The sequence below is a fragment of the Spermophilus citellus genome (genome assembly GCF_964194105.1).
Source record: "Spermophilus citellus genome assembly, chromosome: 4".
In the NCBI taxonomy this organism is placed as follows: domain Eukaryota; kingdom Metazoa; phylum Chordata; class Mammalia; order Rodentia; family Sciuridae; genus Spermophilus; species Spermophilus citellus.
This window is the reverse complement of record NC_138185.1, coordinates 192,252,973-192,313,920: the sequence shown is the minus strand read 5'-3', so window position 1 is coordinate 192,313,920 and position 60,948 is coordinate 192,252,973. Positions and strand designations below refer to the sequence as shown.

At 45.7% G+C, this 60,948-nt stretch overlaps 2 protein-coding genes and 1 long non-coding RNA gene across 3 annotated transcripts; 2 read left to right on the top strand and 1 right to left on the bottom strand.

Moving 5' to 3' along the window:
- Positions 1–1,614: 1,614 nt before the first annotated feature.
- Positions 1,615–22,420, bottom strand: LOC308646929 (myosin-7). Its single transcript, XM_081290505.1, has 38 exons — positions 22,182–22,420; positions 21,766–21,909; positions 21,335–21,491; positions 21,216–21,243; positions 20,370–20,478; positions 20,196–20,288; positions 20,032–20,095; positions 19,546–19,644; positions 19,206–19,309; positions 18,470–18,608; positions 18,257–18,375; positions 17,987–18,136; positions 17,554–17,724; positions 16,636–16,945; positions 16,315–16,382; positions 15,902–15,989; positions 14,928–15,045; positions 14,695–14,818; positions 14,274–14,410; positions 13,761–14,016; positions 12,709–12,951; positions 12,384–12,560; positions 11,427–11,572; positions 9,919–10,009; positions 8,815–9,204; positions 8,456–8,582; positions 8,152–8,270; positions 7,268–7,464; positions 6,540–6,723; positions 6,190–6,355; positions 5,911–6,035; positions 4,822–5,130; positions 4,383–4,586; positions 4,138–4,263; positions 3,755–4,030; positions 2,564–2,659; positions 2,307–2,441; positions 1,615–1,748 (listed from the first exon to the last, which is right to left on the bottom strand). The coding sequence occupies exons 1-38, from the start codon at positions 22,380–22,382 to the stop codon at positions 1,731–1,733; spliced, it is 5,808 nt and encodes a 1,935-aa protein (XP_081146631.1). The 5' UTR covers positions 22,383–22,420; the 3' UTR covers positions 1,615–1,730.
- A 1,768-nt stretch (positions 22,421–24,188) lies between these two features.
- LOC308646952 lies at positions 24,189–26,243 on the top strand. Its single transcript, XR_014021536.1, has 2 exons — positions 24,189–25,018; positions 26,164–26,243. It is a non-coding gene; the product is annotated as an uncharacterized lncRNA (long non-coding RNA).
- Positions 26,244–46,385: 20,142 nt separating this feature from the next.
- NGDN (neuroguidin) lies at positions 46,386–55,295 on the top strand. Its single transcript, XM_081289129.1, has 11 exons — positions 46,386–46,608; positions 46,936–46,995; positions 47,734–47,805; positions 51,781–51,918; positions 52,286–52,370; positions 52,451–52,503; positions 52,741–52,864; positions 52,960–53,128; positions 54,230–54,386; positions 54,526–54,583; positions 55,151–55,295. Exons 1-11 carry the CDS (start codon positions 46,552–46,554, stop codon positions 55,168–55,170), a joined length of 993 nt encoding a protein of 330 aa, XP_081145255.1. The 5' UTR covers positions 46,386–46,551; the 3' UTR covers positions 55,171–55,295.
- Positions 55,296–60,948: the final 5,653 nt, after the last annotated feature.

Sequence of the window (60,948 nt, the reverse complement as noted above, 5' to 3'; positions counted from 1 at the left end):
CCTGTGTCTGTCTGTCTGTCCCTGTGTCTGACCTTTCTTTCCCTCTGCCTGGTTTCCCATCTCAAAGTCAGCCCAGGCCTCCGCTTCTTCTGGGCCCATGTCTGCCTGTCTTGGGGTCTGACATGAGGTTTGCCCTGTCTAGGTCAACCTCTTAGAGCTCTCAGCCTGTCTCTGCCTTTACATCTTGTTCTGGTTCCTCATCTACCTCTCTCCTGCTTACCCTCCTCCTTGGTTTTCCTGACTCTGGCATCTGAAGGTGACCAAGCATTCTTCTCTTCACCCACTGTCACTTCCTGCTCTTTGAGCTTCTCTGTGTGAGGCCCCCCTCATTTCCTCTTCTCACCCATCCCCTCTCAACCTCCTCCTTCCCCCAGAGACTCAACCTGGGGCCTGCCCTTGACTTTGCTATCTGTACCCAGACTGGCAGTCTTAGCAGCATCTATAACTCTTGCTCTATTAGGTTCTAGATCTTAGATTCCCATAACTTTTCCGTGTATTTCCATCTTCAAACGTGTCTTTCTTTTTCTCTACTCATCTCTTCATTACTCTCCAAGTCTATTCCTAGGAAGGGGAGAAGTGAGGAGGGAGCCAAGAGGAAGCTGAGAGGGCCTGGGTTCCTTCTAAGGCTTCCTCATGTCTGGTCTCTCTTTTTTCCCCATTTCCTCTGCTCATGGTGTCCCTAGGTTCTCCCTTCTCTCTTGACAGTACCCCCTCAGGCCTTTCCTTTTTCCATCCCTGTGCCCTTTAAATGCCCTCCCCTCACCTGCTATTTTCAATACTGCTGTCCCCTCCTCCCTGGCATAGTGCCCTTGCTCTGACTGCTTCACTTAGTGCTCAGAGAGACAATGGGACCCTTAGCTCCTCTGGGAACCTGGTCAGCCCTGGACTGAATATCCCCTCACCCCCACCTCTGGACACACATACTCCATGCACAGCCAGCTCCTGTTCCCCGGTCCTCCCTGGACTCTGAGCACTAAGTGAAGCAGTCATAGCAAGGGCACTATGCCCTGGGATGAGAGAGAGAAGAAAGATAGCTGTACTGAGGGTGCTTTTCTCCTGGCTGCGGTAGGGAGAGGCCTGGGCCCTGTGAGGGATGGTGTTGGAAGGGTTCGTGGACTACAGCCATGTAGAGGCTGTGTTCTCTGAGACATGCCAGGGGCTGCAGCAGAGAGGGCCATCACTTCAACAGCCTGCATGGCCCACACCTCTGTGGACCCCTGGGCACTGGTCAGCCCCTTCACACTAAACCTCCTCCCCATGGCCCAGATCCAGATAATACCAGTGTCGGACGGTGTTGACTGGGGCTGAGGTGTAGGACTCAGTGTGTCCTAGGTGAGATTTAGGGTTTTCCCTAAATTTCCTTTCACCCCAAGGGACGCTAGACCAAGGAGAAGGCTGGAAGAACAGGTGTCACCCCTCTGTTGATTTGGCTGGGTGGGGAAGAAGATTCCATGGGCCAGTTCTGCTGCTAGGAGGGTTCAGAGCCTCACAGACTCCGTGGAGAAACCTCCTAGCCTGACTTTTGAAGCTGCCCCTCCTCCTCTAGAACCCTACCCCACCCCCATCTGGGCCCCCTGGCTGTCAGGCAGTGAAGAACAGTCTAGAGGCAGGATCTCAGCTTCAAGGAAAATTGCTTTATTCTGCATCCTCCCAAGGGGCTCTTATAAAAGGCGTTGTGTCTGGGTCTTCATTGGCACCCTCAGGACTGGAGAGATCAAGATGTGGCAAAGCTATTCCTCATTCAAGCCCTTTTGAAAAAAAAAAAAACAAAAAAACAAAGTCCAAATTAGCTCTGGAGAGACAGGCATTGTGGGCAGGGGGCACAGAAAACAAAGGCGAGACCAGGGCATGGATGGAAACCCTGAGGTGGGTTTCCACTATGAGTGGGAGGGGGGAGTTCTGGAGGGTCGAGCTCTGGGTGGGCCAGAGGGAAGCTTCCTGGATGAGGACAAGGTGGTACTCTGGGATGTCCTTCTGATGCTTGAGTGGCAAAGTCAGAGGCCACTCATGTGGGAGGGAAATGAATCTAGCAGTTGGGGGGGGGGGATTGGAATATATTGGGTGTAGGTAAGTTGGGGTGTTGTAGGCTGGATGACAATTCTAGGGCTGGGATTTACAGGTCATTGAAAGTTAGAATCTTAGAAATCACAGGGAACTCAATTGTGTTGGCTTCTGGGGCTTTCTGGTTCAGTTAGGGAATAAATGAAAAGGAGGCAGCCATGGTGTGTGGGTGCTCTGTCTGAGGCTGGAGGAGCAGGTGCACCTGCTGTTGGAGGCAACAAGTGCAGCTCAGGGGAGGGACCCACCTTGGTGCCAATGTCACGGCTCTTGGCCCGAAGCTTGTTGACCTGGGACTCAGCGATGTCGGCCCGTTCCTCTGCCTCATCCAGCTCGTGCTGCACCTTTCGGAACTTGGACAGGTTGGTGTTGGCCTGCTCCTCCTATGGGGAGTGGGGGGATGTGAGGATGAGGTAAGACGAGGCCTGGGCTCTCATCCTCCAAAGAAGGGGGCCAGCTTCCCTTGGTCCCTCCTCCAGGCCTTGACCCCAGCAGGGTCACTCACCGCCTCCTCAGCCTGGCGCTTGTAGGCCTTGACTTTGAGCTGTAGCTTGTCCACCAGGTCCTGCAGCCGCAGCAGGTTCTTCCTATCCTCTTCAGTCTAGGGGTCAGGGGTGGGCAGGAGTGAGGCTGGTACAGTCATTAGGGGCAGTATCCTACCTCCAGCTTCTCTTGTCTTCTTTATCCTGAATGTAATATCCTGAACTGATTCTATTTTCTGATCCACACTAAACGCTTGAATTCTCCTTATAGTTTCTTATCCAAAAGTGTGAATATTGCCAGGTGTGATGGTGCATGCCTGTAATCTCAGTATCTCTGGAAGCTGAGGCAGAATTGTGAGTTCAAAGCCAGCCTCAGCAATTTAGCAAGGCCTTAAGCAACTCAGCAAGACCCTGTCTCTAAATAAAATATAAAAAGGGCTGGGGATTTGGCTCAGTGGTTAAGTGTCCCTGGGTTCAATCCCCAGTACCAAAAAAAGAAAAGATATATTTTAAATGATGTGTACCAGGAAGGAATATAAGGAATGGATGGTGGGATTCCTGAAATCATGCCCTAAATTGTGTGTGTGTACTCTTCTATGGAGCAGGCTCATGAAGGTCAGGACCTCATAGAGGATAAACTCCCTGGCTCTGGAGCTCAGTTTGTGCTGGGAGTGACTTTGGGGATGTGAGCATGATGGAATTTCCTGGGCTGCAATGGAGTGATTTAATCTAGGTTAAGGACAAAGTGTATTTACAGGAATGGTGACATACTGGATTGGTAGAGAAACAAATTCTAATTGAGAGTCTGATTTAGAACCATGAGAATCTGGAGGGTACTGTCCTGAGTAACTAAAACTTTGAGATTTGTTTAAAAGGCTTTGGTATGGCTTTGGTATCTTTTGGGGTGAGCGAGGCTACACATTTGTTTCCCGGGGAGCTGTGCTGGGTGAGCCCTGTCTGGAGCCCTGGGTGTATCCCCAAGGTATGGGCTGAGGGTGCATGTTGAGGTGGTGCACACACAGGCTAGGAAACTCAGAGACTGATGTCTGGGCCTGGGGACACCCTGGTGAGGCAGGGCTAGGCAGAGTGAAATAGGGCAGCCAGGGGCTGCACTCAACCCTTGCCCCAGAAAAGGTAAGAACAAACACTTCATTCCCTTGGGTGCTTGTCACTGTGGCTTAGTGCAAGGGCTAGAGTCACTGCCCTGCCCGCACCTGGTAGGTGAGCTCCTTGATGCGCCGCTCACTCTTCCTCATGCCCTTCACTGACTCTGCATTGCGCTTCTGCTCCACCTCCAGCTCATTCTCCAGCTCCCGCACCCGGGCCTCCAGCTTCTGCAGCTGCTTCTTGCCACCCTTGAGGGCGATCTGCTCAGCCTCGTCCAGCCGGTGCTGCAGGTCCTTGATGGTCTGCTCCATGTTCTTCTTCATGCGCTCCAGGTGGGCGCTTGTGTCCTGCTCCTTCTTCAGCTCCTCTGCCATCATGGCGGCCTGTGCACAGGAAAGCAGGGGTACATGGTGTGGTCAAGTCTTCACACCCTCACTGCCTAGCCCAGGGGACACGGGCCTGGAGTGGGTGAGCAGGGTGGGGGACTCACATCTGTGATGGCCTTCTTGGCCTTCTCCTCGGCATTCCTGCACTCCTGCACTGCCTCTTCCACTTCAGTCTGGAGCTGGGAGAGGTCTGCATCCATTTTCTTTTTCTGGTTGATGAGGCTGGTGTTCTGGGGTGGGTGGTGGACAGAGCAGGAAAGACATTGAGCATCCCTGTGTGGCTCCTGACCTTACCAGCTGAGTCCTGCAGCCCCTGCTCTATCCAGGAATGCACAGGGGTGCTGTCTACCTGGGAGTGCAGCAGCTGCACCCGCTCGCTGGTCTCAATCAGCTCCTGCTCAGCCAGCTTCCGTGACCGCTCAGTCTGCTCCACCACGGCCCGTAGCTCCTCCAGTTCAGCCTGGAGCAGATTGTTGCGCCTCTCCACGATGGCGATATTCTCCTTCAGGTCATCATTGGCGCGGACTGCATCATCCAGCTGGATCTGGGTGTCCTGAGGGTTAGAAGAATGAGCATGAGATTGAGAGATGGCCTCAGTGTCTTCACAAGGCCCTTAGGAGGAGCTGGATATGGGTGGAGAGCCCATTGCAGTAGCTTAGCAGGGACCTGATAAAGGTCTCTGCAATGACTGAAGGCAGGAGGGGGCTGGTGTCCCCTTAAAAGGACCCATGGAAGCCAATCCCCTTTCTGGATGAGGTGACCTCCTGCTTCCAAGAGTCTCTGTGTACCTTCAACAAGCTCTGGAGGCTCTTGACTTGCTTCTGGGCTTCAGCAGCCATGCGGTTGGCATGGCTGAGCTGGATCTCCATCTCATTGAGGTCACCTTCCATCTTTTTCTTCACCCGCAGGGCCTCATTGCGGCTGCGTGTCTCTGCATCCAGGGAGGTCTGCAGCGAGTCCACCACCCGCAGGTGGTTGCGCTTGGCCTGCTCCATCTCCTCGTCCTTCTCTGCCAGCTTCCGCTCAATCTCTGCCTTGATCTGGTTGAACTCCAGCTGGGCTCGAAGGATCTTGCCCTCTTCATGCTCCAGGGAGGCCTGGGAGGAGGGTGGGGAGAGGGGTCTGAGGCGGACAGTTAGTGCCCAGGGTGTGTGTGGTGGGCTTCTGTCCACAAACCATGGATACAGAGAGTGTGAGAATGATGTAAGTGACTCAGTCAGAGAAGGAGAAAGAGGAAGGAAGAAAGAGAATGTACCAGGCAAATGAAAACAAGCCTAAGAAAAGGTGATTCAGGCCCTCACAGTGGAGAGCCAGGCATGAAGACAAAGAGGAAAATGAAGAGAAAGGTGTTGCCAAGGAAACAGAGGCAATCAGGCACAGAGTGTTAAAAACACAGAGGCAGGCAGAGGCGGAAGGGGAGGTGAGTGGAAATGGGAACTCATCTAGGATACAATAAGTGAAATGTTTGCATGGAGTTGAGCGGTCCCACATGCATTCTTTCCCCAAATATTTTTTTTTTTTTTTTTTAAAGAGAGAATGAGAGAGGGGAGAGAGAGAGAGAGAGAGAGAGAGAGAGAGAGAGAGAGAGAGAGAGAGAGAATTTTTAATATTTATTTTTTAGTTCTCGGCGGACACAACATCTTTGTTGGTATGTGGTGCTGAGGATCGAACCCGGGTCGCACGCACGCCAGGCGAGTGCGCTACCGCTTGAGCCACATCCCCAGCCCCTCCCCAAATATTTTTTGAGTGCCTGCTATGTGCCAGGCACTGTCCTGATGGGTCAGTGTGCAAAACAGACCAAGGGGAGATGAGAGCAGAGACTGCAGCCATGAGTTTGGCCTCTGCCACCCCTTCCCCACCCCACCCTATGCACCCACCTCAGCCTCCTCCAGGGCTGACTGCAGCTCCAGCTTCTCGGCCTCTAGCTGCTTGCGGACTTTCTCCAGCTCGTGGATACTCTTTCCACTTGAACCCAGCTGCTCAGTCAGGTCAGAGATCTCCTCTGTGTGAAGGACATGTGACTCAGTTGGGGACTGCTGTGGTCCAAAACGGGCTGGAGGCATGTCTCTTTGCTTAGCCCCCCTTTGGGGTCCCTGGGCAGACCCTCCATGGGGACATTGCACATGTGGACCCTCCGTGCCTTAGGGCCAGCTCACCCTGCAGGTTCTTGTTCTCCCTCTTGAAGGTCTCCAGATGCTCCAGCGACTCCTCATAGGCGTTCTTGAGCTTGAAGAGCTCGGTGCTGAGGGAGCGAGCCTCCTTCTGCGAAGACTCCAACTCGGACTGTGACTCCTCATACTTCTGCTTCCACTCGGCCAGGATCTGCAAGGGACAAGGCTCACTGTGCAGCCTCCGCATCCAGTCCCAGGTCCAGGTGCTCCAGACCCCTGGCCTGGGCTCAGCCTTCCTCCCCTGCCTCCAAGGAGGTGGGCTCTGGCCCTGCACTGGTACCATGCCTGTGGCCCTCCAGACCTGCACACTGGCTGTGGCCCCACCCATGACCCACCTTGTCAAAGTTCCTCTGTTTCTTGTCCAGGGCTGCAGCGGCAGCGTTAGAGCGCTCCACGTCCACCATCAGGTCCTCGATCTCGTTCTGCAGCCGGTGCTTGGTTTTCTCCAGGGAAGAGCACTTGGCGTTGACGGCCTCCACGGCCTCCTCTGCATCCTGTAGCCTCTGGGCCAGCTTCTTCCTGCCCAGTGAAGGGTGGGAGAGGATGAGGAAGAAGGAGGGTGTAGATTTGGACAAGAGAAAACAACATGAGCCTTTCAGAAGACAACCTTGAAAACTTAGAAGTAGTGTTCAGAGAAGGCTAAGGACAGGCCCCAGGGACTGAGAACTGGGCAGGCAGAGTATCTTGGTGGCAGGCATGGAAGACCTGCAGCACCTGGGAGGAGTGGGGGTGGTGTCCCTCTGTCCCTAGACCAGCCTCTTGGCTGTGATGTGGAGGGGGCATGGGCTTCTACAGACCCTCCCATCCCACGCCACAGTGCCCCGCCCCATGGGAGCACTCAGCCCTCAGACAAACCTTTTGTTCGTCTTATATTCGGATGAGAAACATAACGCGAGCAAAAAGCTTCCCCGAGAGGAGCAGGAGGTGGGGCTGGGGCAGGATCCTCCTCTACTGTCAAACACTAGCTAAACATCCCCTGTGTGGCAGCTACTAAGAAGAGGACTGGGCAGAAAGTCCTGACCTCAAAGGGGCTTCAGCCAAAGGCCAGCTGATTGGAACTCACTTGGCCTCCTCCAGCTCCTCTGTTCTCTGGATGGCATCTGTCTCATACTTGGTCCTCCACTGGGCCACCTCTGAGTTGGCCTTGGATAGGACACGCTGCAGCTCAGCCTTGGCCTCTGTCTCTTCCTCATACTGCTCCCGAAGAAGGTCACAGTCATGCCGGGCCGACTGCAGTGCGTGGGCCAGGGCGTTCTTGGCCTGGGGAGAGGTGGACACCAGAAGCAGGGTCAGCTTCACCCATGAGGCAACACCAGCCCTTGCCCATCTCCTCACACCAATCTCAACTTGCTCCCTTGGCTTCCCCAGTGGACCTGGCACATTTTGCTGAGTATTAATAACAATGAGCGCCAGTACCGTGGCAGCCATCTCACCACTGCCACTTATGGGGGAAAGAGAGACTCAGAGAGGTCAGGAGGTTTCCCCAAGATCACCAGGCTATACGAGGCAGGTTAGTATTGAGCCCTGATGACTCTTTAACTCAGGTTCTTTCCCTTTTTTCATAAATTCAGTTTAATGTCTTTCTTCAGTTTAATGTCTTTCTTCAGTTTTCAGATGGTCCCACTAATCCCAGGACCCATTCATTAAGTCCCTGCATCCCATACTTATGCCCAGTCAAGGCTGTAACCTGCCTCCCTACTTTATTTTCTTGCCACCTCTTCACCCCCTATCTTCCACCCAGGGATGGCAGCAGAGAGGTTCAGGGCCCTGGCCTGGGAAACGGAGTTAGAAAGCATGTGGTAGGGTTTGGGTTATTATTTCTTTTGGGGATTTTCAGACACTAGTGGATAGACAGCAAGCTTCATTCTTGGGAAAGGAAGGGATGCAGATGCAAGGCCAGTTGGTGTGCCTCTTGTTTGGGCCTGGTTGCTGGAGTCCAGGCCTCACCTTAACCTCCTCCTCCAGCTGCCTCTTGAGGTCCTCCAGCTGTTGGGTGTAGGTGAGCTTGCCTCGGGTCAGCTGGGAGATTAGTGCCTCCTTCTCATCCAGCTGCCGGGACAGCTCACCTGGGGAGGCACCAAGGCACTCTCAACTCTTGAAAGTCAGCCATTCCTCTCTCTCCCCAACCCCTCCCTAACCCTCAGATCCCATTTTCTTCAGAGAGGCTATGCATGTGCATGTGCATGTGAAGGGTGTGTGTACCTGAGCCTGCGGTGGCTCAGGAGGCCCAGATACTGGGATCCAGCCTTACCATTCTCAGTCTGCAGCTTGGCCCGCTGGCTGGTGAGGTCATTGACAGAACGCTGGGTCTCCTCAGCCTTGCTTCGATGCTCATTCATCTGGTCCTCTAGAGTCCGGCACATCTTCTCCAGGTTCGCCTGAGAGAAGGATGAACAATGCATGGATGTTGGGGGTGGGGGCTGAAAGTAGTGAAGGGGAGCAATCAAAGGAGAAAAGAAGAGGGAAAATACGGAAGGGAGGAGGGGATTAGAGAACCATGTAGAAGAAGGCGAGTAGGAAAAGGAGCCATCAAGGAAGAAAGAAAAAAAGGGGGAAAAGTGGTAATAGGTAGAGGGACCTGGAGGAGGGAACTGGTGGAGCTGGGCTCACCTTGGCCTTGATGATCTGTTCCATGTTGGAGGTGACATCATCCAGCTCCAGCTTGAACTCGCTCTTCTCCTTCTCCAGCTTCTGTTTCACCCGCTGCAGGTTGTCGATCTGCTCACTCAGCTCGGCCACACTGTCAGCGTGCTTCTTGCGCAGGGCTGCAGCTGTGGCCTCATGCTGCAGCGTGGCCTCCTCCAGGTCCCTCCTCATCTTCTGGAACTCAGCCTCTCGCTTCTTGTTCATCTCGATCTGCACAGATGTGGCCCCTCCGGCCTCCTCCAGCCTCTCACTGATCTCCTCCAGCTCTCGGGACAGGTCTGAGCGCAGCTTCTCCACTTTGGCCCTGGCCGTGCGCTCAGCCTCCAGCTCCTCCTCCAGCTCCTCAATGCGTGCCTGGGCCCAGATGTGAAGAGTTTAGACCACCTGCTTGGACCCCTCCATTGGGCCCCCACCCCAAGGCTCTAAGACTCCTAGCCTGCTGGGAACATTAAGTGAATTTAGCTCTACTAGAGAGGTGGGCATGAAAGCATTTGGGGAAGGTGGCTTGAACAGCAGAGTTAGCCTTCCTTTGGGTGGATGCTATACATTCTTTTTATTGAAAGGAAAGCAGTTGAAGCTTGATCTTGAAGGTCAAAGAGGTCTGGGGCATTTAAATCAGTTAAAAGGGAAAAAAAGACCAAAGTTTAAAAGCAGTTATCTGTCTTATTAGACAACTGTAGATCTAACTCAGTGTCTGCTGTTGAGATAAGAACCTCAGAGTTCACTGTCAGTGTTGAAAGGCTCTTAACAGTCACCGGTACCAGGGGAAGGCATGGAGACCCAGAAATCTGGAGCGGTCTTCCCATATTCACCCAGCTAAGGCCAAGCTGAGACAGGAAACCAGGATTTCTACCCTCCAGACCTACACCTTTTCAGGGTCTCTTCTGATGTTTTCCTTGAATCACACAGCCCTTTTAGGGGACACTGTGATAGCTTTGTGTGTCCTTTCATGAACACAAGGTAAGCTCCTATAATTCTCGGGGATGGGATATCCTGCAGGAGGGAAGCAGGGAGGCTGAGAACCAACTCAAGGACTGCAGTGTCCAGCCTGGGCTTTCTAGACCTCACCTGAAGCTCTTTGAGCTTCTTCTGCAGCTGGCTTCCCAGGGCCTGTTCATCTTCAATCCTGGCATTGAGTGCATTCAGCTCAAAGTCCTTCCTGTAGGGAAGAAGTGAGGGTGAGGTAAGGCTAGCTGTGTTCTCTGGAGGCCCAATAGCAATCACTGGAGATTACAATGAAACAAATAGAGAATAGGATTTAATCAGAAAATTGTCCATGGAAAGGTAGCAGAATACAACAATTACTAATAGGGCATTATGTAAAATTGTGGATGTGTAACCGATGTGATTCTGCAATCTGCATTTGGGGTAAAATTGGGGGTTCATAACCCACTTCAATCTAATGTATGAAATATGATATGTCAAGAGCTTTGTAATGTTGTGAACAACCAATAAAAAATTAAAAAAAAAAAAAAGAAAAAAAAAAAAAAGAAAATTGTCCATGGGTATGTAGGATCCCTGAACATCTGTCATAGGATCGAAGTCCAACAATAATGTAGTGGGAATAGCCTGGTAAACTGGGCTCTGTGGGTCTTTCCTCTCTTTTTTTCTTCCATCTGAAAAACGAAAAGGTTGGACTAGCTTATTTTTAGTTTGTTACTTTGGACAACTTGTTAACCTTTATGAGCCTTAGTTTCCTTGGTAGGACTCAAGATACCATCTTTAAAATGTGGCTGAAGACGGCTGGGGAGGCTGAAGCAGGGGGATCATAAGTTCAAAGAAACTTAGAGAGGCACTAAGCAACTTGGAAAGACCCTGTGTTTAAATAAAATATAAAAAGTTCTGTGGCTTAGTGTAAGTGCCTCTGGGTTCAATCCCCAGTACCAAAAAAAAAAAAAAAAAAAAAAAAAGTGGCTGAGGAACTAATGGGGTCCTAGATCGATTCATTCATTCAGTAAATTCTGCACCTGGGAAAGTGAGAAGACCCCTGTGCAAACACAAGTTGAGGTACCATAAGATCCTCAGGTATCAAAATATGTTCTACAACTCACCATTCACCAAGTCTGGAAGGTGGGTGTATATACTTTGGGAGGATTTGAAATAATTGGGACCACAAGTTACTTGGAAAAAGAAATGAACTGGCCCCTCCACTTCTTGGGCATGTGGGCAGACCCATTTCTTTGAGGCTTTCTGGGTTCTCTCTGAAAAACCCAAAGGGACTTTCCTGAGAGATCTTGTGTGACGGCTTCCTCCACGTCAAGGAACTGATCTCCAATAGAGTCATGTACAAAAGGGACCAAGCACTTGTTTTCATCCCTACTGAGTGCCCCATAGGAAGAAAGGGCTTGAGGGATCCAAGTGAAACTTTTTGCCAGAGAGGACAACAAGACCCTGATGTATGGGTCTTGGGGAGCACAGCCCTCTTCCCGGGGAACTTTGCTGAAGTTTAAGCATCTTGTTATGGAAGCTGCCTGAGGGCGTGGCCTCTCAGGTTGGGTGTCAGCTTGTCTTGCTATGGGCAGAGCAGGCTGCAGGGCTGGGGAGGAGGAAAGGTAGTGGGGAGCAGAACATTGTACTTTTTTAGCCGCTCATCCAGCTGCTGCTTGTCATTCTCCAGGTCCATGATGCTCTCTTGGGTCAGCTTCAGGTCACCCTCCAGTTTCCTCTTCGCTCGCTCCAGATCCATGCGCACCTTCTTCTCCTGCTCCAGGGATCCCTCCAGCTGGTGAAGACAAGGCCCAGCCATGCCCCATGAGGTCAGGCACCTGACTTGGTGATTTTGTAGCTCAGTTACTTCACATTTGGGGAATCTTAGGGGAGCATCCAAGACTTGGAAAAACTTCCCCAGAGTGGGCCAAATGTTCCCAGGGATTGTGAGAGCACCTACCACGGAGAGACTGCTCGACACATATTTAAGGAATGAAGGAATGATTGTGGGACAAAACCTCAAAGCTATATATATATTCATTCATTCAGCATCGTATAAGCACTTACTGTTGCCAGGCTGTGGGCTAGGCTCTGCAGACACAAGTGTCTGTACAAGTTCCTGTCTAAAGGGAGCTCTCAGTCTTGAGCTATGACAGATATTTAAATAAGTATAGAGTGAGAGGACATCCATAGGCCATATATACCCATCTGAGGGAACAGTGATCACTCATGATCAGATCTGCCAAAAATATCAGAAGTGAAAAGATCCTCCTTGAGGAGCCTCACAAAATTCTCAAAGACATATATCATAGTCTTACCAGAAGTCCCCTAAATCCTGTGGTCAAAGGAAGAGATATATGGGCTTAAAACTAAATTAAATAAGAAAGTCCATCTCTATCATTGATCATATCAGTGGGATTAGATGCATAATTCAGAATGGATCACCCTCTTCGTTTCCTTTTTCCCAGTTTCCTTCAGGAAGGTATCAGGAGAGTGAACTTCCTCCAACACTCCCCTCCCAAAATACACACACAGCCACACAACCACACCCTTTGAACACAGATGGACATTTTATATCTAGACCCTGTCACTCTGAGTCTACTTACATCATCCACCTGCTGCTCTAGCTTGACCTTGGCTTTGGTGAGGGTGTTGACCTTGTCCTCCTCAGCCTGAAGGTCATCCAGGGCCTGCTGGTGGGCCTCTTGCAGAGCTTTCTTCTCCTTGGTCAGTTTGGCAATGATCTCATCCAGCCCAGCCATCTCCTCTGTCAGGTTCTTCACCTGTCAATCCCAAACCCCAGCCCCTTTAAGGTCAAAGGTCACTGGTCTGGAGACATCTCTGGGGACCTCCATGTCAAGGACCAGGACCACATGCTGGCCTGGGAATCCTGAGGAGACCTGAGCTGGAGTCAGAGGGAGCTGCCCTCACCTTGTTCTCTGTTGCGTGCTTCTCCTTCTCCACCTTGGCCAGTGTCAGCTCCAAGTCATCAATGTCCCTTTTGAGCTCAGAGCACTCATCTTCCAGCTTGCGCTTCTTGGCAGTGAGCTCAGCATTCATCTCCTCCTCATCCTCCAGCCTCTCGGTCATCTCCTTCACCTTGGCCTCCAGCTGGATCTTGTTCTTGATCAGCTGGTCGCAGCGCTCCTCTGCATCAGCCAGGTTGTCTTGTTCCTGAGGGAAAGGCACAGAGGGGGGGTTGTTTAGCCGGCAGAGTCCTTGTCCTTGTGGTTAGATGAGGGGAAAGGTACATCCCTCAAAGGGAGTGGAACTCTAGGGTATTCTCAGTTGAGTAGAGTCTTGGAAGGATAGGAAAGGGAAGAGTTTTAGAAAATATGAGTTGGGAGCATTGGGCAGAGGAGGAGAGAATGAGGAAGCTAGGCATCTTTATTTGTCTCTCTTTCTCTAGACTTCTCCTTTGAAGAAAGGGAACTGCATTTGCAGTTGCCAAACACTTTTACGTATTTACAATGTAGTGAGATAGGCAGATTTATTCCATTTAGAGATGAAGAAATTGAGGCTCAAAGATGACTTCTGGGCTGGAAGTGGTGGCACACTCCTATAATCCCTGTGACTTGGGAGGCTGAGTTCAAAGCCGGTCAGCAATTTAACAAGGCCTAAGCAACTGAGTGAGACCCTGTCTCTAAATAAAATATAAAATAGGACTGGGGATGTGGTTCAGTGGTTAAGTGCCGCTGAGTTCAATCCCTAGTATAAAAAAAAAAAAAGATTTGTGGTTTCCTTAAGGTCATAAAATTATTAAGCTGTGGATCTAGACTGAACTCAGGAAGAAAGCATATATATTTTAAAATTAGTTCTTTTACCCTTTCCTCCTCCTGAGGGACCACCTTGGGGGTCTTTGGAAATGAAATATTTTGCCTGTGAAAGGACAAGATGGTGAGCCCCTGTGTGGGGAGGGGTAGAGTTGTGGGACATATGGGAAGAGAAAGGTGGAAGGGCCAATAATGGCCCAGGAACCTCACCGCCTGCACTTGGAGCTGCAGGTCATTCTTTTCCTGCAACAGGGACACCATCTTCTCCTCTAGTTCCTTCCGGCGAGCCTCAGACTTCTCCAGTGCATCTTTGATGCGCCCGAACTCCTCCTTCATAGTAGCCATCTCCTTCTCTGTCTCTGCGCTCTTCAGCAGTGGCTTGATCTTGAAGTAGAGCTTCATCCACGGCCAATTCTTGACTCCCATGAAGGCCCGAATGTTCCACTGGATTATTAGCAGGGAGTCTCTGCAAGGGCCCAGCAAGAGGAGTGGTGAGAGAGCCTTCCTGACTCCTTCCCACCTGAGGCCCTGACTCCTAGGTAACACCCCCTTTTCTCCATCCATCCCACCCTTCCTGAGGCCCTTCAACCCTAGGGACCACAATGTATCCACGGGAGCCCTTGCCTCTATTTTTGAAGACCCAGTGAGGTCTTTCTCTTGACACTGCCTTTGAACCAGTCTTGGTCTCAGAGAGGCTGGGAATGTCCTTTTGAGATCTCTCACCTGCGTTCCAGCAGCTTCTTAAACTCCATTCTGGAGAGGACACCCCGGGACTGTGCCTGGATGCGTGTGATGATGCGGCTTAGCCTCTCATCTCGCATCTCCTCCAGCAACCCCAGCAGACCCGCTTTGAAGAACACCTGCAGAGAAAGTGTGTGTCAGCCATGACTAGAAAGATGTATGAGGGAAAAGAGGTGGTGGAGATGATCTTGGGAAGAGCAGCATTTAGAAATTAATTGAAGGGAGGAGGTCAGTGGTATTTGGAACTGGAATGGGAGAGGTGTTTGCCGGGCTGGGGAGCATTTGAACCACAGCACATGGTCCAGAGTATCCCCAAGATGATTGGCAAAAGGAGTCAAGAGGTGAGGAATCAAAGGACAAGAGACACCTTCCTTTAAATAATTTGTTTCTTGCTTTTCCTCACCTTGGTGTGGCCAAACTTGTACTGGTTGTGGTCAATGTCCAGAGAGCTCAGCAGTTTCTCTGCCCCTTTCCTGCTGTCAATGAACTGTCCCTCAGGGATGGCCGCTGGGTTCAGGATGCGATACCTGGGGAGAGGATTGCTGGGGTCACTGCACTGTACATAGATTCTGCTCTGCCTACAAAATTCTAAGGATGCCTGCAGACTCCTGCACTCTGGGGCACATCTGTACCCACCTCTGCCGGAAGTCCCCGTAGAGGATGCGGTTGGGGAAGCCCTTCCTGCAGATGCGGATGCCCTCCAGCACGCCGTTGCAGCGCAGCTGGTGCATGACCAGGGGGTTGTCCATCACCCCTGTGGCAAGAGGGAAAAGCAGATTGTGTAAGGAGAGCACTGGGATAAGAGCCCAAAAGTTCTGGGTTCTGATCATGGCCCTGGCACTTATTAGCCTATAACTTAGCACGTCAGTTAATAATAATAATCCTCCATTTGTTTCATTTTTTCCCCTAGCATACTTTTAGGAATAACCAAAGGCTTTCACATTTTTTTATATGGCTTATACCTGTTTTCATAGGTGGTGGTCAGGACAGCTATATTCCTTTTTCTGGAGGAGAAGGCTAAAGCCAAATGGATTAAATGACTTGCCAAAGGTCACAGAGCTGATCAAGATCAGAGCCAGGCCTTGAACCCAGGTCCCTGAGCTTCTTTCTGTCTCCTTACAGATAAAAATGGATAGACAGAACTGGGTGCAGTAGCACACACCTGCAATCCTGGCTACTTGGGAGCTGAGGCAGGAGGGTCACAAGTTTGAAGCCAGCCTGGGCAACTTAGTGAGACCCTCTCTTAACGTAAAAATAAAAAGAGCTGGGGATAGAGCCCAGTCAAAGTGTGCCCCTGGATTCAATTCCTAGTGTTGCGTATACACACACATACACACATACACACACACACACACACACACACACACTGGATAGATAGTTCTTGAATTTCTCATTTTAGGGTTGAAAGTCACTGATGAGGTGATGTCCATCAAAGTGCTATCCAGAATTACACATTCCAAACATAAGGTAGCACTGGGAGCAGGTGGTCTGGGACACCTCACAGGGGATAGGAGAAGAATGTCATTTGGAAAGAATAATGGTGGTTAGGAGATGACTTATAGGGGCCTGTCCCTGGCCCATCCATGGGCTGGCCTGAGTGCATGGCTCACCTGGGGACTTTGTCTCATTGGGGATGATGCAACGCACAAAATGGGGGTGGGTGGAGCGGAGGTTGGTCATTAACTTGTTCAGATTTTCCTGTGGCAGAAAAAACAAGAGTGAAAAGTTAAAAAAAAAGTAAAGAAAAAGAAGTAGGAAAGGAAGAGATGGAAGAGAAAGAGAGATGAAGAGAATGCAAGAGGATGAAAAGGGTGGGAAGCAGATGGAAATGAGAGGTGAGATTAGAGGCCAGTAGATGACAGGAATTGATGACCAAGAGAAAGGATCAAGAATGCATAGGGGAGACTTGGAGGGAGAGGAATAGGAGATGAAGAAGGCAGGGAAGGGCCAGGGCTGTGTGGGGGTTCGGGCACCACAGTTGATAGGGAGCCATGATGAATCAGAACTGGGGCCACACACTTACCCTGTGCAGAGCTGACACAGTCTGAAAGGATGAGCCTTTCTTGGCTTTGCCTTTACCCTTTTCAACAGCTGTGGGAAAGGGATACAACAAAAATAAGACCATTGGGTGTGTGGAGAATCGAGGCATGGGGTGAAGAATCACAGCTTCTCTTCGCATCCCACTGGCCGACCCAGTCTTCAATATAGTCACCTCCACCCACTTCCATCCCATTCAGTCTGTAAACCTTAGGGCGGGAAACAGTGTGGTGTAGCAATTGACCTGTTTCAGAAGCATGGCAGAAACTGTTTCTCAGTCCCCTGGGGTGCCTCCATCTCTACTTACGTGCATCAGCCCCGGCGTAGTTGGCAAATAGGTTGCTGAGAAGCTTGAGGGAGGACTTCTGGTACAAGCCCACCACTGTCTCATTGAGTGGGTCTTTGTTCTTCTGCAGCCAGCCCAAGATGTTGTAGTCCACAATGCCGGCATAGTGGATCAGGGAGAAGTGGGCTTCCTGCTTCCCCTTGATATTGCGTGGCTTCTGGAAGTTGTTGGACTTGCCCAGGTGGTTGTCATAAAGCTTGGCCTTGAAGGTCATGTCAGTGGCCTTGGGGAACATGCACTCCTCTTCCAGGATGGACATGATGCCCATGGGCTGGGGGTAGAGGGGAGAGCATCACTGAGTGTGCATCACACAGTGGAAATGGATTCTGCTCCACTGTCAATATTTGCTCATGGAGATGCCCCTTGTTGTATCAAGGTATTAGGCTCAGTTCTGAGGACAGTCATCTATCGACTAGCATCTGCTCAAGTTTTCCACAATAGAGAATTTTATTGATGACCGAGGGACCCTAGTGAAAATCTTGAAATGTGGCTGCTGTTTGGGCTTTACATATCACTCCATCATCCAGATCCCTGAGATGCCAGGGTTGAAAATAAGTGTACTTTTATGACCCCCCCCCATGCTACCCTTACATATCCTGATCCTTGGGTGTAAACAAGGGCCATTAAACACTCTAGTGGGGGAGTGTCCTGCAGGTGTCCATCATCCATGTGTCCACTCCCAAGCCCCTGGAAACTCAGCTGTTTCAGTTGCCTCCCTCTCCTGGATAATAGGACGACAACAGGGCTCTGGAAACTTGGGCTTGAGACTCTTCAGCCTCACTTCTATTAATTATTCAGATCACATTCCCCTAAGGGAGAAGGGCTGCTGCTTTGTCTGATCTAGCAGAGGAGGGAGACACAGGTTGCAGGGCCAGGCACCTTCTCGATGAGGTCGATGCAGGCCTGCAGGTCCATTCCAAAGTCGATGAACTCCCACTCGATGCCCTCCTTCTTGTACTCCTCCTGCTCCAGCACGAACATGTGGTGGTTGAAGAACTGCTGCAGCTTCTCGTTGGTGAAGTTGATGCAGAGCTGCTCAAAGCTGTTGAACTGCAGGCAGGGAGGGGCAGGAGCAGGTCAGGCAGGCAGGTGTCTGGGTGGCCATGGGGGTCAGCCCAGGGCTGTGCCATGCACCATGCCCAAGCCCAGCAGGGGTGGGGCTGGTCCCCTCCCAGGTCAGGGCAGGGGAAGGAGGGCTTGCCCTGAGGACAGGGACAATGACTGTCCTGTCAGTGCCACTGCCTTTCTGTGCTTGACCCATAGCTGGCCCTCCACAAGTGACTGTGAGTGTGCAAGTGGCTCCCTGGCTCACATCAAAGATCTCGAAGCCAGCGATGTCCAGGACTCCTATGAAGTACTGGCGTGGCTGCTTGGTCTCCAGGGTGGCGTTGATGCGTGTCACCATCCAGTTGAACATTTTCTCATACACAGCCTTGGCCAATGCTCCGGTGGCATATATCACCTGTGAGGTAGAGGAAAGACCCAGATGAACAGGTTTGCCAGGAGGAAGGAATTTGAAAGCTCCCACCTCTCCATACTAAGATCCCCACCCCATCCATTTTATCTTCTGAAAATGACCCACCTGCTGGACATTCTGTCCCTTGGTGACATACTCATTGCCCACTTTCACCCGAGGGTGGCACAGCCCCTTGAGCAGGTCAGCTGAGTTCAGTCCCATAAGGTAGGCGGACTTGTCAGCCTCTAAAAGGAAAAGTCAAGTAGCAAATTTGGTAAGGGTTCGACTGCTCAGTACATGTGGCCCTCAGTGACTCTGCCCAGCTTCCCTGCCTCCCACCTTCAGTGCCATCGGGCTCCGCCTGTTCCTCCCGCTGCTTCTGTTTGAACTTCATGTTTCCAAAGTGCATGATGGCGCCTGTCAGCTTGTAAATGGAGCTCTTCTCTTCTGAAGTGAAGCCCAATACATCAAAGGCATTCTGTAGGCAGACCCCAAATTGGAGGATCCCAGAAAAGGAAGTATGACTGGTAAATGAGATCACTCATAAATTGGAGAGAACTTGCATTCTTAATCCCTGTGGGTTCCCAGACGCCCACGCCCCGCAGGGAACTCCAAAACAAAGATGGAAGATTCAAGAGCAGGGTGTGGCCTCGGCTCCGCCCACTCTCAATAGTCCTAGGTCTTTTCTGGAGCTGTACCCACTTATGATTCTAGTCGCTGCACTTGCTCCCCTGCTGGCCTCCCACACCTTCTGTAGCTGTTCTTTACCTAATAGCCTTCCTCAGCCCCGTGACTCCTTTTCCCTTCTCCTTGGTGATGCCTTATTTCTTGCCTTGTCTGCCTCTGAGTCCCATGGCTTTCAGCCCTCTCTTGTTTGATTGAACGCCAAATACTGGCCTGGCCTATCTCATCTCACACATATCCCAGCATACCCTGGTGACAGGGCACATTCTGGCTATCAGGGAGTCCATACAACTGACAGCCAATGTCTTAGCTTTATTCCTCAAGTGGTGAACTAGCCAATTGTGCCCCTGCTGCCCATTTTCCGCCTTTGCCTTGGTCCTCACACACTTACATCAGTGGCCATGAGCTCCTCAGAGTCATCGATTGAGGCCACAGTGGTCTCTCCTTGGGAGATGAATGCATAATCATAGGGGTTGTTGGTGATCAGCAGCATGTCTAGGAGGGGGGAATGCGGTTCCAATATGACACAAGCCCCTGGCTTTCATGGGGGCTGCCAGCCATGCACATAGCCCTGGGGCAACACAGGATAGGGCTTGTCTTGGCTCTGCATCCCACAGAACTGAATCTAACAGTGCCGTGAAGCCCAGGGCATGCTAACTGAATCCAGCCACAAGCAGCAGGGACCAGGTTGCCATGGAGATAGCTGGTCTCCGTTGGTGGCTCTGACTCACCCAGCAACTCAGGCTTTTTGTTAGACAGGATTTGGTAGAAAATGTGATAATCTCTCTCTGCTTTCAGCTGGAAAATAACTCTGGATTTTTCCAGAAGGTCTGTGAACCGTCAGACAGAAGGAGAGAAAGGAAAAGGTTAGATTTTCAGATACAAGAAAAAAGAGGAAGATAAATGATAAACGTAGCAAGCAAAAGTCAGAGGGGGTGGACTGGCATGGTACACAGAGCTCACACTCACAGATGAAGACAAAGACCCAAAAGGAGAGGGATCATCTCAGACAAAAATCACAGAGAAACATACACAAATGTACAGAGACAGAGACAGATAAAGACCCAGAGCAAGTCTCAGGGAAAGACAAATATACAGTCCTAGAGACACAGACGCATAGAGACAGACAGGAAGAGGGGAGAAAAACAGAGTTGGGGTGGGGAGATGAGATGATCAAGGACAAATTTGCTGAGCCCTAGCAAATTCTTGGTACTCACAGGTCTCTATGTCTGCAGATGCCAGTTTCCCTGTAGCTCCAAAGTGGATTCGAATGAATTTCCCCTGAAGAGATGGAGGAGGGTGGTGATGAGTTGGGGGAAGGCTCATACTTGAGGCCATCCCTTCAACTCAAGTCCCAAGCTCAAGGTCAGGGACCACTCACAAAACGGGAAGAGTTGTCATTCCGGACAGTCTTGGCGTTGCCAAAGGCCTCCAGAGCAGGGTTTGCCTGGATAATTTGATCCTCCAGGGTACCCTGAAGAGTCAAGGAAGAATGGCAGATGAGAGGCTGCCCCTCCCTTTCTTCAGCGCAAGCCTTGGAGGACACCTGGCCTACCTTGCCTGGGTTCTGGTCCTTTTTGCTGCGGTCCCCAATGGCGGCGATCACAGCAAAGTACTGGATGACCCTCTTGGTGTTGACCGTCTTCCCAGCCCCAGATTCTCCGCTGTCAGGAGAGTCAGGGGTTCATTAGACAGAGAGCAACACTGCTTGAGTGAGGAGAGAATGTCTGTCTGTTTTTTTTTAATTTTTTTTAGATCTTTTATTTTATTTATTAATTTAATTTATATGAGGTGCTGAGGATCGAACCCAGGGTTTCACACATGCCAGGCAAGCACTCTACCACTGAGCCACAACCCCAGCCCAGAGAAAATGTCTGTTTTATCTGGGAGTAGGATCCCTGAGCAGGAAGCTGCTGGATAAGAGGTACCCAAAACACACAACCATCTTCAGACATTCATAGGGTTAGGGGTAACAGCCGGGCAAAAGGAGGTGCTGGGTTTGGGCAGGTTGAGCCCATGCTTGATGGGGCAAGGTCAGTAGGAAGAGATAGGCCTCGGGTGTTTTAGAAAAGAATGGATGGGGCTTAAAGAATGAGGAAAGTTCCTAAAGGAAAAGATGAAGGAAAATGAAGAGGAGAAGAAGACACGGTAGCAATAATCTTATGGGTGAATGGTGAGTTAGAGGAGAGTAGGCAAAGGAGATGAGAGAGGAAAAATAGGAGAGGGCTGGGGAGGAGAAAATAAGAGGAGAAAGCAAAGAGAAGGGTCAGGGCAAAGATCAGAGAAGAAAAGGGAGATGAGCATGAAGGCAGAGGAGAAGAGGAAGGACTATAGTGCTCTGGGTCCCTGCTGGGGCTGGGCTTAGGAATTCTGGAAGGGAACAGTGCAAGACTACACTCACGTGATGAGGATGGACTGGTTCTCCCGATCTGGAAGAGAAAAGAGGAGAGGCAATGCAGTGAGGGCTGAGGGCTCAGCTGGGGGTTGGGTGGACAGGCACAGGGCAGGTGCAGGGCTCACCTGTCAGCATGTACTGATAGGCGTTGTCAGAGATGGAGAAGATGTGAGGTGGGGCCTCGCTCCTCTTCTTGCCCCGGTAGGCGGCCACCACCTCGGCATTGTACACTGGCAGCCACTTGTAGGGGTTGACAGTGACACAGAAGAGGCCCGAGTAGGTCTAGAAATAGAAAAAGTGGGTTTCTAGTGATGAAGTGGGGAGAGGTGGTGATTTTCGGAGTTAAAGACCCCAGGGGAGGAGAAAGGGAAATGGAAAACTCTAAATGGGTTCTTATGAGTCATGCCAGCCCAAGGCATTTGAATGGAGCAAGGATTTAGGGACTAAATAGAGTGCAACACTGCCTGGGCACCAGAAGTAGATATTTTGGCTCAGGAGTGGAAACCCTTGGGTCAGGATGGTCCATTCCAATGGAGAGCCTGGTGCCTCCACTCACGTAGATCATCCAGGAGGCGTAGCGCTCCTTAAGGTTGTACAGCACCGCCGGCTCGTGCAGGAAGGTCAGCATGGCCATGTCCTCAATCTTGTCAAACTTGGGTGGGTTCTGCTGCATCACCTGGTCCTCCTTCACGGTCACTGTCTGCAACATCCCCCAGAGACCCTCCTGTCAGCCTGTGTTTCCCCTTCTCCCTCATCAGGGAAAGGAGGAGGGCATGTTACAAGACCCTGGTATCCAGCTGGGAAGGAACCAGGATCTCACCGAGAGCCCAGATTGGATGCTGGGAATGAGAAGGGCTCTTTGATGTTTGGATCTCTATCCAAAGGGAAGGAGACTCAGCCTGGCACAGTGGCACATGCCTATAATCCCAGAGGTGAGCCCATCCCAGGTGTGGGGATGTGGTAGACACCCACCTTGCCATTCTCAGTCTCAGCAGTGACTTTGCCACCTTCTCGAGACACAATCTTGGCCTTGACAAACTCTTCTTTTTCATCAGGCACAAAGACATCCTTCTTGAGGTCAAAGGGCCTGGTCTGGGCTTCCAGCCGCTCCTTCTCTGATTTGCGCAGGAAGGGGGCGGCAGCCCCAAATGCGGCCATCTCCGCATCCACCATGGCTGTGCCTAGAGTAAGCAGGAGAAGCTGTGTTTCCTCCCATTGCTCTCTCCTTTAGGTGGGAATCCCCAAACCTAACACATGCTCAAGAGGAGTTACCAGTGAGTCCCTCATTCTTAACCAGAGAACAGTCTAGCAAACCCACCAGGGTAGAAGGGACAACCAGCTTTTGTTCAGGCTAGGGCTGTCCTAGGGGTCAGAAGAGTGTCTTGCACTGCTTCTGAGAGCAGGAATCTGACTACATCCATCTTTGACCCTCACCAACCTCTACCCTCCCCCAGAAGTTATAGATAAGTTGCTCTTGGTAGCCAAGATGTCCTCCCACAGGCAAGGCAGAAGTGGGAGAGTTCCATAACTTGGGTTTGGGGCTATAATGCCCAGTCTTCCCAGATCCCTCGCACTCTGTCTTCAGCTTTTCTTACATTGGTTTCTCAAATGTGTCTAGAGATGAGGAAGGGAGCCCAGGCCTGCAGGGGACATGGAGAGTGGCCCAACCTGACTAGTACCACTTCCCCTCTTCTCCCTGGCTCTGTCCTTTGGCACAACCACCCTTCCCTGGAACTGAATCAAGTTGGAAGTGGTGGTCAGCTTCTCAGGTCCCATGCTCTTTCTTCCTTTCCAAACACTATTTCCTTTCCCCCAATGACTAGTTCTAACAGTTTCCTGGTGTTAATGCAACACTTGAGCCCCAATCCTCCCACTCTTGGGAGATGGTCCCACCTTCGTATATACCCAGGCAGTGAAACTTTTTTTGAGTCACCTGAAAAACAATAGTGGTCACATTCGTTCAGGGTTTTCATTCAAAACACTTCTATGCACATTCACTTACTCAATCCTCACCCCACTGGACAGAAGAGGGAATCAGGGTTAAGTGGCCTGCTTGTCCAAGACAAAACAATAAGTAATAGAGCCAAGTCTTGACCCCGAGCCTCACGACTCTAAAGCCAGTGCTTTTCCGTCCTGTCCCTATTTTGTCACTCTTTGTGGGCATTTTCAGAGAGAAGACACTGTGAGTGTCCTCATCCAGGTCCCCCATCACACAGCCCAACACTGCCACATGCTCTCTGATGAACACACATTCTTATGCACACATATCACACAAAGACAGGCTTCCTTTTTATACCTCAGCACCTCCCCCCAGCATGCTACATGTTCCTCAACAACAGATGTGTGTGTGTGTGTGTGTGTGTGTGTGTGTGTGTATAGCATAAATAGGCTTGCATGGCTGTGTGACTACAACCACGTGTCTGTGAGCTCTTTCTGCATGGTTACATACACTGTAACAGTCATGACTTCTGGATGCACAGACAAATGCCTCCACATGCATGGACATGACAATTATATGTTCCAGACCCTACTGAACTACTTGTATGTATACACAATTCCTATGTAATCATTCTTTGCCATCTTTCACTCCTCTCACAGATGGACCTGCTTGTCCTCTGACCTGATGATAAATACATCTCCCCCTTATCCATATCTTAGGTAGTGGAAGCACGCACCTTCCCTTACATTCAAAACATATGCACTTATACATGCACATGCGCGTACACACACACACACACACTCTTCTTATGTATTCTGGTCCTATATGCTCAGATACAGATATCTTCCCTTGGGAACACATGAGCCCCCTCATTCCCATGGCACAGACATACATATTTAGATCTGCACATGTGTGCTCAATGACCATACTGGATACTCTGCATAGAACCCTGCAAGAAGCTTGCTGTTCCTAGGGAACTGCTTCTTAAACCTGGAGCCCCCTTATCCCAGGAGAAGCCTCCAGCTCCCATTCCTACCTGAGAGCAGCAAGGAAACTCACAGAAAGCAGGAAAGAGCTGAGAGTCAGACCTGGTCTCAGGGGCTGTATATATGGGGCAGCAGGGTGCCCCCACCCCCACCTGCACCCAGTCCCTAGCCAGATTTAGAAAGGGCTGTTGTCACTAAAAGCATTTCCCCCGCCCTGCCCCCCCCCACTGCCCAAACAGTGCTCCCCCTCCCCCCTCTAGCTAGGAAACAATTGGAAGTGGTCGTCATTGTTATGGCATGGAGCGTGCAGGGTCTGAGTTCCAGGGGGCGGGGTGGCTCAAAGTGCAGCAAAAATATCTCCCAGGGCAGACCTCACATTCCCCAGCTAGCTAGAGAGCAAATTGACCACGACCACCATGACCTCTGGCAGACAGGGTCCTGGCTGTCCTGTAGGGCACTCCTGGCCCCTTGCACTCTGAGCCTGGTACCCCCTATCCCCAGCACTGGCCTGGCCCCATTTTCACAGTGTCTTCCCTGCTCCCCTGCCCTGGGCCTGCATCCAACTGTGAGATGGGAAGAGGCTGAGTGTCAGCAGCATAAAGGGGTAGGGCAGAGCTGGGGGCATGACCCCAAGGTGGGAGCTGACCTGGGGCAACTGGAAGGAAGTTTCCTTGTTAGGTGGTAGGAACAATGGATGACCAGGAGCTTAGACATGGGGACTCTGGCTCAGGCAGTGATTTCTTTGGACCAGAAGTCAATGTGTTGAGGTCACTGAGCCTCAGAGCCAGACAATTCTTTAGTGATCCATCCAAGTTCTTCATTTATGGAGAGGGGAAGTGCCTTTTCTAAGGTCACACAACTAATGGGAACAGCAAAATTTCAAGGTGAGAAACCTTAAGAGATGGGGGACAGAGCTGGCCTAGAAAGGGGGGCTGGGATTCCTAGGAGGGAAGGACCCACTGTGTGTGTGAAGGCAGGACCCAGCAGCCTGATGGTTCCAGTTGGGAGCCTTTTCCTGACTCATTACTCATCTACCCTGCAGGTACTAGATGCCTTAGCCCAGGGGCTCACACACTTAGGGCTATAGATAATACAGCTGCTCAGAGTGAGGAGACCCCCAACCAATACTGCTGTTGCCTGACCCACTCAGCCTCTGCTGGAGTGACCTCTGACCAGACTTGGTTGTGATTAGTGTTCTGGCAAACGGGGAAAAGAACAGGACAGGAAAATCCTCCCGGGCTCCTGCAGACCCGGAGCAGCCACAGGGGAGGAGAGAAAGGAGCTGTGCTGGATGTCTGCAAGCCTCACTGCTCCGTGTCCAGGCAACCACTGCGTGGTTTGGTTTGAAATCCTCCCTTCTTCCCAAGCACAGCTCTCAGCGCATGCGGATTAATCCATCTGATTAGCTGTCAGCTTGGAGGAAAGAGGCAGGCCTGGGGGATGGGGTGCCCATCAGGTACATTTTAAAGGTGGGATGGGCACAGGAGGAAAGGGGCAATCCAGGAGGGGGCCCCCATGGGGGCTGCTCTGTAACCAAGTCTGAGGGCATTGAGCAGATGGGTGTGTGTGTGTGGGGTGCAGGTGAGTGGGGGACAGACCACAGACTGCAGGGGCTGTGTCTGACGCAGCTGCAGCTCTGCAGTGCTGCAGAGGTTTAGAGTTGTAGAGTTGCTGAGGAGGCCCCAGTGGGCCTTTCTGCTAGCATGCCCAGTGGAGCAGAATCTGGGGGTCCTGGCTTGGTCCTGCAGATGCTGAGGAGTCAGCCCCACTGGTAGGGACCTCAGGGATTCATGATGAAGGGCGAAAGCTCCTTTCCTACCCTTCCAGCTTTCTAAGCACAAAAGTGCCACCCCTTTCTGATTTCCCAGGGCTCAGGCACAGATACAAGCAATTGAGATTGCAACAAAGGATGCTTTGGACATGAGTGACCACTTTCAAGCCAGTGTCTCTGCCCTGAACCAGTCTCCTTGGCAATGCAGCTGGGAGGCCTTTTCTACACCCTGTCACCTCACTTTTTTTTTTCTTTCAGGTTTGGAGGGCTCTGGTCTATGGATGTTTCCATGTTACTGTTCTCCACTCTCCAATGCAAAATAGAACTCATTTCCTTAACTCTGGCTTCTCTGTCTCATATGTTAATTTGGAGCATCTGATGTCCTAAAGGACCCCCACTCAGTCCCTAGCTCCTCCAGCACCTGCCCTTGGCTCCATCATGATTGTTCTCCTTCTGCTTTGCTGCTGTCTAAAGACAGAACCGCTTAGCCCATTCCTTTATTATTTAACGAGTATTTATTGAGTATCTACTATGTGCTTGGTTTTCTTCTCGTCCATGAGAATATAATAGTAATCAAAAGAAAGATCCCTCCTCCAGGCAGCTGTATTCAACATTTAGAAGTAGAATCCAGACTCAAGCTTATCACCAGTGCCTTCGCACACACACACACATTCCTAGTGGGGGGAGTGAGGGCTGGGGCCCATGCTATGGGGTGGGTGGCAACTGTGCAGCATGTACTACAGAGTGACAGCAGACAAGACAAAGGAGAACAGACCAAAATGCTATAAATAAAAAGGGGCTGAGGGAGAGCAGCCCAAGGTAGACCAAATAAGGCCTGAGTGGAAGGAAGGTGATCTGTCTCCCTGTTCTCCCCTCCCCGGCATTGTGCCTGCTTTGTCTGGGCTCTGTCACCACCCTGATCAAGTGTCAGGCCGAAACAGGGGCCATTTGCTGTGAACATGCCTGCAGGAGTCCAAAGAAAAAGTTGCTAAAATTACTACCAGGAATTGCAGCGGGGGGTGGGGGGAGATATGGTAAACTAAAATAGACCTCAGCATGGAAAGAGGGAAATCAGAGGAGCCCCAAAACCCAAAGGGAAGGGAGAGTAGTGGGCAGGAAGAGGCAGGGGACCTGGTCCTGGAGGAGGAACGAGGCACCACTTGTTTTGCACATGGGAGAGGAGACCTGCCCGGGGGTCGGGGGGTGGGGGTGAAGGGCCAGCTCTTCCATCTGCCTGTCCCTAGAATCCCTGACCTTGGGGGGACCCTATCCTGGCTCCACACGAGCCTAGGATTAGGGAGCGGAGCTTTGTGCCTGTCTCAGGTTTCCCTTTAGGGACAGCTGCTCCTTCTTGTCATTCTTTTGTCTTCGCGCTGCCTCCAACGTCTTTTGTACCTCTGTACCCCTGGCTCCCTGCTCCACAATCTCTGCTTTCTGATCGACAGTGGACAGCTGGAAAGACAGCCCAGTGTAGTTTGGGGTGTTTTTGGAAAGGTAGAGCTCTCCTTTGGGGAATGTTTGGAGGGGCACAACTCACTGAAAAGAAGGCATCATGGAGAGCGACAGTCTGGATCCAGGGCTGGAGGCCTCAGGAGGCCTGAGAGGAGCAGCCTGGGGAACTTGGAGTGGGTCACAATATCCACCTTGAAACCCATCTCCTCCATTTTCTAGCTGTGTAGGCTAGGTTAGTCATGTGATCTCTCTGAGCCAGTTTATCATCAATAACATAAGTGTAGTCATATTTACTTGAATCGGTAAAGAGTCTAAAATACTCCAGACACACATAGTGGTTCCTCAAAGCAGGCAGTTCTTATCCTTAAGAATACAGAGCTGAGGAAACCAGTCTGCCGATGATAGGGCCCATTACCCTACTGTAAGTCCTTTGTTTTATATCTCCCTCAGCCCCACTAAGTCCTCTTGGGTCAGGGGATCATATGGGCCAGGGTGGATCTGGTATCCTGCAGTACTGTGCTCTTATCTGCCCAGAGGGCGGCTGCCCATCATGCAAGAGGGCCAGGGTGCTGAGGCTGTTCTAAGCTCAGCCCAGGCCCACCTCCCAGCCCTGAGTCAAGAGAGGCACCACTGCCTGACTGCTGTTCATGGAGCTGCCCTGCTAAAAGGCCAGTGTGCATCCTGAGGCTCACCATTCCCTTTGGAATTCCAACCCATGTCTGTTTAGTTGCTTTCCATTGACCTGCCATGTTGCTCAGACCAGCAGAATGGACAATATCCCAGAAGCAATGAAGAATGACTACAGCTTTAGGCTGACAAATGGTGACATAGGCCAAGACACCAAATGAGAGCACAAGCCAAGCATCAGCAGGATGTGTCCTAGCCTGAATATCTAGGGGGCCCTGGATGGAGCTGCCTGGTGGGGCTGGGCTGACTCCAAGGTATGGGAGTTGGGCTGTGGAAGAGAGGCAGACAAACCTAGAGTCCTCAGGAGACGGGCAGAGCCAGCCTTGGATTGCCCAGGGGTCCTTTAGCAGTTTCAACCACCCCTGGGCAGAGTCAGACTAATCAAAGGATGCAGAGGTCTGGGAAGCCCCTAGAAGGAGAATGACTAGGGTACTGGGATATGAAATAATTGAGAAAACTAAAAAAACAACACTCTGGAGTTCATTTGCTGGACACTGGTTGGGGACCCTCCACATGCCCTTGCTCCTCCACCTTAGAACCTCTACTTTGTTCACAAATATTCCTAGTTTAATGTCCTGTGGCTGCCAGGTTTGGCCAGCACAGGATATGGAGAACCATGGGATATACTAGGAGTGGAAGTTAATTTTTCAGTGAGAAGCCAAGAGACTGAGTAATCAGCAGCCCCCTCCCAAGGAATTCTGTTCCTTATGTCATAGGTCCCTCTTCCTTAAGTGGCCTTCTGGGAACACAGCCTCACCTCTACCCCAGCCATAAGTGCAGGTGAGTGAGAATAAGCACATATCTGCACACACATGTGCATATGTGCACCTCTCTGCACAAACACAGCTGGCAGATCTGAGCTACTTCCGCAGACAGTTTTCATATAGAACGCTGGTGTTTAGTGAATTTTCCTGGAAGACCTCCATTCCAGTCCCCAGTCAGTCCAGCCTGTCTCATTCTCTTTCTATCCACAGTTGGGCTCCAGTCAGTCAGCCAGGAAGATGCCTTACTGGCCCTGCTGTATGCCAGGCTCTTTGGTAGGGGGGCACAGGAAGATTGCATGACCTCTTCCTTATAAGCGCTCCCACAGGCCAGGGAAGCCAATTGTACCATGCTGGAAACTGAGGGACCCAACAGTATGGCCCAGATCTTGAACAACCCAAGGGCAAAGATGCTATTATCAGTGTGGACTAGAGCAGTTTAAGATTTCCAGGTGGGGACATGGAACTGGAGCTTCAAGGGAGGAGAAGTCTTTGAGAAGCATTGGAAATTGGATTGTATTATAAATGGTGAGATCACAGGATAGCCAAAGGCATGGAGGGCAGATGATGTGATGCGTTAGAAAGGACCCCAGAGAATGGGCTGACGATGTAGCTTAATGGTAGAGCCCTTGCCTAGCATGTGCCAGGCCCTGGGTTAAAGCCCCAGTACCTCCACTCCCACACACACACAAAGGAAAGAGAGGACTGGGAGGACACATGCCTTATTAGACTATCCTATGAGGACATAAAATAGAAAGGGAGGGGGTAAGTTGGGGTCACATTGTGGAGGAGAGGAAGGGAATGTATGAATCTTATTTGATCTAGGTACCATGCACAGTATTTATACACATTATCTCAATTAATAATCACAATTGCCTGTCACTTAAATTGCAGTCTGTGAGTGACAAATGAGGCTCATAGAAGCCAAGATGATTGCCCAGAGCAGCAAATGTGCAAATGTGCCTTTGGAATTTAAACCCATGTCTGTTTAGTTCTAAATTGCTTTCCACTGATCTGCCATGTTTCTCAGACCAGCAGAATGGACAGTATCCCAGAAGCAATGAAGAATGACTACAGCTTTAGGTTGACATTATCATGTCCTGAAAGCAGAGTTTGAGGGCCCAGCAGGGTACTGTGGGAGTACTTTGAGGGAGGAGAGGCAGGAGGTAGGGACTGTAAAGGAAGCCATAGAAACAATCAAGGTTGAGAGTAGGGTATGGTGGTACATGCCAGTAATCCCAGAGACTTGGGAGGCTGAGGCAAAAGGTTGGCAAGTTCAAGGTCACCCTTAGTAATTTAGTGAGACTCTAGTAACTTTATAGGACCCTATCTCAAAAATAGAGTAAGAGCAAGGTTTTAACTCAGTGGTAGAGTGCTTGCCCAGCATGTATGAGATCCTAGGTTCAATCCCCAGTACCATTAAAAAAAAAAAAAAAGAAGAAGAATAAGAATGTTGAGAGACGTGAAGAGGAAAGGACAAGGCTGGAAGGCCTTCCTAAAAAAGGAAGGACACAGTGTTTGGTTTGGGGGAGTTGGAGGTAATAATGGGGAAACCAGCAGAAGATGTTTTTCAGTCCTGTAAGAAGTCAGAATTATGGGACTGGCAGACAGGTCTGTGAAGGACGGTGGAAGAAGCCATGAGATGGGAGAAAAGAGGAAAAGTCCAGGAGATGCCTTCGTACAAAGATGGCAGAAGGAAGAGAAGACCAGAGAGGATGAAGAAGACCACTCGAGAGCCCAGGAGAATGAGGGAAGGAAGTTTCCTAGAAGCCACAAGAAGCATTTTAAGAGGAGCAGGTGGCCAGTAGTATCAGATTCCAAAGAAAGGCTAAGTGTCAGGAAGACAGAGAAGAGAACTTGGGTAATTTTGGATCAAGCAACTTCTATTGAGCTGCAGGGCAAGAGCCAGGCTGCAATGAGTTGAGGAAAGGACGAATAGACTGGAGGTGGAGGCAGTGGGTGTACACCCAGCATTTGAGGAGTTTGGCAGTGAAATGAACAAGATTAGGCAGCCACCAAAAGGCAAGTGGGCCAAATGGCATGGTTTACTTTGTTTTAAAGATAGGGCTGTCCTGAGTAGGTTAGGAAGTGGTGATAAAAGATGCCTTTGTTTTGTTCCCCATTCTCTTTTATACATTCTGGTTCTGTTTTTTGTTTATTTATTTATTTATTTATTTATTTATTTATTTATGCCTGTCTCCCTGGAAATCTGGAAGATGGTTTGGGAATACCTGGAATTGGGGTTTCCATCACCTAAGGTGGACTTGCAAATGTGAGGCTGTTGGCTCCCAGCTCAGCTCCAGATGTGTACAGGGAGCTTGGAGCAGAGCTTGCTGCTTTCAACTCACCAACTGGCCTGAGAAGGGTTTTAGCCTCTTGAGGGATTGAACCAAGGGTGCTCTACTATTGCGCAACAATGGTAGAATGAGGACTAAAGGAGGGCTGGAGGGCAGGGAGCAGCCTTGGGAGCAATCTGGAACATAAACAATGACTGGTAACTCAGTGTCTTTGCTTGCTTATGCCTCAGTATTTGCCTGGGATGATTTCCTTGTCTCTGGTGTTCCAAGAGGTTGGTAGAATGCTAACCCTTCTCTGATATTCCTATCTTCAAGGATATGTGACTTTCCTGCCATTGGTTGTGCAAGTCTTGGTCTATCTAGCATAGGACTATAATTCTAGTTCTTTATTATATGTGCCCCAAATCCCCACAAAATTAAAAATGGATGAAGTTGACAAATGATACACACATTACGCAGGTCCTTCTTGATGTGGGAGAGGGTGGTGAGCTGCCTCTTGGCCTGAGACTCCCAAAGTCAGATTGGAATGGAGGAGTCTTGAGGGGCTGGCTGCTGCTTTCCCTGCAGGGACCCTTTCAGGGGCAGCAGGAGATCTGAGGGACTGCATCTTGGGCTTGAGGACAGAGTAGCAACTGACAGCTAGCAATTTCAGGCTTCTTGAATTCTGAAAGGACCAGTGCAGGTTTTCCCTATCTGCAGCAAGGAAGAAGAACCTTTATCAAAAGGCTTTGAATTTACTAGATTTAAAAAGCTGAAACATTTCAAGCAGGAACCATGGGAAAGGAGCAGAAGGGTGCAGTGGTTGGTTTGGTGCGGTGTGAGTGGGTAAAGGTCTAGAAGGTATCCCTGGGGAGCCTGGGAGAGGGATGAACAAGGGGGCCTGCAGAGTAGCAAGGGTCCAGCTGTGAGATCCAAGGCAGTCATGGAAATAAGTTAAGACTATAGAAAAATTAGCAGAGCCGCATGTCTGTGTATTATGGGGAGAGATGACCTTGCCCAAGGGCAAAGCCGGATGTGGGGGGGATGTCAGGACAGGGGGCATGTACAGATTCCAGCCTGGCCTCCCCGTGCTGGGCCCCTTGTCTCTGAGATTACATACAGTCTTGGCTTCCAGGAGCAGTTCCAAAGGGGTGGAGTAAAACAAAGCAAAGGCCCTTTTGTGGTGCTGGGTCCTAAGAATAGCTGTAGCGGAGCTCCAGGCGGTATCTCCCACAGCCTGCATGTCCTGGGACTTGTTCTTAGCAGTGTCCCTATGTTTGATGTCTGGGTGCTAATTGCTAGTTGTTGGGGAAATGGAGGCCATCAGTCTACCCTGTATCAGTTTCTATTACCCCTGCTTACCTGGCTCAGCCAGGGGAGAAGGCAGAGCCACAGGGACAGAGAAAGAGTGAACACAAAACTGGCCTAAATGGAGATGGGGTGGTAGCTCAGTGGTAGAGAGCTTGCCTCACACGTGTGAGGCACTGGGTTCAATCCTCAGCACCACATAAAAATAAATAAATAAGGGGCTGGGGATGTGGCTCAAGCGGTAGCGCGCTCGCCTGATATGCGTGCGGCCCGGGTTCGATCCTCAGCACCACATACAAAGAAAGATGTTGTGTCCGCCGAAAACTAAAAAATAAATATTAAAAATTCTCTCACTAAAATAAATAAATAAATAAAGGTATTGCATCCATCTATAACTAAAAATAAATAAATAGATAGATAGATAAATAATTAATTTTAAAAAATCTGGCTGGGTGTGGTGATGCATGTTTATAATCCCAGCAGCTCAGGAGGCTGAGGCAGGAGGATCATGAGTTCAAAGTCAGCCTCAGCAACTTTGTGAGGCCCTAAACAACTCAGTGAGACCCAGTCTCTAAATAAGATACAAAATAAGGCTGGGGATGAGGCTCAGTGGCCAAGTGCCCCCAGTACCCATCCCCCTACCCCACCCTACCCCCCCCCCCAAATCTGGCCTAAATGTTTTAGGGGAAGGAAGGAAGACAGAGGTAAAAGAAGACAAATCTGGATCCTACAGCAGAAGACAGCAAGACTCCTAGCAAGAGACGGGGTGGACAAAGGCACCAGAAGGGCCGGAGGTGGACAAAGAAAACCCTTCATGGAAGGACATTGTAGGAAGTGGTGGGGAAAAGCAGATCAAGGCAGAGAGGTAGGGCGATGGGTGCAAGGGACCAGAACACAGAGAGAAAGGGATGAGGAATTGGGTGGGGGACAGAAGGAAGGTAAAGGAATGGATGAGGGTTGACAGAAAAGCAGAGGAAGGAGGGAAGAGAGAGAAGGAGTGAAAGACAGGACTACTCTTGCAGCCACAGGGGCAGGGCGGTGGCACAGCTCTTGGAAAAGCTTGGGAGAAGTCTCTCCAGCAAGCGCCATTCCTGTGAGATAACAATGCAATTCAAATCCCTCCCTAATCTCCTCTCCTATTATTAGCCCTGCCTCCTCTCAGTGGAGAGGCCACAGGTGCCGGGGCCCTGTCCTTTCCCCCATGCCCTTGGCTAGAATTAAATAGTCACAGTCGTGCCTGCATGGTCATCTGCTAAGCATGGTCCTTCTGGCTCCTGGGCAATGTCACTAGAGAAGGGTGTCAAGAGATGGCAGGAAGGGGATGGAAGGTCACTGGACACCCTCTGTGGATGAAGCAGTACCCAGATACCCCAGTGGGGTACAGAGGCCTGGCACAGCCTGTGCTCAGAGTTTTCAGATCAATAAAATAGACACAAGACCAACACCATAACAAGGTCCAGGAACAGTTAACACGTGGAAAATAACTGAAAAAAATGAGCACATAGACATGAACACAGAAGCCCTATTGCTAAAGGACAGAACAGAGAGGGAGGGTTCCTAGGCAGGTAAGTTTGGCCATGGGTCTTGAAAAATTTGACCTTGAGGATTCATGTCCTCAGCTTCTAGCCAGTGCTGTGCACATTCTGTAGGGAATGAGGGAGACCCTGAGGTAGTGATTTCTGTGTCTACTTCTCTAGCCTAGCCTCTAGAAGACAAGGTTGCTGTAGCAGAAACAGGGTGGAGCGGAATCCTGGGATTTCTAAGGACTGGGACTTAACTGCCCTTTCCTCGAGACTGCTGTTTTTTTTCTTGCCCAATTTTTTTATTTTTATGTTTTCCCTCTTGTCTTCAGTCTCCCCAAAATAATGTTCATTGTTTTTATTTATTTTTTCTGTTGGTAGTGTTGGGGATTGAACCAAGGGTGCTCTACCATTGCGCAACATCCCAAGCCCTTTGTAGTTTTTATATTAAGACAGGGTCTTATTAAGTTGCCTAGGTTGACCTAGAATTTGAGATCCTCCTGCCTCAGCCTCCCGAATAGCTGGGATTACAGGCATGTGCCACCATGCCCAGTGATTGCTTTGATTTTTCAAATGGCCAAAAGTTATTGTGTGTATTTTTATCTTGAGCTCTCTTGACTCTGACAAATCTCATAAAATAAATGGATGATGAATAATGCACCAAAGAGAGTGAACAGCTGCTGTTTCTATGAGGGCTCCAATTGCTCCTGCAGGACAGGACATAGATGAAATTCCCTGGGTCTTATTCAGGCAGAGGGTGGAGGAGGGTGGACACAGCCTTGCTTTTCTCTCTCCTCTCTCTCTCTCTCTCTCTCTCTCTCTCTCTCTCTCTCTCTCTCTCTCCTCTCTCTCCTCTCTCCATCTATATTTCCATCTCTCCTTCTCAAATCTCTCTCTCCTTCCTTTTCCATTCCTCCTTCTTTATCACAAATCATAAAAGTAATGCTCATTACCTTAAAAATTCAAGCGCATTTTGCCTTGTAGGAGGTAAAAGATACGAAGCCCTTCCCGCTATGCAATCTCATCCTAAAGATAACTATAGTTAATAGCTGAAGTGTATCCCTCTAGAGTCTTTTATGTATATGTAAAAAAAAATACATGTTGTGAGAGTTTTTGTTTGTTTGTTTTGGACTGAGGTATTGGTATGTTGCCCAGGCTGGTCATGCACTCCTGGGCTCAAGTGATCCTCCTGCCTCAGCTTCCCAAGTGGCTTAGACTGCAGGCATGCACCACTGTGCCTGGTATGAAATTGAAAAACAACAACAACAAAAACAAAAACAAAACAACAAAACTGGGATATATAAAAATTAAATGTTTGTAGCCTTTGGAAGTTTCTCATGTCATGGATGATCCTAGCAGGGACTCTTCATTTGGACTTGCTTTTGACAATCACGAGCAGATAGAGGGGCTCAACAGTAATCAGGTCTCAAAAAGGAATCAAAATGAATTTTAAAATGAATCAAAGAGGCAAAGGAAGGATAAGTAAATAAGAGGATGTCAACAGTTCCTTTTCTGCATCAGCTCTTTTTTTGCCTCCAGACGTTCCTCCTCTTGATGGAGGAAGTCTCTTGGACAAAGAGACCCTGCTTGGGGCAGAAGTGACAGTAGGCATATGGTGGGGTCCTAGGTCATGGTAGAGAGGTTATTACCTATCTCTGCCTGTGAAAAAGACTTTTTTTTTTCCACAACAGTAACTTGGATATAATTTCTTTTGTAATGTTACTTTGGAAATGTCATTTTTTTATGGTAAGAAATTTATTTGATCACTTTCTCTTTTGAACACTGTAACTTATGCCAACATTTGTACCTGTTCTTGGTTATGGAAATACTGAAGTGGACTTTAGCCAAAAGTCAATCAAAAGTTCTGACCAAGAGCCTAATATAGTCACTGACTCTGAAGCAGCTCTTGAACTGACAGCTGGTGTAGCGAGGACAGCTGGACTCCTGATGTGAAAAAGCATGGGACAAGAACCGTCAGAAACACTCAGCTCTCCATTCTCCTGCTCTGTGCTCCTCCTGGCTGCATACTCCATACAGAGCCAATAATAGCTCCTCTGCACCTTCCCAGAGACCCACCCTATGCCCTGGCCAATCAAAGGGAACAAGACAGATTAGGAAAAAAGATAGAAAAACATAAGGCAATTATTATGAATCCTGAGAGTGCTTAATCAAGAGAATAAGGGTCTGAAACATAGACCCATCCTGTTCTGCAATGAGGGAGCATGCAAACAGAGGACTGAGGGTGGGAGGGAATCAAGAGAACAGAGGATGGGAAAGGGGAGTTCAGGAAGTGGGGTCTACAGCCCCAGAGGATACTACTGAGCCTTACAAAAGGCCTCACCTCTCTGGGCAGTGCCAAGGATCCCGGGGAGAAGAATATGAAGTAGTCGCACTCTCAGCCCCTGTGTCCTTTTCTCCCATGTTCATTGCAACTTTAGGGCTAGTCCTGCTCTGGTCACTGGCACCATTTCAGGATCTAGGAGGGATCCAACCAACTCTGGCCCACACCTGGAAATTCAGCTTCGGTCTTGTTCCTAAGACTTGGGCCCCACCCTGTGCCACAGTCTGGTAACTGAGCCCTAGTCTTATTCCCTGTCAGAGGATCTGTCTTGGTAACCCTTTTAGTATTTTTGCTTCATGTCTATTTCCCAGAGATTTGAATTTTCTTTTAAACCCCAGCCAGGAAGCTGGGGGTCCTGTTCCCTTCTAGGAGAAGGAGACAGCATATTTAATGCCTAAGAGCACAGGTTTTGGAGTCAAACAGACATGGATTCAAGAATCTTGATTTTACCATGGACCAGGTATGTGACATAGGAATACCACTTAAACTCTGAAGAAAAAAATGAAGTATCAGAGCTGGGGTTGTGGCTCAGTGGTAGAGCACTTGTCTCACATGTGTGAGGCACTGGGTTCAATTCTCAGCACCGTACATAAATAAATGAATAAAATAAAGGTCCATAAACAACTAAAAAATATTTTTTAAAAAATGAAGTATCATATATAGTCTCATGACTCAAGACACATTCCATGAACTGGCAGCATCAACATTAGCAGGAGTTTGTTGGAACTGTAGAACCTGTGGCTCCTGCCTAGGTCTATTGCAATATTAACATTTTAAAGAGACCTCCAGATGATTTCATGCACATTAAAGTTTGAGAAGCACTAATGTAAAGGGAAGAGCACAGCTTTTAACCATGAAGATCTTGCTTTATATCCCAGCTCTAAACCTCAGTCTTATCTGTAAAATGTGCATGGTTATACCTACCTCATATACTTATCTTGAGAATCAGTAACTGATCTTGAAGTTACAGATACAACCCCTCAACAAAAAGTAAATGCTGAATAAGTGGTATTTATTATTATCTTTTACTGCCACTTGCCTGCTAGGCCTTCCAAAGGCCTTGCAAAGATGACACCCAAGGCGAGTTCTCCTACACAATCTCTCACTATTCTCATTTCACCCATTCTTTCCAAGGTGTGTGTGAGGGGAATCATATATCCTTCTATTAATGGCTGATATTTTTAAATTTTTATGTACATAATCTTATATTTTATCAATCCAAATTTTTAGAACTTCACAATTTTTATAACTTTAGATATTGCACTAATATATATAAAATGGGGGATAATAAGAAGGGGGTATTGTATGATTTTTGATCAGGATACAGAAAAAAAGCAGAGATTGGGAGACTCTAAACCCTGCTATATGTTATCTACAAGAAACCTATTTTAAATATAGAAAGACAGAGACATTAAAAGTAAAAAGATGCAGAAAGATAAACCATGCTAACACTGATCAAAAGAAAGTTGCAATAACTACATTAATTTTAGACAAGACCTCAGAGAAGCAAAATTATTAGGGACGAAGAGGGGCATTGTGTAATGACAAAGGGGTCAATTCTCCAAGAAGATTTGACAATCCTTAGTGTATAGGCACCTAATAAGAGAGGTCAAAATACATAAGGCAAAGACTGAAAGGAGATGAGAAATAGATAAATCCACTATCATAGTTGAAGACTTCAACATGGCTCTATCAGTAAATGACAGATCTAGCAGATAGAAAATCAGTGAAGACATAGTTGACCTGAACAGCCATCAATCAATTGGATCTAATGTATAAAATACTTCATCCAGTGACAGCAGAAGAAACATTTTACTCATGCTCACATGAAACATTACTCAAGAGAGTCCACATTCTGGGTCATAAACACACCTGAACAGGGCTGGGGTTGTGGATCAGTGGTAGAGCACTCACCTGGTATGTGTGAGGCCCTGGGTTCGATCCTCAGCACCACATAAAAATAAATAAATAAAATAAAGATATTATGCCCAACTACAACTGAAAAAAAAATATTTAAAAAAACACACCTGAAAAAATTTAGAATATGTATCATAGAAAGTGTGATCTTGGATCACAGTGGAATTAAACTAGCAATCAATAGCAGAAAAGAGAATGTAAAATTTCAGGGCTGGGGATGTGGCTCAAGCGGTAGCGCGCTCGCCTGGCATGCGTGCGGCCGGGTTCGATCCTCAGCACCACATACCAACAAAGATGTTGTGTCCGCCGAGAACTAAAAAATAAATATTAAAAATTCTCTCTCTCTCTCTCTCTCTCTCCCCTCTCTCACTCTCTCTTTAAAAAAAAAAAGTGTAAAATTTCAAAAATATTTGTAGATTAAACAACATACTTCTAAATAACATATAGGTTAAAGAATAACTCTCAAAGACAAATTAAAAATTATTTTATAATAAATCAAAACAAAAATACAACTTATTAAAATTTGTGAATTCAGTGGAGATTCAGAAGTTAGTATCACCACAGAAATAGTAAAGAAAAAAATAGTAAAGAAAAAGTTTGTTGTTTCACTTTGAGTAACAATAGCCATTTGCTATTTGTTGTGTGACAAAATTTTAAGAAAGTAAAATGTCTTATTAAGACATTTTTAATGCATGGTGATCTTGATAACAAGTTTCCACTCAACAGTAAAAAAGAATTGATGGAATTAGTTTTGAAATAAAAATTAAATGTCCAAATTTATGGAAAAATATGTTTAAACAGAATCTGAACTTGTAATTTTGTCCAGCAATAAAATGGCTTAGATTATTGAGCTGGGGATATAGGTCACTTAGCAAGCATGGGCCCTGGGGTCAATCCCCAGCACAGCAAAACAAAACAAAACAAAAATCCAAACAAATTCATTTTCTGGATGGTATAAGTAAAATAAACTATTATTTCAGATATGAAAATTTTGTCAGAAAGTCATGAGGAAAATGCTAAAAAAGACATACTTTTAAGATGAAATGTTTTAAATTTGAGCTTTTAAACTATTGCCCATAGAACTCAGGACATTTCTCACAATATAAAGTTCACTTGGTTGGAAATTTCAAAAATTACAAGTGCCCTTTCTTTCTTTTCTCTTTCTTTATCTTTTGATACTGGGGATTGAACCAAGGGGCTTGTATCCACTGAATCTCATCCCCAGTTCTTTTTAGTTTTTGAGACCCTGTCTTGCTAAATTGCTGAGGCTGGCCTGAAATTTGCCATCCTTCTGCCTCACCCTCCAGAGTCACTGGGATTACAGGCTAGCGTCACCACACCCAGCTCTTTCTTTTTGGTATTGGGGACTGAACCCAGGAGAGCTTTACCATTAAGCTACATTCCCAGGCCTCTTTTGAATTTTTTTTAAAAATTTGAAACAGAATCTTGCTAAGTTGCTGAGGTTGGCCTTGAACTTTCAATCCTCCTGCCTCAGCCTCCTTAGACTTTAGCTTTAGATGAGTCCTGCAATTTAAGAGACACTGCCCAATTAATAGATTGCTGTTTCTTTTTTGTGTCAAAGGACTTCTAAATTTATAAAGAAATGCTGTGAGGATGTGAGGGTGAGCTGGCTGCAACATCTGTCATCCATTGATCATCAGGGTTGATTTGGCTGATCTGGCTGGCTAGGGGGGTGTCCCCTTCCTCCCTCACTGCTCCACGTGTGTCCCTCCTGAAGACCTGCACTGGGTTGAAGAGGAGGACCTTCCTGATCAAGGGTATAAAGTAGCTGCACTCCCCTGCTAGAACCTCCAAACAAGTTCTCAAGAAGTGCTCTCAGTTTGTGACTTCCTCCCATTAAAATCAAACTCATGGCATTAAAAAAAAATGTAACATATAAAAAATTTAGTTTCTATCAAAATGGATGGTGCTCTAGTCATGTTGTAATGGAAAGCTTGATCCCTGTCCTTGAAGCCAATCCAATAATGAAGACAAGGTCTTGATGTTGCCGAAAGCGTGGTCCTTGCTCCAGATGCCACTCCAATAACAAGGACATGATTTTGAGAAAAAGAAAAAAGAAAGTTTATTGCTTTGCTAGTAAAGGAGAAGCACAGGAGACTCCTGTCCCAAAGGCTGTGATTCTGCCCATCAGCAGGAATAGGGGGCTTTTATAGAGATGAGAGAAAATGAGATTAGGGAGGAGAGATCAGGAAGGAGAAGATTAGGGAAAAGATCTAGGAGGAGAAATTTAGGGAAAAGAAGATCAGGAAGAGTTTAGGGAGAAGATAAAGAAAAAAAAAAAAAAAAAAAAAAAAAAAAAAAACCAAACAGGGGGCTGGGATATAGCTCAGTTGGTAGAGTCTTGCCTTGCATACACAAGGCCCTGGGTTCAATCCCCAGCACCACCACTTAGAAAAAAAAAAAAAAAAAAGATATATTAAAAAAGAAAAAGAAAAAAACGTGTAAATTTCAAAGCCACAAGGGATATAGTCAAAGCATCAAGTGAAACCCTGTTACATTGAGAAAAAGGAGAGAGGTTTATTGCTTTGCTAGCAAAGGAGAAAAGTGGGGGACTCCTGTCCCAAAGACTGTGATTCTGACTATCAGCAGGAACAGAGTTATACAGATGAGTCAGAGAAAAAGAGGTTAGGGAGGGGGAGATAAGAAAGGAGAAGTTTTCCCTAAAAGAAGATTGGAAAAAAGAAAAAAAAAAGTACCTTTCAAAGCTACAAAGAATATAGTCAAACATCAAGTGAATCCCTGTTACAAAAGTAGGTTAAAAGTATAAATTTACTGGAATTTTAAAACAAGAAACTGGCTGGGTCTGGTGGCACATGCCTGTAATTCCAGTAATCCCAGAGGCTGAGGAAGGAAAATTGCAAGTTCAAAGCCAGCCTCAGTAAGGTCCTGAGTAACTAAATGAGAACCTGTCTCTAAATAAAAAAATTGAAAAAGGGCTGGGGATGTGGCTCAGTGGTTTAGTCCCTAATACCAAAAACAACAATAACAAAACAAATGCAGAGCTGCATGTGGCGATACATGCCCATATTCCCAGAAACTTGAGTGGCTGAGGCAGGAGGAGGATCACATGTTTAAGGCCAGCCTCAGGCAATTTAGAAAGACCTTCTCTCAGAATAAAAAAATAAAAAGGGCTGGGGGTATAGCTCAGTGGTATAATACCTCTGGATTCAATTCCCAGTAACACAGAAAAACAAAATAACAACAAAAAGCACCAGAGGCAGAGATTTGTCAACACAGAGGAGAAGGCAGTGTTGTTGCCAAAAGCTCGGCCCTTGTTCCTGATGCCAATCCAATAACAAGGACACCGTTTGGAGAAAAAGGAAAAAGACAGTTTATGGCTTTACAAAGGAGAAACACAGGGGACTCCTGTCCCAAAGGTTGTGATTCTGGCCATCCCCCAGGAACAGGGGGCTTAAAAATAATTAATTTGTTCTAAAACAGGGCGCTTTTAAAGAGGTGATTCAAAGGCTACAATCCATGTGTTCTCTGAGTTGTAATTCACTTGCTAATTTGGGAGAGTCATTTCTGAGATCATCTGGTACCATCTCCAAAGTCTGGATTACTTTGACCCTATGGTGGATGTGTACTTAGGGACAGATAAATCTGCCTAGGATGGGGAAGAAAGGTAATCCTGTTTCCCCTGAGATTAGGGAGGGGGAGAGATTAAGGAGGAACAGGGAGAGAGGAAGAGAAAAAAATATGTCCATTTTAAAAATAAGTTGCAGTGGCAGAACAGCAACTTATATTCAAAGCATAAAGTGGACCACTGTTACGCTATTTATTTATTTACTTATTGGTTGATCTATTTATTTATTTTTGTGGTACTGGGACTTGAACCCAGGGATGCTCTACTGCTGAACTACATCCACAGCCCTTTTACCTGATTTTTTTCGTTTATGATTGTCTTTGTTTGTTTTTCATACTAAGGATTGAACCCAGATGTGATTTGCCACTGAGCTCCACCCCCATTCCTTTTTATTTTAATTTTTTATTTTGAGACAGAGTTTTGCTGAGTTGCTCAGGGCCTTGCTAAATTGCTGAGGCTGGCCTTGAACTTGTGATGCTCCTGCCTCAGTCTCCTGAGTCACTGGCATTACTGGTGTGCACCACTATGCCCAGCTAGTTACAAAGGTACAGAAACTAAGATTGTGTGCTATTGGTATGAGGAAAGAAATATAGATCAATGAAACAGAATATAGAATCCAGATATAAATTTGTACATATACGATCACTTGAGTTTGCGGAGAGGTGCCAAGACAATTTCAACAGGGAAAGAATAGTCTATTCAACAACTGGGACAACTGGATATTAACATGCAAAGGAGTGAGGGTGAACTTCTACATCACACAGTGCATAAAATTTATCTCAAAATGAATCAAATACTAAGTGTAAAACCTCAATTTTTAGAAGAAAACATAAGCACAAATTTTCATGAACTTGTAATAGGTAACATTCTCTTAGATGTGACATTAAAGCACAAGCAGCTAAAAAATAATAATTTTTCACCAATATGAAAAATGAAAAACTTTTCTGTTTCAAATAACACCATTAAGTACAAAGACAACCCACAAGAAAAATATTTGCAGATCATTTGTTTATGAAGAGATTTGCATCCAGAACATATAAAAAATGATAAAATAATAAAATTATAAATAACTCAATTAAAAATGGGAAAATGACCTGACTATACATTTTTTTCAAAGATATGCAAGAGGCCCATCAACACATGAAAATATGTTCAGCATTGTTTACCACTGGAGAAATACAAACCAAATCCACAGACTACTTCATGGTAGCTATGATTTAGAAGGCAGATTATACAAGTGTTGGCAAGGGCTGGGGACAGAGCTCAGTTGATAGAGTGCTTGCCTCACATGCACAATGCCCTGGGTTCAATCCCCAGGACCACACAACAAAAACAAAAACAAGCGTTGGCAAGGAAAATTGGAGTCCATTTATTGCTGGTGAAAGTGTAAAATGGTGCAGTTCTGTTTTAGTCTGTCAGTTCTAAAATGGTTATAGAGTTACCATATGATTTAGCAACTCCACCCCTATTATTTATTTAGAATTTTTAATTTTTAAAAAAACTTTGTGTTTTTTTTAGTTATATATGACATTAGAATGTATTTTGACATATCATACATACTCTGAGTAAGTATAACTTCCCATTTTTATGGTTAGTACATGATGTGGAATTTCACTGGTTGTGTATTCATATAAGAACATAGAAAACTTATGTCCAATTCATCTACTCTTTCCTATTCCCATCCTCCCTCCCTTACCTTCATTTCCTTTTGCCTAATCCAGTGAATTTCTATTTTTCCCTCTCACTCCACTCCTGTCCTCTTATTGTGATTCAGCATCAGCACATCAGAGAGAATATTCAGCCTTTGGTTTTTTGGGGATTTGCTTATTTCACTTAGTATGATAGTCTCCAGTTCCATCCATTTACCAGCAAAAGCCATAATTTCATTCTTATTTATGGCTAAGTCATATTCCATTGTGTATATGTAACACATTTTCTTTAACCATTCATCTGTTGAAGGTTGCCTAGGTTGGTTCATAGTTTAGCTATTGTGAATTGAGCTGCTATAAACACTGATATGGCTGTGTCACTGTAGTATGCTGATTTTAAGTCCTTTGAGTATATGCTGAGGTCTACTCCTATTTATATACTCAAAAGAAACATGTCCCTACAAAAACTTATATACAATTGCCATAGCAGAACTAGTCATAATAGTGAAAATATTCATATTCTTCTCTCCAGTACCATCTTGGAAGCAACCAAAATGTCCATCAAGTGATGAATGGATAATCAAATATGGTATATCCATACAATGAAAAATTATTCATTAATAAAAAAGGAATAACATTCTGATATGTGCTTCAATATGAGTGAACCTTGAAAATATGCTAAGTGAAAGTAGCCAGTCACAAAGACTTTATATTGCACAATTTCATGTTAAAGAAATGTCCAGAAAAGGTAAGTCTATAGGAAAACCAAGTAGATTAGTGGTTGTTCAGAGCTGGCGTGGGAAGGGGTGGGGGAAAAAGGAGGGGTGACTACTAGTGGGTACTGGTTTCTTCTGGAGTGGTAAAATACTCTATAATTGATTATGGTAATATCTGCACAACTCTGTGAATATAGGAAAAACCTCTTAACTGTATCCTTTAAATGGTAAATTTTGTGATGTGTGTATTAAATCTCAAAAAAGCTATTAAACTTGCTCAGGCTGGGATGTGCCTATAGTCCTAGCAGTGGGAAAGTTGAGAGGAGGCTCACTTGAGCCTAAGAGTTTGAGGCCAGTCTGGGTAGTAGTGAGAACCCCATTTAAAAAAAAAAAAAATTTTTTTTTTTTTTTTTTTTTTTTTTGTCCAGGATATTGATATATGTACTTGTAAATATTATGAATGATGGTCACTTTATGGAACTTTTGAAAGAAATCGAAGACAAATAAAATGCTCTCGCATGCATTGCTTGTTGGTTTAATCTGCAGGAGCTTTGCTGAGATTTAGTTTATTCTTAACTCCAAGATTTTCTTATAACATTAGGTATGGTTGATAAGCATTTCATAATAGAAAAACAAGGCAGTAGCTGGTGCGGTGGGGCATGCCTGTGCCTGTAATCCCAGTGGCTCAGGAGGCTGAGGCAGGAGGATCTGGAGTTCAAAGCCAGCCTCAGCACAAAGCAAGGCGCGGGCTGGGGATGTACCTCAGTTGGTAGGTAGAGTGCTTGCCTCACATGCACAAGGCCCTGGGTTCAATCCCCAGCACCCACACACAAAAGCGGGGTGCTAAGCAACTCAGTGAGACCTTGCCTCTAAATAAAATATTAAATGGGGCTGAGAATGTGGCTCCGGGGTGGACTGCCCCGGAGTTCAATCCTCCGTATGCCCCAACCCCAAACAAACAAGAAAACAAGGCAGTGAAATTCGTATTTCTCACTAATACTCATAATGCATATAAACAAAATTTCAAGTTCTAAGGAGAGGAAAAGCTTATTTTTCATTTTGCTAGATGGGATTGAGGAATTGTGGAAATAGAAACTGTTCATAATACAAAAGCTGTTGGTTACTGACTACGCTGTTAGGGCACCCCAAGCTTCTGAGCTGGAGACACAGAGACTATTAACCCCACCATGGCCTTCCGGCGCCCAGCAAGCTCAGAAAACAGAACTTCCCCCACCGGGTTGCCTAGATAGGGGGCTCCTCCTTCCTCAATTCCAGAAGACAGCTCCAAGTCAGATCTGATTCTATTGTTAGGTCGGCTACACTGTCGCTATGGGAAAAAACTCAGGGCCATCATCTGCTCTTTTAATGCTTTATTTCCCAATGCAGATGATGGGACTTCACGATCCCGCCAGAAGCTAGTGAGCTGGGAAATACTGAGAAAAGATGAGGGGCATAGGAAATATGCGCAACCTAGGTTTGAAGCGAGTTCTGCGGCGTACCCGTAGGACAGGGGGAAATTACGTAGGTATGAACTGTTTCCTTGTTTGTGGAACGTATTACTCCTCCTGTGGGCCCTGGCATCTTCCCTCTGCGCTCTCGGGCCTGCACAAGGGGAGCAGGCAAGTGTCCTTGCAGTCGGCTTCTCTGGTCCAACTCTCCTATTTACACATGAAAAAGACACTTAGAGACCGAGTGACCTTTCCATTATCACACAAGGACTGTCTCTAGGGAGTGCAGCAAGCAATGGCGGCTCCGCAACGTGAATTCCTCAGAGCAAAGCCGTGTCCCGCCACCTAGCAGCCAGTCCTGGCACTACAAAAAAATGCCATGAAAAAGACTGGTACTGCGGCATCGGCGAGCCAATACACTCTCAGTTCGCTCACTTGACTCCTTTATCCTATTGGGAGCTTTAAACTTTCAATCAATCACTAAGGCGGTCTTTATTGGTTTGGTTTCAATCATTCGCCACAATTTACCAATCACATTCTTCTTCCCAAGACCATCTTTACGTGGGTAGATTACCTCCCGAGTCTGACGAATTTAGTCAGTTCCTTTATTCCATTGGCTAGATCAGGCCCTGCCTCTCTCCCATCCTGTTCAGGACGGAAGTGAGAGAACGCCTATTCCTATTGGCTGCGGTTGTCCATCGGGTCTAGGAAGCCGATCTTAACGCTCAGGAAATACGACGCCGGAAGGGGTGGGCTCGCAAAGATGGCGGCGCCGGTGAGTGTGGTGTGTTCTTTTACTCGAGCGGCTATTGCGGACTTCTCCTTTCTTTTCAATGGCTCAAAACAAACTGTTGGCACCAGGAAAGGGTGGTGATGAAAGTTGCTTCAGGGAAATGGCCTCTCTGGAGCAGCTAAGCAATAGTTGGGAGATTTAGGGCCGGAGTTACTGCTCCTTTCCAGCAACATGAAGGATTTGCTTTCAGGCGAGGCTGCCGGTGCACCGGGTGAAAAGGCCCAAAGTGTAAGGTGTTCGAAGGAGAGGGGAAGTTTCTTACCCCAGATGTTCGTTAGTTTTTTTTTGTTTTTTGTTTTTTGTTTTTTGTTTTTTTTTGGTACCGTGGATTGAACTCAGGGGCACACGCTACTGAACCCCATCCCTAGCCCTATTTTGTATTTTATTTAGAGACAGGGTCTCACTGAGTTGCTTAGCGCCTCGCCTTTGCTGAGGCTGGCTTTGAACTCGCGGTCCCCCTATCTCAGCCTCCCAAGCCGCTGGGATTATAGGCGTGCGCCGGCGCCCTGCTTCCTTCCTCTTAAATAAATATGATTTTTTTACTCTCTCCTCTAGGAGGTGCTGGAGTCAGACGTGCCAAGTGCTGTGACACTCCTGAAAAATCTCCAGGAACAGGTGAGCAGGTGTTGTCCCTTTGGAATAGATTAGTCACGAATTGGCTTTGGCTTTGTGTGCCTCACTTCCAAACTTTGGTGTTTTGGGAGCAGATATTTGGATGCTCCCAAATACCCTAAAGGTAAAATAATTTAACAAAACCCTTTTCAGTCAAAGTAATCGATTTCTGCACCCAAAGAAATAATGAAACTTCAAAAAGAAGCCATCACAGTCAGTTCCTTTTATTATTAAAGCTAAGAAAACTAGAATGTGACATGATTTTCACATTGGGTGCCCACCTAACATTCATTTGTATAGTTCAGTGCTTTATAAGTTCAGTCAGGACATGTAAAGTCATACTCCCTCCATTACCACTGTTCCAGTTCTCATCCCCTCCAGCATTGTTTGATAAGGATGCCCCCCCACCCCCCAATTTTAAGAAATGTCTACCTGTTTTTTTTTTTAATTTTTAGTTGTAGATGGACACAATACCTTTATTTTATTTATTTATTTTTATGTGGTGGTGAGTATCGAACCCAGTGCCTTGCATACTAATTAGGCAAGCACCCATCCACTGAGCCACAACCCTAGCCCTGTTTCTACTTTTGAAGAACTATCAGAACCATCTTTCCTGTTCTTTCCCAGAACTAGGGGAGAAGATAGTACTGTCGTTTAAACAGTGTTTCAGATAATTTTTAGGTGGTTGTTTAGACATGACTTGATGTAGCCTAGTCATCTGTTTTAATGGTCTAATTTCAGGTGGTGGCTGTAACTGCACAAGTGCAAGCACTGACCAAAAAAGTTCGAGCTGGAGCTTATCCTACAGAGAAGGTAAGATGTGTTTAAAGAGTAAACATCCCCTGACTTGATGTTCTCAATAATTCATTCATCATACATTTATTGTTTGTTTTATATCCTGAGTGCTAGAGCTTCAAATATGGGTAAAATCCAATTTCTGTGCTGGAATCTCATGGGGAAGATGAATTAAAGCAATAGATGTGAGAAGTAGCATTTATATTGCAATGTTGTGAGAAGTGAGATGCCAGCCAAGGAGTGAGAACTTCCAGAAGAGCAGAGGGAGTCAATCAAGGAAGGCTTCTCAGAGGAGGTATCAGACTTTTGAGAAGTAAATAGGAGTCAGAGAAAACATATACAAAGGCACAGAGGTCTGAAAGCATGGTGATGTTCTGGGGAAGGAGGTAAGTAATTTTTGTGGATGAACATACATTTCATGTGTTGTATGTGTGATGGGGATAAGAAGTAAGCCTGGAAAAGTGGTCATTCTGAAGACCCTTCTAGGCCAGTGAAGGGGTTACTGTTTGTTTCATCTGATCAAAGATGCTATTAATTAGGGTCAACTACTTAATTTTATATATGGTAGTCCCCTTGTCTGAATTTCACTCTGCAATTTTAGTTACCTAAGGTCAGTTGTGGTCTGAAAATATTAAATGAAAAATTTCTGACATGGGGCTAGGGTTGTGACTCAGTGGTAGAGTGCTCATGTAGTGTGGGTAAGGCATTGGGTTTGATCCTCATCACCACATAAAAATAAATAAAAATAAAGGCATTGTACCCATCTGCAACTAAAAAAATATTTTAAAAAATTTCTGACATAACTTAAACCTTTTAAATATCTTTTATATAGTGTGGTTATAATTGTTCCATCTTATTAATTGTTGTTAATTTCTGATCTCGACAAAGTTATAAATTAAAATTTTTCATTGGTGTGTGTGCATAGGATGAAACCATATATATAGGATTTAGTATTATCCTCCTCATTGGAGACATCCACTGGGGATTTTGGAATATATCACCTGTGGATAAGGGGAAATTATCTTCTTAAGAAAGAATATTAATCTGTAACAATGCTAAGATACTATTGACTGAAAGATGCATCCAAATTTTAGAGATGTTAAAATATGAAAATGGCGCATCTAAAAATTCAAGTATAATAGTTTTCAAATTAGAGTCTGGTAGAACCTATTTAAGTTCTGGTATTAGGTCAGTGTGGGAGGACAACTCTGGAATTCTTGTTTTACATATTGAGCTTTTGACCTAAAATTATATTTAAGCAAAATATTTCATAGATAACTAAAAACATAAAAGTCATTGTAGTAAGTCAGTAAGAATCATTGAAAAAATTTTGAGCATGAGAGTACAGCAGACTTGTATTTTTAGGAAGATAAAGACTAAAAACAATTTTTTATTGCATATCTTTATTTTCTCTGTTGTGCTCATAACCCCAGTTTGAACTTGACAGTGCCAATGCCCAAGCATTGTCAAAAGAGCCTGTTTCTCAAATTTTACCCATTTAAGTCCTGGGTACCTTGCTTTGATAATTTTAGTGCTGGGCTGTCAGCATACCTCTTAGATTACTCAGTATTTGTTTATTCATTGAACAAATATTTATTTTCTTTTATGAGCAAAGAGTTTTACAAGGATCAAAGGTGCTTAATAGGGTTCAAATTGCTTTTCTGTTATTTGTGTCTTGTTATGATTATTTGGGCAGGAAATTAGATGAGAAGTCCGAGGTCACCAGGTTAAGTGACTTACCCAATATTTAATTACCAAATGCCTAATTCAGAATTTAAACTCAACTTGTCTTTAAGTCCTTTAGTCATGCTCCAGTACCATGTTGGGGCTAATAACAAGAATTAGTTGTGTTAATTTAAAGATACCCGAGGCCCAGGTAAGTCAAACTGAGTTTGAATTTCACCTGTGATCCTATTTAAATATTTAAGCTGTCTAAAACAGGCTTGCTTTTTTAAAAAAATATACATATTTTTAGTTGTTGATAGACCTTTATTATTTTTTATTTATTTATTTGTGATACTGAGAATCAAACCCCATGCCTCACATATGCCAGGCAAGTGTGCTACCGCTGAGCCCCAGCCCTAAAACAGGCTGTGGACTTTGTCAATTTTCATTTTATGCAGTCACAAGACTCACTTGTCTTATTTAATAACCGTAACTTAAGTCATGCTCACATACATTGCATTATTTTGTTTAAAGAATAAACATAGCATCTTCTGCCTATATACACTTTATTTATTGTTGGTGGTATGGATCTAACCCTCGTGTGTGCTGGTAAGCACTCTACCACTGAGCTACACCTCAACCCTGTAATACAATTTTAATTTTGGATAGTTTGGGAGATACATAAAACCATAAAGAAGAAAATGAAAAGTCAGTTTAATCATACTTTGAGATAACATTCTTTTGAGATTTTTTGCTTTAATTTTATTGTAAGGGTGATGTATGTACTGGGCGTGGTTGTGTGCACCTGTAATCCCAGTGGCTTGGGAGGCTCAGGCAGTGGAATAATGAGTTCAAAGCCAGCCTCAGCTGGGCTGGGGTTGTGGCTTAGTGGTAGAGCACTCGCCTAGCATGACACTGGGTTCTAGCCTTAGCACCACATAAAAATAAATAAAGGTATTGTATCCACCTACAACTAAAATATGTATATATATGGTGTGTGTGTGTGTGTATGAAAAAAAAAAGCCAGCCTCAGCAGTTTAGTGCAGCCCTAAGCAACTTAGTGAGACTCTGTCTCAAAAATAAAGAATGAAAACAGGCTGAGGATGTGGCTCAGTGATTGAACACCCCTGGATTTAATACTGGCATGGAAAAAAAATCAGGACTTATTTTAATTAAGAATAAGTTAATTTAAAAATTGGCAACACATTTGATTTTTTTTAAAGAGAGAGTGAGAGAGGGGGAGAGAGAGAGAGAATTTTAATATTTATTTATTTATTTTTAAATTTTATCGGCGGACACAACATCTTTGTTTGTATGTGGTGCGAGGATCGAACCAGGGCCGCACGCACGCCAGGCGAGCGCGCTACCGCTTGAGCCACATCCCCAGCCCCCACATTTGATTTTACAGTTGGCAACATTTTTGATTGTTACAACTTTGGGAAAGGGCATCAATGAGTTGAGGCCAAGGACAGTTTCTGGAAACCTGCAATAACAGCACAGCCTCCATAACAAAGAATTAACTGACTCCAAATATCAATAGCTCTGAGATGAGAAACTTTGTTACAGCCTTTTTAGAGGGATACTGTATTGATTTTCCTGCTTTTGTTCTAGTAGTTCTCTGAACTTTGCTTCTCTTGTGTTAGCATAATTTTCTCTGTTGGCAATTTTAGGTATAGCTCCTTCTTCAACTATGGTAATCCCTCCATATCCTTCAGGATATGTTTTGAGAACTCCTGGCAGATACTCTAAACTTTGGATAGTACCAAGTCCTGTGTATACTTTGCTTTCCCCTATAGGCCTCACAGTGTTGCCACATAGTTACAGAGTTAATCTGTCCTTCCACATTTTGTGCCTGATGCCCCCCTTTTCATCATTATTCTTGCATGTGGAGGTTGTAAGAAGGGTTACTTGAACAAAAGCTCTGTGATGTTATGGCAGTTGATCTGATAACTGAGATCACTACCAAGTGACTAATAGGCAAGTAGCACAGACATTGTAAATACACTAGACCAAGGAATAACTCAACATCTCAGGTAGGAGGGAGTAAGATGGCACAAGATTTCAGTATACTACACACAATAGTGGACTATTTAAGACATAAATTTTAAAACATGAATTCTACCTTTATGGAATTTCCAGTTAATGTTTTTGGACTGTGATTGGTTGTGAGTAACTGAAACTGTAAAAAGCAAGACCACAGTTAAGTAGGGATTACTGTACTCCAGATACTTTATATGAACTGATGGAGGAAAAACTTGAACTTGGAAATCATTATCTTGCTTGCCCTAAGTGCTCCTCCTGATTCTCTTACTGTTTTGTTCAACTCAGGGTCTCAGCTTCTTGGAAGTGAAAGATCAGCTGCTGCTCATGTACCTTATGGATTTGAGCCACCTCATCCTGGACAAAGCCTCAGGAGGATCTCTTCAGGGACATGCTGCAGTTTTGAGACTAGTAGAAATTCGCACGGTATGAGGCCTTTGCTTCTTGGAAATGTAGGTTTCTAAATCCTAAATTCTAAAGTTTAACATAGTATCTCTCATTTAAGTGGATGTTCTCTCTTTAAGTAAGGAAACCACATTTTTTAAAAATATATATTTATGGGGCTGGGGCTGGGACTCAGCAGTAGAGAGCTCACCTAGCACATGCGAGGTTCAATCCTCAGCTCCACATAAAAATAAATAAATAAAATAAAGATATTGTGTCCAATTACAACTAAAACAAAAATATTTTTAAAAATAAATAAATAAAAGTATTTTTCTCCCAACACAAGGGACTCTGGTATGTGCTTGATTTGGGGAAAAGAATGTAATCCTTTTTAACTATTGCATTATAGGTGTTGGAAAAGCTCCGTCCTTTGGACCAAAAACTGAAGTATCAAATTGACAAACTGGTTAAGACTGCAGTGACAGGCAGCCTCAGTAAGTGAGAGGACCAGCATAACATCGTGGGGATCATCATAAAATTCCAAATCTTTTATCTCTGGGGTTTTGTATTTCAGGTGAAAATGACCCACTTCGTTTTAAGCCTCATCCTAGCAATATGATAAGCAAGGTAAAGAGTTGCATTATCCTCCTAATTTTTCTGAAGGAGCTATACGTACATGAACCTTGTGGTGATCACCTGTGACTTGATTTTCTGGTGTTTACCTTAGAATGTTTCAGTATGAGGTTCCTTTTCCCCCTTGTGTTTGTCATCTCCTAAGGGTACTACTACAGCTTTAGGGGGGAGCGTTTCTTCTCACTTGTCTATGAATTCTTCCTAAATTAGCAGACATTGTTTCTTCTGTAGTTGAGCTCTGAAGATGAAGAGGAAGATGAAACAGAGGATGGCCAGTCTGAGGCTTCAGGAAAGAAATCTACAAAAGGAGTATCCAAGAAATATGTACCACCGCGCTTGGTTCCAGTTCATTATGGTATGAATTGTGACTGCTGCCTTCTTGGAATGAGTTGTGTTTCTCTTCTCCCTTTCTCTATTCTGGGATAACACCTGTGGATTTTTATCAAATAGACGAAACAGAAGCTGAGCGGGAGAAAAAGCGTCTGGAACGAGCCAAGAGACGGGCATTGAGCAGTTCTGTCATTCGTGAACTTAAGGAGCAGTACTCAGATGCTCCAGAGGAAATCCGAGATGCTCGCCATCCTCATGTCACTCGCCAGAGTCAAGAGGACCAACATAGGTCTGAGCTCTTTAAATTAGAAGTTATTTCCACTTTAGAGACCTGATCTCAAACTTAGGGTAAATTGTGGTTAATTCTGGTACCAAGACAACCAACATCATATAGAAAGTGGAGTGGAAAATTTGGGATGATAGAAGTTTGAAGTATGGGATAAGAAGTAGGAAATAATTTTTTTTTCTCCCCAATTCTGTTTAGGCTCAAGCAAATGCTGTATGGAGAGGAATAAATGTAGTTCCATGTAGGGCTTTAATAGCCTGTATTTCACTGTCAAAATTCTTACTTTTTCGATGAAGACAGTAAAAGCAGGTTTTTATAGTGGCATTAAGAATGCTATATAAATTCAGGGAAGAAAAGTAGAAAAGCAATTGTAACTTTAATACAGGCTCATCAGCTTTGCTCATGTAAGACTCTACATTGAAAGATGTGCATGAAAGGGCCCATTCATACAATGAATCCTACTTACAGAGCTAAAATAAAGGAATTTTCTTGATTCAGGAGGCTGAGGCAGGATTGCAAGTTTGAATCCAGCCTCAGCAATTTAGTGAAGGCCTCACCAACTTAATGAGACCCCCTTCTCAAAATTAATATTAAAAAAGGGCTGAGAGCTGGGGATTTGGCTCAGCGGTAGTACACTTGCCTGGCATGTGTGAAGCACTGGGTTCAGTTCTTAGCACTGCAAAAAAAAAAAAAAAGGTCTGTCAACAACTAAAAAAAAGGGGTAGGGGGCTGAGGATGTAGCTCAGTGGTAAAGGGCCCTTAGGTTCAATCCCCAGTACCAAAATTCTATCAGACAACATTTCATTCGTAATGAACATTCTGTATGACTTTAGTAAATACTGTGTTGATCTGCTATGAAATTTCCTCACTACTCTTAAGCTAGGATTGTTAAATGCTCAGGCCCAGGGTTTTGGTGTTTTTTTTTTTTTTTTTTTTTTTTTTTTTTTTTTTAGTTGTAGTTGACACAATACCTTTATTTTTATGTGGTGCATGTGCTAGGCGAGTGCTCATACTGCTAAACCACAACCCAGCCACTAGGCTCATAGAGCTTTCCACTACCATGGTTTGAGTCTGTAGGGATCAGTGTCTGATTTTCTGTGACAGGATTAACTATGAAGAAAGCATGATGGTGCGTTTAAGTGTCAGTAAGCGCGAGAGAGGACGGCGAAAACGAGCAAATGTCATGAGCTCCCAGCTTCATTCCCTCACGCACTTCAGTGACATCAGTGCATTGACAGGAGGAACTGCTCATCTTGATGAGGTGAGGTTGAGGTACAGTTGTAGGAGGCAGCTGTCATTCTTTCAGCCAATTATATTTGGAAATTATTACCATGAGGAACTTGGGGAGGGATTCTGGCACTTGGAAATACTCTGCCTTTCCTTTGCTTCTCTGTCTCCAGGATCAGAATCCTGTTAAGAAGCGAAAGAAGATACCCAAGAAAGGTCGGAAGAAAAAAGGTCAGTGTAGTACTAGTACTTACGTGATCAAATACAAGGTAGGGAATGGAAATTGGGATGCCACCCCTTAGGATTTGACATCCTGATCTCACCAACCCCCATAATGTCCCTTCCATAATCTTTTAGTGAGGCTTTTCTTTTTCTTCTTTCCCAAGCTGGAACTCCACATCATTCCAAAAGGGATCTCTAGATTCCATCTCTAAGGTCCCATAGTCCTATTCGATTTCCATACTATAGGGTCACTTGAGGGAACTGTTATTGCATTTTAGTTTCATTCTTCTAGTCTTTTGTCCTGGGAAGAAGATACAGAATACTAACCTAAGAACCCCCCCCCCTTTTAAATATTTACTTTTTAGTTGTAGTTGGACACAATACCTTTATTTCTTTTTATGTGGTGCTGAGGATCGAACCAGGGCCTCGCCCATGTAGGCAAGTGTTCTACCTCTGAGCCACAACCCCAGCCCCAAGAACCCACCCCTTTTGAACCCTCTCTAAATGTTCTTTTGTTCCTGTCCTTCAGCTTTTCCAACTGTCCTTTGCCTCATTCTTGGTTTCCCTTCCTTTTAGGTTTTCGGAGGCGGCGGTGATTATGGGTGTACATGTTTTATGTATTTTTTGTCATCCTGGGATACTTCTGTTTTCACTGTATGTAGGTCTTTTTCATTGTTTGCTTTGGACATGTGGAAAGATCTTTAATAAAATTGATTTTACACCGGAATTAAAGCCCCTTTTGCACATGTATTGAGTGATGGAATTGTTGGGTATGTGGGGTATTTTTGTTGAATGGGTGGTGGAAAGGGAAAGATGAAATTTTTCTTGGAATTTCAAGAAATTTGACTTTATTAATTTTCTTTGATCAGTATTTTCCCCAGAAACTGGCAATTGTCTATTTTTTTTTAAAATTGACAGTATAGAGTAGAATATCAACTGTTTCCAGCCCATGTATGACTTGTACCGTGGGTACAATATCTGAAATATGTGGATCTTATATTTCTTTAATGTATCTAGCCTGGCCACCAGGTGGCATTAATAGTTCAGGAAACCATTGGTGCTTGACTATAATTGAAAACAAGATAGAACATTTCCACATCAGCTAGAGTTATTTTTGTTTCTGCTGCTCTGTTTCTGAAATAACATGAACATAGAGCTTATTTTTGATCAGTTACTGATAGTTCGTAGAGAATAGTGGAGTGAATGAGTTGACTAGAGCAAAGAGTTATGTAATCTTGTTTTTCAGTCTCCTTAACCCACCCTCATTCAAGGCCTCAGTTACCAGAATCAGTAAAGACCAACTGTTTTACAGAGAACTGCCAAAGGGTACCAGAAAGCTGGCAGACAGAAAATTCTTAGCTTGACAGAGCAAAGAATATAAGTTCCACAGAAATATTAGCCAAGCTCCAGTCAGGAGACCAGTGGGTTACATATTTGAGATGTTCTATTCTATTTGGAGAATACCTCTGTTTGTGAGAGAAAGTGAAAGAAGGGCAAAAAAGAGGAGTTGAGTCTACAGAATTAATTCATTCCATTTATTTTTTAAAGGATTTATGTCTCATGAATATCTGGTTTTAGTGTCTGTTTCCCTGTGCAGTATTGTGGGCAGGAATATAGTTTGGGGTCATTATATCACTAAAATTTTTGTTTTATTCTAAATTCTGTGAATTTGGGTCATATATACTGGTTTGGCTGATTGAAGCAAGAGTTTGTTTTCAGTCAGACATGGCCTGCTAGAAATCAGAAAATGAATTTGCAGTCATCTTCTGCTGATTCTATGATCTTGGACAAATCACTTAGCATCTCTGGCCTTTAATTTTCCTCAGCTGAGAATGAATACATTTGAATTTCTGGGATTCCTTCCAAATCAAGGAGCCTAGAGCATATATGGATGATGGCAAGATGAGCCTGCTTCTGTGAACTCTAACTTAGTCTGGTAGATCTGAGGGAATCTGACATGTCCCAGGCTCATAACTTCTGTTTCTTCAAGTGAATTGAAACAAAGAGCCCAAGAATAGATTTAGAGATTCTTTTCCTTTCTGAATGAACTAATTGGACAAGTGGCTCAGCTAAAAAATGCTTTGATTAGAATCACCACAATCATTTCTTAGGACTACTGTTGTTTCTAATTTATTAAGATTTTTTAAATTTTATTTTATTTTTATTTTTTTTAAAGAGTGAGAGAGGAGAGAGAGAGAGAGATAATTTTTAATATTTATTTTTTAGTTCTCGGCGGACACATCTTTGTTGGTATGTGGTGCTGAGGATCGAACTCGGGCTGAACGCATGCCAGGCGAGCGCGCTACGGCTTGAGCCACCTCCCCAGCCCAGATTTTTTAAATTTTAAATATTTTTTTAGATGTTGATGAATCTTCATTTATTTATATTTATTTATATGAGAATCAAGCCCAGATTGATTCTGGGCTTGCTTGGCAAGTGTTCCACCACTGAGCCACACTCCAGCCCTTATTAAGATTTTTTGATTAGGGAATTTCTTTTTCTTTTTTTGAAAAGATTTAAGTTTTGTTACCTACTTACCTAAGTGCTTTACACTTAATCTTTACAAAGTGTATGACATCTCCATTTTGCTGTTGTGGAAACTGAGACCCTTAGGTTGAACAGTCTGTTGAAGATCTCTTTCTTTTTTTTTTTTTTCTGTTTTCTTTTCTAAGATCTCTTGAATAGTAAATTGGAGAACCTGTTTCAGAGAAACATGGGAAATGGAGAACTTCAAGTGCCCTGCAGTTCTTGAGAGTCTTCAGTGTTTGTGTAGGCAATTTATAATCTCCAACTCCTTCCCATCCCTATTTCTCCATTTCTGTTAGAGGACTGGCCTTCAAATAAACCACAAGCTCCAGACACTATACTGGCCTCTCGGTGGCATAGCAGGGAACAAAACAGATAAAATCCCTGCCTCTGTGAAGAACCTTATGTTAATTTAATTGAGTTTTTAATTCTAAGATATCTTGCTTGCCCTGACCTTTCAACAAGATTCACAATTATAACAGGATTAACAATTATTACAGTAATGGTTATAATTATTATTTCTGGGGAATATTGGCACCCAAATCATCAAACAATATTTAGAGTATATTGTTTGATAGAATTTTATGTAGTTTCTTGGTATGTGAAACAGGAATGACTGAGGTTAACTTTGGTTGAAATAGGAATGAAAAGTCTTGGATCTCCAAGGAACCTTTAGAATTCTATAGAACACAGTTTGAGAACTACTGTTAGTATAGTAAAGCAAGAAAACTAAGAATTTTAGGGTTTATGGCTCTTCTGTTCACTCTTCTTTCTCTGACTTGGATTCTGTTCTCTGATACTTCAGAACACATGAATATAAAAAAATAACAGATTATTTCCAGTGTTCACTGTAATGTCATTAGTGCACATGAGCACCTGTTCATTGTTACCACATGATGGTGAGAGAGTCATGGCTTTCTTCTTTTTTTTTTTTTTAATATTTATTTTTTAGTTATTGGCAGACACAACATCTTTGTTTGTATGTGGTGCTGAGAATCGAACCCTGGCCGCACGCATGCCAGGCGAGCGCGCTACCGCTTGAGCCACATCCCCAGTCCCTCATGGCTTTATTCTAAGCAAGTAATTTAGCATCTCTGTCTTGGTTTTTCATCTTAGGCAGTGGGTAAGAAAGATTGACAAAGGCCTGTTTTTGCCTCAAAAACTTCGTTTTGTAGGATGTTATGAGGGCTGGAGAAATGTCTGTCAGAAGTTCACAAGAATCTTCATGAATACCTTGATGACCTGATTGCAGTTAATCAGTTTTTCAGCACCACGGAGAGTTCATGCTCACATCTCATTTCTTATCTTGGGTTGGTGGAAGACACATACTAAACATCCCAATAGAACTCCATGGTATAAATCTGTCCTTGGAGCCTAGTTTCTTTCTCAGTCCTGATTGGTACAGATTGAGAATTGGCACAGTCTTCAGTGTCCCTCATCTTCCCTGCTATCAGCTAGCTCTGTAAATACCAGTGCAACCCAAGTATTTGGCCAACTTTTTGAAGGCATATTAATGAAATCTGCCTTCTACTGTTTTGGAAATGCTTCACTCATTGTGATGCACAAGATTTTTACCAGTGCTTGGGAAAAATTTTTATCCCCTTTTCTCTTTGCTTGCAGACCCTAGAGGAGGCATAAATTTCCTTTTTCCTTGCTTGGGCCTCTTTTTCTGCCTTTGCAAAGAGGAAGGCATCATTTCTTTGGCTCTCTGCCCAGTCTTGCTTTTGTATTTCTTTGATCTCATTGTTCAGAGGGTCTCAGAGAAGCCCCAAGAGCCATGCCTTTGCATGTTTAAGCTATTGATGCTTTTGAAATAACAGAGCGTCACTGTGTAAGAAGTGTATTAAAGGTCTATCTTGAACAAATTTGGGTCAATAGGTGGCAGTAGTCACTGAGTCCTGAGGTCTTGACACCCCCTAAACACAAGCACATTTGATGGCCATTATATTTAAGGGTGTGAGAGAAGAGGTCACATTGAGATAAAAATGGGAAAGGGGGTCACTTTTGGTGGAATCCAGGAAATGCTGAGATGTGCTGGACTTCTGTGGAGGGTTTTATGTGGGGAGATTGCCATTCAGCTAGTGAAGGTCACTGATGGGAAAGAGTGAGGTCTTAGGAGTGGGGGTCAGACCTAATACAGGGCTTCTTCGAGCTAGGGTAAGGCTGTGTTAAGTGTGGACTAGTGCTGATACAGATAGGGTTGGGGGAGTAGAGAGAGAGAAGTAGGGGAGGGAGGGGCAGAGCTGTGTGAAGAGACCATAGAAAGGGTGGGCTGTAAAGGGAGGACTGCGGTTAGAGGGGGAGGGGAAGGCTGCTGTGATATTGAGCCTATCTAATGGGGGATGGGAGGGGGAGATATTAGTCTGCACTGCAGCTGCATTGGCTCCCCTCCCCCACCCTTCCCAAGGAGCCTGAGCAGTGCTAGCAAATCTGTCTTCATGTATTTATTATTATTAAAAATGTGACGGATTCTTCCTCCCTGGAAGCACAACAAATACTACTGATCACATTTCCCTCTCCCCTCTGCAGAGCTTTTGCATTCTCTCTTTCATTTTCACTACCCTGTCCTCCCCCTTGGGCTGTTTGACTGGTGGGGGGGACCCTTTCCTTCCTTTATTTCTCAAGCTTGTTGGCTCCCTGGGGCTTTCTAATGGTGGTTGGGAGTTTCAAGGCTATGCTGGGAGGAAGCAGCTGACTGAGGGGCATCCATTGCCCCAGGGAGGGAGCTGTACTCTCCAACATCGAGTGGGGAAAGGAAATCACTTGGAAATAAAGACAAAATCCTTTCTCCAGCAAATGAAAGAAGAAGCAGACACTTAAATTCTTTTCAGTCCCAGGCATTCCTCCCTTTTCATGCCCTTCTCTTTTCCACTCCTGAATTCTGAGGGGGAAACCCCCTTAGAATGGAAAAAGCCAGGAATCCTCTCTCCTCCCTCCCTTACCTTGTTAAGTCCCTCTCTTCCCAGGAGAGCCATATACAATTTATTCTAACCTGCATGTTGTATTATTGAGAGGTTTGAAGGGCAGAAGCCATGGCTTCTCCTTCCTTACCTGCGTCCCAGACTCCCATGCCCAAGCAGGGGCCTCTTTGTTGCTGTCTGTAACCCTTCACCATACCCATAGGTGGTGCTGATGTTGCTCTGAAGGCTAGGCCCTCCTCCCCAACATCATTCCTTCCCACCCTGTTGCCCTCCCCCTTTCTCCTGCCTGATTGTTATTCCACCAACGTCTCCTCCTCTACTGTTCCCTTCTTCAAATTAATTTTGTGGCGTCCTCCCCCCCTTGCAATGCCATCTTCTTCCCCTCCCCCTGCTCCCACTCTTGCTTTCTCTATTTCTCTTTCTGCATGATCTCTATCCCACTCCCCTACCTAGAATTTATACTGTACCTTAGTACCCACCCCTCCCCCACTTTTTTTTTTTTTTAATCTTTTCCACCCTTGGCATTTTCCAGATGGCTCTCCTACTGTAAGAGGGCTGTAGGTGAAAGTGGTTTAGAAGAGAATGGGGTGAGGAAAACTGAAGAGGCCAGTATTGAAGACTGGTTGGGAGAATCACGAGACTGTACAGAAAATGGGTGGAAATGTGAGAGGATAGGTATTCTTTGCTATCCATTACCTATTCAGTTCTTGGATTTGGAGAGTGAGAGTCTAGCTGGCAGGGATTCTGTGTTATGTGAGTCTACACAATTTGGTTCCACATACTGGGCAAATGAGAAGAGCAGTAATTCAGATATTAAGGGCATTATCGAAACTTTTGATTTAGATTGCTAAGGATAGCTGTACCTATGTTATCCTGTAATTTGAAGACTGGAGGAACACTATGCAATTAAAACCCGTTGGTCCCTTA

Bases quoted from the DNA above. Each gene is read 5' to 3' on its own strand.
- LOC308646929 (XM_081290505.1), bottom strand. From the start codon at position 22,382: ATGGTGGATGCGGAGATGGCCGCATTTGGGGCTGCCGCCCCCTTCCTG. The intron at 6,036-6,189 runs GTGAGCTGGCCC...TCCTTCACACAG, and splicing joins GGAGAACAAGAACCTGCAGG to AGGAGATCTCTGACCTGACT. The intron at 5,131-5,910 runs GTGGGTGCATAG...CCCTCCTCCCAG, and splicing joins CAGCCCTGGAGGAGGCTGAG to GCCTCCCTGGAGCATGAAGA.
- NGDN (XM_081289129.1), top strand. From the start codon at position 46,552: ATGAAGGATTTGCTTTCAGGCGAGGCTGCCGGTGCACCGGGTGAAAAG. The intron at 46,609-46,935 runs GTAAGGTGTTCG...TCTCTCCTCTAG, and splicing joins CGGGTGAAAAGGCCCAAAGT to GAGGTGCTGGAGTCAGACGT. The intron at 51,919-52,285 runs GTATGAGGCCTT...ATTGCATTATAG, and splicing joins GACTAGTAGAAATTCGCACG to GTGTTGGAAAAGCTCCGTCC.